At 43.8% G+C, this 72,089-nt stretch overlaps 2 protein-coding genes across 2 annotated transcripts; one reads left to right on the top strand and one right to left on the bottom strand.

Annotated features, from left to right (window-relative positions):
* Positions 1-14,496: 14,496 nt before the first annotated feature.
* Positions 14,497-55,300, bottom strand: LOC137259374 (uncharacterized). The gene is made up of 2 exons (XM_067797047.1): positions 54,926-55,300; positions 14,497-14,706 (listed from the first exon to the last, which is right to left on the bottom strand). The coding sequence occupies exons 1-2, from the start codon at positions 55,298-55,300 to the stop codon at positions 14,497-14,499; spliced, it is 585 nt and encodes a 194-aa protein (XP_067653148.1).
* An 8,074-nt stretch (positions 55,301-63,374) lies between these two features.
* Positions 63,375-64,193, top strand: LOC137259373 (secreted effector protein PipB2-like). Its single transcript, XM_067797046.1, has one exon. It carries the CDS (start codon positions 63,375-63,377, stop codon positions 64,191-64,193), a length of 819 nt encoding a protein of 272 aa, XP_067653147.1.
* Positions 64,194-72,089: the final 7,896 nt, after the last annotated feature.

The following is a 72,089-nucleotide window of genomic DNA, read 5'->3' as shown; positions in this document are numbered from 1 at the left end:
TATGTCACCTGCAGCGGTAACTGACACGGTTGAAAAAGTTCCTGATGTATCGCGGCCTGATTTTTGGCTGACTCGGGTCTCATCTTGAAAAAGCGACTTTTATTTTCCTGTACAGTGTTCAAAGAGTCCTAGATGAAGTATCTTGAGAGACTGTGTATCTCCAGTCGTAATGGACTGAACACGACCTCCTCTGAGTGAGTGAGTTTAGTCTTACGACGCAGTGTTTTAGCAATAATCCAGCAACATGGGCACAGAAATGGGCTTAACACATTGTACTGGGAATCGGAGACGGGTCTCAGGACTGACACTTTAACAACCCGTCTACCCTGCCGCTCCGACCTCTTGTTAAAAACGCATAATTCAAGTTACGGTGACCCTGTATTTTAAAGATACTTGTGATTCCATATGAAAAGCTGTATACGTGATGCTTAACTGGTGATGATCCGAGTCAGAACTGGTCTTCAGTTACCCAGGCTTGTCCTGAAAGGCGAGGAAGGGGATCTGGTGGTCTGACTTAGTTGACAGATGTCATTATATCTCATTTGCGCAGACTGATGCTATTGACCACAAGATTTTCCGGATCAGAATAGAATTTTTACAGAGCGCCACTATAGAGCTGGAATATTGTGAAAGCGACGTAAAATAAACTCACTCACTCACTCACTCACTCACTCACTACAGACCGCCGTCATATAGCTGGAATATTGCTGAGCGAAGTGTTTTACATCCGACCAAACTGTTACTGCCGTTGGTTAAGATTGTCTCGAAAGAGAAGTATGGCGACTTGGTACGATTTCTTTATTGTTCAGTTTCGACTGTGTCGAACCTCAGATAACTCGCACTAATTTTCAACGGTGTTTTACTGTGTATCATTTACTTCCATGGACACGTGAACGCCAGTCATCCAATAAGTTGTATTAAGTAACAGGGCGAGGCCAAACTGCCAATCTTAGATTCGAATCCGGGTTCCGGTTAAACACATCTACATCCAAACTCAGTATGTTTAGTTTCATTTTTCCTTAGTTCATAATATTATGTCTTTGGAGTGAGTGAGTGAGTGAGTGAGTTTAGTTTAACGTCGCGTTTATCAATATTCGAGCAATGTCATGGACAACAGAAATTGGCTTCACACTTTGTACCCATGTAGGTAATCAAAAATGGGTCTTTGGCGTGACGAGCGAATTCTGATTAAGGCAGGAATTACGAATAGATCTATTTATCTAATAGTTATAAAACAAAGATAAATAATAAGGCTATTCAGTTAAGCTTTCGTCAGTTATCCAACTCATCAAAATGTGCATTTCATAAAAATATCATCAGCCAGTGTACGCTTCAATATTATTTATGTAAATCTATTCCATACCATTAAAGGAAGTACTTATCTAAATTCAGACTCAGCTCCCATTATTTAGCAACAGAACCTGGTAGGTATGGAAACATAAATCTTGTAAATCGAAAATATCAAACGTTTAAATGTACTATTGAAAAGGAGTGAGTGAGTGAGTTTAGTTTTACGTCGCACTCAGCAATATCCCAGCTATATGGCGGTGGTCTGTAAATAATCGAGTCTGGACCAGACAATCCAGTGATCAACAACATGAGCATCGATCTGCGCAATTGGGAACCGATGACATGTGTCAACCAAGTCAGCGAGCCTGACCACCCGATCCCGTTAGTCGCCTCTTACGACAAGCATAGTCGCCTTTTATGGCAGGCATGGGTTGCTGAAGGCCTATTCTACCCCGGGACCTTCACGGGTCATTGAAAAGGAACTACACTTTATATTATAATATCCATCATATGATATCTATAGATTAATGCATATTAAATCATATAATATAACCGAATAATTCAGAACAAGTCATAACATGAATGTACAGATAGGCGATGTGGATTGCTTCGACATACACTGTTTGCCTTTGCACAGAGTCGCAGTGAAATAACATTTTTTTTTATTCTAATGCCGACAGCAGTTTATTTCTGGTTTGTTTAATTTCTGTCCATCGTTAGACATGGATGTATACTTTCTTTTGGTCGTCAGTGCTTTTCAGCCGAGGTTGTTCGATACGGTATATGGATGACTCGCGTATTCAGTCAGAAGGTGTGACTGTCCCTCCAAAATCTCTTCACAAGTGCGAGCCACTTCAGATCTCTTCAGAGATGAAGCTCACAGATGATACAGGTTATTAAAAGGATCGGATGGGCAGGTTGTCATGCATGTCATCGCCTAACCAACTGCGTATATCGATGCTCATGATGTCAATCACTTGGCTGACTGGCGAAGATTCGATCTTTTACTCACCAGTGTTGCATAGCTGGACTGGAGTGTGGTTTTAAAGAAAGAAAAATAAACTTGAACTTGCTCCACAGTTTCTAACTGAGACTGTTCCTGGTGGCGTTCAAATGCTTTGCTCGAGTTGTAGGGACTTCCGAATGTAAGTATGGCTGGCAACTGCTAAATCTGTCTACAAGAACGTACGACCAGGAGAGTGGAAATTCGATCTGCCAGTTCATTATTTGGATCTTTAAATGGAAATCTCTACCAGATCCCCAATATGTTTGGGCATGTAGAGTCAAATGACTTAAGCCTTCACATTCGTGATTTCTTTCAGATAGCATGTGGTTACACATCCACTGTGATCAATATCATCGAATGACGGAACATTCAATCACACGACCCGCCGGGATTCCATTGCACATTGATTTAAACAAAACTCAAGAAAACGAGATGTGGTGCAGACAAGCCCTAAACGATAATCAAGCGAACCGGGATTCAAACTCACTATCTGTAGTTAGTATCTGACAGATCATGTAGAGTTGAGGGCGTCGTCTCTGGCGACTCAGGGCCCACTAAACCCAAGTTAGTAGGTACAGCGTATTTCTTTCATGGGCGGTATTGGCGTTAGGATCACCTCAGCTTTACGACTATCATAAGTCTATCTTATGATATGGGTGTTCCCATCACATTAAGCATAGCGACTGTGGCACGTTATAGTATAGAAGTTTAGATCACATTAGCCCTACAACTGTCGTAAGTCAGCTACGATCAACTTAGCCTTATGACTGTCGTGAGTTAGTTTTATGTAATGGGAGTTTCGATCGACATTCCTAAGTTTATGCTTTGGTATACGGGGTTACGAGCAACTCAGCCTTACGACTGTCATAAATCTATCTTCTGGTATAGGAATTACGATACGCTTGCTACTACTTCAGTCGTAAGTCATATGACGTGGGAGTTGCGATCACCTTAGCACCTGGACCATCGTAAATATGTCTTCTGTTGTTTGCGTTGCAACCACCTAAGCAATGGCATGCCATATATGACGATATTAGAGCTACGCCTGCTTTATTCACCGAAATCCTGATACAAGTAAGTGGCTTCCTCCAACCAGGGAGGCTAGTGGGACTCTTTGAGTAGCTTTGGTAAAGCTTACCTGATTTCATTAAGACAGGTAAACGCGTAATATGTTGGTCCTTACGCGTGGATCGCAGTTACAGCCATCGAAGCGGATGGTGGGTAAATTATATTCTGTGGTGCTCTGAAATACTTCCTCACTGACTTTCATCACGACATTCCAAACTCAGCAGAAACGTCTTCAAGGAAACGGACTTACCACGTCATCTTTCAAACAAAAATATTCATTAATTATTTTTAGTTAATACTCCCAGAAAACACACATGTAAGCTGCCAATAACTGTCGCAGTCCACTACTCCCTTGTGAATTAAAGAAACTCTCCATGCAACGAAAAGTAAATCAACTGAATTGGTCCCCATTTCAGAAGGCGCTTTCAACAACGCGACCCCGTGGGCAATGTTGGAGTATCTGAATGCCGACAGACGTAGCACTGAAGTTTGTTTGATGAATACGTACCGGGAAGCAACGACTCGCAGGTGTTCTGTGTTATGGCTCGCCTGAAGCAAGAACCACGTGCAGTCTGCCAATATCCCGACCAAAACTTCAGCGATATGTATGCAGTCTCGTGCTTTTGGGGGATTCGTTTTCGTGAGATACGATGTCTATTTCACCGCAGTGGCATTGATTGACAGTTGAAACTGAAATTAATTACTGTGATGTGTCAAAAAAACGAAAAAGCACGTTTGAAGTTTCAGCACCGTATCAGATGAAACGCTCATTTCAACATTGTGATCAATTAAATATTTTCTACAAAATACCCGTGGGGCACAGGCCCCAGTCAGTGAACCTGATCACCCGATCTGGCCACCTGCCTTTTATGACAGGCATAATCGGCTTTTATGGCAAGCATCGGTTGCTGAAGACCTATTCTGTTCCGGATCTTCAAGTAAGCCTGACTGAAGGTTTGTGGAATGCCATTGAATATACCTTATGATATCTCCTCTTTCAAGATATGGAAGGCACAGTTGATTTCACCGCAGACAAAACACCTCTCAGTTTAATCTGGGAAAGTAATGTAAACATATTTTGTTTATTTTTTTCTTGGAAGTGGAGTATTTTATAGAGACTTTTAATTGCCGTTGCCAAATATGTTTTTAAAAGAACCCAACATAGTTTGTTTGGTGAAATATCCCTGCAAAGATTGCATTGTGGGACGAGAAATGTATTTCCTTGTTTCAGAGATAACAGTGTGTTTTAACGTTCCTTGTACTGATGGCGTTACGGTGAATACCATTTAAATGGCCCCACGTGACAGGGATATGATATGTGTAGCTAAGCAATGCAACAACAATGGTCTTGTGGAAACTGGAAATTGCTACAGCCAGGGACTAAGACTCATTTCACTCAGTTATTGTCAGTAAATGTGGTTCTTGAGAGTCATTTAAAAGTTGGTATTCAAGTAGATGGCACATGATGTGGATGACAACTTCTTCTTTATTGTATGTCACAACGTTTCTGGGCTATTCCTTGCAACTTCGTCATGTAAGTTAAGAGTCAATACAGGAAATTCTAAATGAAATCAATTTTGAAATGGTATATGTCCTCATCTCATCCATTGTCTTATATCTTACCAAAGTCCGGCTGGAAATTGCCTTCATGAGTCGCCAAAGCTGGAAATACCACGGGGACTCTGATGACAAAAATATAGTTCATAATTTATCTCCCAAATACTTTCTGAAACGTCTATTATTTGAGCTGGTTGATGCAACATATTCTCAAAGAAACATTTTCATCAGTCCAGACTGACATTTTTCATAATTCTTCTTCCAGTGCAGATTCATCGACTTGGTTGTTTGTTGCTTAACGCGGCACTCAGCAAAATTCCAGTAATGTGGGGCAGTTTATCAATAATCGAGTCTGAACAGGACAATCCAATGCTCAACAGCGTGAGCACCGATCTACGAAGTTTTGACTCAATGACATGCGCCAGACGAGACAATGCAATCCCTTTTGTTTCCTCTTACAGAGCGTGGAGCAGAATGTATACAATTGGAAATGACCCAAACCACATCTTGTTTCTTTATTCTTGGATATAGTCATACTTTCATATACTTTCATTTTACAAGTATTGTATTATTACAGTACCCTTAGCAATTGTATGTCACTATTGTTTTACTGTTTGATGAGTTTTAAAATCAGCAACAAAGCCGAAACACATGTGTTGGCCATGTAAACGCCTTTTTGTTGCCTCTTGGTTTTCGGCAGACATCTCCCACTTTCTTGACGACCTGAGGTGATGACACGACCATGGATTGTATGCACCAGCCCAATGTATAAAATGGACTGAAATCTCTTAAAGTCACAACATTTTAGCAAACCTGAATACCCCTTGCCAAATAGCTAAACACTCATCCGATTGAACTTTGAAACATCGAAGTGGTCGATTGCTTATAACATCTGAAGCCACGCGGAATAAAAAAAAACCCCTGGCACATTAAATAAGTCCAAGTCTGCATTTTGCTCCGAGTCAGTAATCAAGACGTCCACAATGGGGTGACAGGTCAGCTAAATAGTGCTATTTATCAGTTACAAATCGAACTGGATTCTTACTTTTTGGCATTACTTTCCCCAGATTGTTTCTCATCATCATCCACTTGGCTCTGCGACACTAAAACACCTGAATGCATTGATTTGGTCTCGGTTTTCCTGGCCTGACTGGCTCCTGTGGACGTCTTAATAACATAAGCTCGATACGGTCCTCAGTAATTCGTCCAGAGGATTGTTTGGTAATACTGTGGGGTTTTATACATACAGGCTCTATTAAGCCATATCAACCACAGACTGGATAAGCTGCATTGTCTGTCATAAATCAGACAAACATATATCCTGATACATGGGTGTTATTTTAGATGTACAATATAGACTTCTCAATCGCTGGACATGTTCTGTGGTGAGAATATGAAAGTTTTAACTTTTTTTATGGAAACTGTTTTGGTCAACTCCGGGTGTGTGGATTATACCACAAACCATAACGAGACCCAACTGCACAATGGCATTACAATATGTCGAGTTGGATGGTAAACTAATTTCAGCAATAGCAATATCCAGAAACGTTTACTAAGTGGGTTGGTTCTTATTGAAATACAATGTAGAGGAGTGACTTGTTTGTTTTCAAGATGCCTTAAAGACAGCCATCGACCACCATGTGTAAGTATCAATAATTGCATTTTCTTAGTTGTCCCACCATTTGTTCAATATAGTTTCAATATAACATCTGCACATACGTTTTCTTCCATCACAGTGGTCATGCACACTGCATATTGCTGGAATTTACCATTAAATTAATTATTGATGTTTGTCTCTACAAAATTACGTATTTCTTGAAAACGCTCTCTGCAATGACTGCTATGATTATACGTGACATTGTTTTACTGCTGTTAGAGTTTGACTTACATCCAACATACACATGCATCTATTTCATTCTTAACTTTTAATCGTTCGTAATTCAACTTATATGGCGATAACCAGTAAATTATGTCATGCGTCATGTCCGGTGAGTTGGGAATGGTTTGGTTTGGGTGATGTTGGGTGAGTAGAAAGTAACTAAAGACATAGCAGTCAATTTACAATTGCTGGTTTGGCTTTAATGTGCAGGTGTCAGTTTATCGAAATGATGTAACGGAGCCTCGTTAGAACACATGGTGTACTATCCAAGATAGTGGGGACAATCTTGTGTTTCTGATTTGGGTTTGTTGATGGATTGTTTAAGTAAACTGGAGCTAAAGTGTGTGCTGACTTACATTATGAGACATATTCCATACCAGAAAATTGTGTGCAACCATCAATCTCAACGAATCTGTCGGCTTGGTGATCATACATGAATAGTAGGTCTGGTCACATAAATGCCGTATGAAAACTGCCTCTGAAAAAATAAACATTAAAGGTTGACTGACCAAGCTGCACTGGAGAGCCTAAGTATCAAAATACTTAGCTTTGTGAATGTTAGTTTTAGTTTAAAGAATATAGCGATAAACATCTTACAAAGTAGGCTTAATGGTTTAAATGGTTGTCTGTATATAAATAATGTTATTTTTCACCACATCTTGAATGGCGCAGCTTAATGTCAAGGGGAACTGACAGCTAATTCAAATATACTTAGTGTGAAATGTCTGCCTTCGAAGTGGCTTGAAGCAAGACGTGAGTATAACTGCGATAGTTGAAGACCAGAAGTTGAAATCACGGTCCCCATCGACATTAAAGCATTAAAGCAAGTATTTCCTGCTACTTCATAAAGAAAAGAAAGAAAAAAAACCCAACACTTTCAGTTTCAACGCCACACTCAGCAATATTCCACCTATATCTATATGGGTCTGTAAATAGTGAAGTCTGGACCAGACAATCCAGTGATAAACAACATGAGCATCGATCTACGCAATTGGGAACCGATGACATGTGTCAACCAAGTCAGCGAGCCTGACCACCCGATCCCGTTAGTCGCCTCTTACGAGTAGCGTGGGTTGCTGAAGTCCAGACCTTCACGGGTATGCATTTTGTACGTAATGTTATTTTGCACAAATACTTTGGTCTGAGATTTCTCTGTTTCCTATTCGATATAGTGACGAGACTGCTAATGTTCTTCAGTATCTCTCATATAGCAAGCCAACAAACAAGAAAGGAGTGGTTGCATATTGATGAGGCTGAAAAAATACGGCGGGACTGTAATAAAGAGGACATTTCTAAGCATTTCTCTTTGCTATGCACTGTTTCCCGTCTGATTTGTATTCAGTACTTGGCATCAGTGAAGACTTGTACACTGCTTCTGTGTGAAACAACACAAAATCTGCTCACACACTGGAACGTATACATCACATGGGGTTTCGGTAAATGACGTCTGCTGAAACCTTGCAGTGTGAGTGGGAGTAGATATATATTATCACCTTAAAGGTCACATATACTCTAATAGGGTACAAATGTAAAATCACTTGCTGACATCGTTATAAATGAATCCCCGTCTTTAAAACTGCTCATTTCGATCTTTAATTACTTTAAATCAACCTTTTTGTCACTCGTGCACAATTCTCAGCCGCAAACGAAATTTCAACCAATCAGAGCGGCGCGTCTCCGTGACGTAATAGTGGGTATAGAAATGGGGGTCTGTGCAGTATTCATCTACATTTCAGGGTTTAAACTAATTCGTTTACAGGTTTGTACAAACCTGAAATTGCGAAAGCTGTTGAGACAAATGAAAGCTATACGTTCTCACAATCTACTATCATTTAGTTTTGTCTCCTGCTTTGCCTAGTTTTCGAGTTACAACCCTTGTTTTCATAGACGATTCTGTCAAAATCACTTGGTGTTGCTAGGTTGTAATCTGTGTTAGGTGGTATAAACCTACACGTTATTTGTCATTATTCACTTCATGCTCAGTTAATGAATTTATAACAGGTATAATTAGTGGTAACGCCACTTAGATTACCCGACAAAGTCCCCCATTTGGCATTTCTTTTGTCTGGATCGATCAAAGGATTAACCGATAACACGCTGATTGATTAATTAGTTTTATGGGGATTAAAATGGGGGAGTTGTCAAACGGTAGTGTTTATGTATATACATTTTCTAATCTATACTGAATACACTCTGTCGTGTCTGAGACTATGTAAAACAACACCCTTCTTTCAAAGGATTAACCGCCAATACACGGTTAATAATTGCTCATTATTGGCTAACTAAATAACTTTTTTTAAAAGAATGACGCACATTATGCAATTAGTTGCCAGGTGTGCTATCTTGGGTAACCAATGAAACTATACAGCAATCTGAAAAACCTGAAACGATATATCACGTTTTCGTATATTAGACTGTTAAAAGACACATCACTTGGGAAATCTGCAGATGAACTATATATCACTTGTTTTTGTGGATATTGATGGATACATTCCTCGAAGAAGGTAATAGCCTGACATTGCTCCTATAGCTTTAATTTTGATATTTGCATTTTTGTTTTTAATAAGTTGTCGTAGCTTTCAGCAGAGTCACTGTTTTCGTCGTTAAGTGTACTGATGCAGACGACATACACTAGGGCGTGCGTCCGAATTATGATTCATATAGGAAAACTGTGAAATGTCTATATATTACATTCCTGTTATACACTCGCAGATCGCTTCTTTTTATTAAGTTGCAAGCAAATGCATGCAAATATGATTACAAAAGTAATTAGGATTATGAGACCAAGTATAAAGACGTATATTGACAAGTGTCTACATACTGGTGAGTGAACGTTACAAACCAAGTAAATTTAGCAAGTGAAGAAATTTATCGCTCAGTATTTTCACTTCGACCCCGACCTCGCTTAGGTTATGTTACAGGTTGTGTCATGCAAACTCCTTTTGGTAATGATTCAAATACATATTTATATAGGCTTGATTTTCTAACTTGATGAGAACAAACCATACATAATCTCATTAATTCAAATGGATTTGACTTCACGATTTTCAAAAAATGGCGGCGCCCTGTCTTGGGATGAATGCTATTTAAGTTTGTTTAAAACCGACTTACAAAGGGACAATTACTTTCTACTGGTAGTAAAATATGTATTTTATTGATGGACAATAGGATTTTGACATTGGTTATAAAATAACAATTTCACTCTTGGAAGAAATATAACATTGCTTGCAATATGAATGTCACTTCGACCCCCACCTTGCTTCCTTGGAAGAAGTCCTTATGTTAAAAGTTGTGTCATGCAAAATCCTTTTGGCCATGATTCAAATGCATATTTAACTACCAGTAAAAAGTAGTTTTCATTTTCTAACTTGATGAGAACAAATCATAATTTCAATAATTCTAACGGACCTTAGCCCGTGACTTCACTTTTCAAAAATGGCGGCTATTTAAGATTGTTTTCACCGACTTACAAAGGGACAATTACTTTCTACTGGTAGTAAAATATGTATTGTATTGATGGACATTAGGATTTTACATGTCATTGCTTATAACATAACAATTTCACTCTTAGAATCTGTCAATATTAGGGGTCAATATAATATTACTTACGACAATATTGTCACTTCGACCACAACCTCGTTTCCGAGAAAGAAAGCGATATATCCATGCAAAATCCTTTCGGTCAGCAATATGTAGTAAGCAGTCTTGATTTTATAAACTCGATGAAACTTGAACTCCATTTTCTATCCTGGAAGCGTGGTAGGGGGCGAACCATCCGTTTTAGTATATACAACAGGCTTCCCCAATGCTCGCTTCGCACACACTAACAACCAATTTAAGCACAAACTACGGAGTCTGGTGGAAATCTGTGCATAGCGACTCCACCAAAATGCAACCGACCCCAAGGAACAATTGACGGCAACACAACAATTCGGCATGTCTTTGGTGACGTCGAGAAATCAGCAAAATGACGAGCTTCCTACACATTTTCTATACATTTAACGAGAAATCGTTCCTTCTATGACGTCACTGTAGGGCTCAGGCGACAGGGTTACCTAACCTGTCTGCTGTTTCGTTTGCGGGCGAGAGAGAAGTAGACGGCTTTTTGGCAACTTTTAAGCGCTTGGTATTAATTAACCACAAGTTTTTTTAAAGAAAAAATGGTGTTTTGCTTATGACTAACCAAAAGTCTTTCATATGCAGTGATAAAAAGAGTACCAAATATTGAGTTTAGTGGTCCTTTAAGGGAAGATAAAAAAGGGAAATCAGGTCATATGACTGAAAGAAAATCCTTATGTGATACGACTGACAATACACTTAACACACCACGGTAAGACAGGGTTAGTGATACACAAATCGAACTCAGGCCAAAATAATGACTTCATTACCGCCCATGTTGCGTTTTTCTCACAATAAGCCCAGATGTTGCACATGACTAAAAGATCCTGAGGGACACAAAGTAGTCAGCGAATTCCGTATCTTTAAATGAGAAATGCATGCCACAGCCACAGAATGCCAGGAGGAAGGTAGATGAAGCCAATGTACGTATGAATCATCATCGGGCAAAGAGAACTCTGTCATGTCAACAGATGTATTGCTTTTAAAAGGTTCATAAATGTGTCAAGCTTCACGTAACTGTCGACATCGATGGAACTGGTGTGATGACACTGTCACAAGGCAGACTTACTCATTAATGCAGCACTGAGTAAACAGCGAGTCTGAGAGGCACTATTACATAACTGGGAGAGGGAGAAGAGTGGGGACTGTTATCACCGTCAGTCAATATCCCCTGGGTGGGGCAGACTAAGGTTAATTACTATTGATACAGGACACAGCAGGACAGTGAACGAGGGTTAGGAGGTTTTGTATGTTCCACATATCTGACCACCACGCTTGTCGTCTCTCCCACGGGTTAATATAATATAGACTGAGAACCTATTGATTGATGTCCCTGACTTCCTTGTTACTAAATAGCCAAGTCTAATCAGCCAGGTAGACATCATAAGTGGACACTACAAATACACATCATGGAGCCATACACCACTAGCTGATATGAGACTGCCCCGATGGGAACATATATTTTAAGACTAGCATCAATTGCACAGAATGTAAAATCATACTCGTCATGCAAGCACCTTTCAGCATACGGATTCCAACACTGTCAGTACATCCAACTGAAATACAAGCTAGGATAATAACGATGCATTTGCTTTGTAATACGACTCTGGAAAAGGGGTTTATTACCAGCAGTGAGAAAAAGTGTTGACATCAGCTCTTGAAGGGTTCCTACCAATGCATGTCCATGATGTTTCCTGCCCTTCCGGAATCTGCTTTCATTCACACTAGTGCTTAACTGTGGCTATATACACACTTTTGACTGACACTGTCAAACACTGCTGGAGACACTTCCAAATGCACAGCATGCAAGAGATATGGTCTAAGATTAAACAGTGCAATCAGAAAACACCATTAGACACATGCGTGACTTACCAGAGACACGTCCAATTTCTAAGCACCGCGGTCATCATACAGACAATATATGTGTCTAAACGTCCTTCTTGGGAACGCATGTTGACATTAGCAAACAGAGGCCACAGTTTAAGGCAAATGTGTTCTTTTATGCAGCTACAGTTAACATATCTAAATACACTAGAACTTCAGACCTAACGTTTCATTTTCCGGAGTGAAAATGGTAACTGAATCATCAAGAAAAGTAACATCTAAACAAGGCGCACTAAATTGTTAGTAAAGCTATGTACATTAATGTTTAGTTTTTGTAGTAGTCAGTTTCATACATTTTATAACAACCTTCCACAACTCATAGAATCTGAAATATTACAGCCCTAGGAATTAGATTCCTACATGTCTAAATGTGGCAATAAAACCGAAATTTAGGTTCTTTATTCAGCGATTACTATTAAGGGTTCCCCAGCGTAATATCATGAGGAAAGGCCAGAATGTGTACGTATTAAAAGCTCTCATTACCGGCCTTGAGCCATTAATAACCATCAGCAACACGCCACCATGGTCTGTCTCTGACATGACATACGGGTCTTCATTATCCGCAGCATTTTACGGTTCTCGTTGGCCAGCGTCCCATCTGCTATTCAACGACCACACCCCTTGCATTCACTTACCACGCCCATTCTCCTAATCATCCACCATGACCCTGCTTCTATTTATCTCTCACACATCTCTTCTTCTATTCGTCTACCACATGCCATCTGCTGTCACACGACCACCAGATGCTGCACAGACTCATATATTCACAATGGTATTCCTTAACAACACCCCTCACATTCTCACGAATCCCGCCCCCCCCCCTCCCCTGGTTTATCGACATCAACTGTATTCTGTAACCTGTCCCAGCCCTCTGAATTCTAACCTCTCTCCCTTGTCTGTCTGCATTGACTGTGGTCTATTCTTCAGTGTCATCATCCCTCCACTCTGTCAAAGACTTGTACAACACAGCAATCCAAAATTGTCTGAGCTTTAAGCTTTTGTAATTTAAGGAGTCTGAAAGACCCATACTGTCGTATATCATTTCCTTTTTTTCATATTCTGTTTATTGTTCGACAAGGAGCAATTGGGAGCCAAAACCTCTAGAAGAGGACTTCTTTCTCATAGCAATCATCATGATCTCCTTACATACGATCGATAATGTAAAGCCTTCGCGTGCTCTGAATTCAAATTGCAATTAATTGTTCTGGCATCTTGAAAACAAAACAAGCACTTCAATGCTTGTTAGTGGAGGCTTTATCAGAATCTTATTGTTGATGGAGAAGTCGTTATGCGACAACGTCGTAGTTTGATGGCCGAGGGTACGGATATATTACCGTTGATGATGTCGTAATATGTTCTGAGAAAGGCCTGCGCATCTTGTGACAGAAATTCTGTTGTCTTCTTTGTACAGATTGTGTGAACGCCATTCAAAACGTTGTGACATGAATGTAAATAATCTGCGATGTTGACACAACAGAAGAAGAAGAAGAAGAAAAACAAAAACAATAACTCCAGAACAATAACGATTAACAACGATTAGTCTATTTTATCTGGATGTCAACCTTCTAATATGATTCTTCTGTACTTCTGCAGCACACTGTTTCGGCAATTGTGAGCTAAAAACGAGAAAATCTAGACAGAAAAAGCTGTTGGTACACCTCTTTCGAAGGTAGATTCCATGTTAAATATCAAATGGTAATATTAATGATAATAATACAAGATGCGTGTTTTAGATTTTCAGTATTGTTGAATAAATACTTTGGTAGCTCACAAACGATTTAGACATCTCGCCACATTAGACTCTCTGTTGTTTCCACAAGTTGCTCCACATCGTGTCCAGACTCTCTGTTGTTTCTACAAGTTGCTGCACATGGTGTAGGCACTCTCTGTTGTTTCCACAAGTTGGTCCTCATCTTGTCTAGACTCTGTTATTTTCAAGTTGCTCCACAACTTGTCTAGACCCTCTGTTGTTTCCAAGTTGCTCCACATCTTGTCTAGACTTTCTGCTCTTTCCAAGTTGCTCCACATCTTGTCTAGACTCTCTGTTGTTTCAAGTTGCTCCACATCTTGTAGGAACTCTCTGTTGTTTCAACAAGTTGGTCCTCATCTTGTCTAGACTCTCTGTTGTTTCTACAAGTTGCTCTTCATGGTGTAGGCACTCTCTGTTGTTTCCACAAGTTGGTCCTCATCTTGTCTAGGCTCTGTTATTTTCAAGTTGCTCCACATCTTGTCTAGACTCTGTTGTTTCCACGTTGCTCCACATCTTGTCTAGACGCTCTGTTGTTTCCATGTTCCTCCACATCTTGTAGGAACTCTCCGTTGTTTCCAAGTTGCTCCACATCTTGTAGGAACTGTCTGTTGTTTCTACAAGTTGCTCCACATCTTGTAGGAGTCTCTGTTGTTTCTACAAGTTGCTCCTCATCTTGTTTAGCCTCTCTGTTGTTTCCACAAGTAGCTCCACATCGTGTCTAGACTCAATGTTGTTTCCAAGATGTCCACACATCTGTTGATGAAACTAGAATTCATTCTTGGCGTAACTAATGACTCGCCATTCTCACAATCCCCGACAAGCCACGATGGAAGATAAAAAGGTTCATCCCCATTCTGCGGGGACGGGCCAGACAAAAGCGTATTTCTCTCGCAGACATTTATTTGACTACTAAGACGGTAGTTGCCATAATTGATGCACTTCGTGTGTGCATTTGACTTAAGTCCCACCGAGTGTTTAATATTGTCAGACCATGATATCATAATAAAAGCATAGTGGACAGGTTCCTCACTACAGTTAATTTACTTAATGTAGTCCCCACGGCTTGATTGAATAGCTAATAATTAATGGACCTCGTTTTTTGACGAACGGAAACCAACTAAATCTGAACCTTGCATGAGTTGTCAGAGCTCGCAACTAAATCTTCCTGCACATCTCGTGCCATGGAAGCAGGACCGACCAGCTCACTCACTCAGCAATTCCATTATGTCTCCTGCCGCGGTAACTGACATGGTTGAAATGTTCCAGATGTATTGGGGCCTGATTTTGGCTGACTTGAAAAAGCGACTTATATTTTCCTGTACAATGTTTAAAGAGTCCCAGATGAAGTATCTTGAGAGGCTGTGTATCTCCAGTCGCAATGGACTGAACACGAACTCTTCTGAGTGAGTGAGTTTAGTCTTACGACGCAGTGTTTTAGCAATAATCCAGTAACATGGGCACAGAAATGGGCTGGACACATTGCACTCATGTAGGGAATGGATTGTACTGAGAATCGGAGACGGGTCTCAGGGGTGACACCTTAACAGCCAGTCTACCCAACCGCTCCGACCTCTTGTCAAAAACCACATCATTCATGTTACGGTGACCCTGTATTTTAAAGGTACTGCTGATTCCATGTGAAAAGCTGTATACGTGATGCTTAACCCGTGAAGATCCGAGTCAGAATTGATCTTCAGTAACCCAGGCCTGTCCTGAAAGGGACGAAGGGGATCTGGTGGTCTGACTTAGTTGACAGATGTCATTTGCACAGACTGATGCTATTGATCACTAGATTGTCCGGTTCAGCATCAGCTTTACATCCAACCAATGTGATACTGCCTCTGTGTCTTAGTTAAGGTTGTCTCGAAAGAGAAGTATGGTGACTTGGTACGATTTCTTTATTGTTCAGTTTCGACTGTGTCGAACCTCCGATAACTCGCACTAATTTTGAACTTGGTCACAACGGTGTATCATTTATTTCCATGGGCACATGAACGCCAGTCATCCAAAAAGTTTCATTAAATAATGGGACGAGGCCTAAATGCTACTCTTAGATTCGAATCCGAGTTCCCGGTAACACATCTACTTCCAAACTCAGTGTGTTTAGTTTCATTTTTCCTTAGTTCATAATATTATGTCTTTGGACTAGTGAGTGGGTGAGTGAGTTTAGTGTAAGGCCGCATTTATCAATATTCCAGCAATGTCATGGCGGGGACACCAGAAATGGGCTTCACACTCTGTACCCATGTGGGAAATCGAACACGGGTCTACAGCATGACGAGCGAATTATGGTTAACGCAGGAATTACAACTAGATTATCTAATAGTTATAAAACAAAGAATAAATGATAACGCTGTTCAGTTAAACTTTAGTCAGCTGTCCAACTCATCAAAATGTGCATTTCATAAAATAACATCAGCCAGTGTACACTTCAATACTATTTATGTAAATCTAATTAGAGGAAGTACTTAAATTCAGACTCTGCTCCCATTATGAAGCAATAGAATCTGGTAGGTACGACAACATAAATCTTGTAAATTGAAAACATCAGTCATTAAAGATAATATTGAAAATGAACTACACTTTATACTGTAATATCCATCATATGATATCTATAGATTAATGCATATTAAATCATATAATATAACCTAATAGGTCATACCAATTCATGTCATAACACAACATGAATGCCCAGATAGGCCGATGTGGATTATTTTGACATACACTGTTTGCTATTGCACAGTGTAGCAGCGAAAAAAACATTTTTTTTATTCTAAAGCCGACAGCAGTTTATTTCTTGTTTGTTTCATTTCTATTGATTGTCAGACTTCTGTGCATACTTACTTTTGATCGTCAGTGTTTTTAGCCGAGGTTGGTCGATACGGTATATGGATGACTCGCGTGTTCAGTCAGAAGGTGTAACTGCCCCTCCAAAATCTCTTCACAAGTGCGAGTCTCTTCATCAGATGGAGATCACAGATGCTACAGGTGATTAAGGGGATTGGGTGGGCAGGCTCGCTGATGCGTGTCATCCTTTCCCCAATTGCGTAGATCGATGCTCATAATGTCAATCACTTGGCTGACTCGCGAAGATTCGATCTTGTACTCACTAGTGATGCATAGCTGGAACGGAGTGTGGTTTTAAAAAAAGAAAAATAAACTTGAACTTGCTCCACAGTTTCTAACTGAGACTGTTCCTGGCGGCGTTCAAATGTTTTGCTCCAGTTACAGGGACTTCCGAATGTAAGCATGGCTGCCAACTGCTAAATCTGTTTACAAGAACGTACGACCACGAGTGTGGGCAATTCGATCTGGGAGTTCATTATATGGATCTTTAACGTCTTTGAATGGAAATCGCTACCAGATCCCCAATATGTTTGGACATGTAGAGTCAAATGACTTAAACCTTGACATCCGTGATTTCGTTCAGATAGCATGTGGTTACAAGTCCACCGTGATCAATCTCATCGAATGACGGAACATTCAATCACAAGGCCCGCCGGGATTCCATTGCACATTGATTTAAACAAATCAGCTGGCCATGAGAATGAAAAGTATTTCAATTCGAAATTAAGCGTCCGATCGCTGGGTAGAAATTACGTTAACTTCGCATGTACGCACAACGATCACGCTGAGATAGAGTCGGGGGCGTAATATCAGGGGTCACGATTCATCGACGTACTCCATCAATGTCTCCTCGGTATAAGCGCCGAGCTCAAAGTTCAGAAATTATGAAATTACATAGCGCCATGAATGTAGGGGAGACAGTTTAACGCCGCTTTCATCAATATTTCATTTACATACTCATGGAAACTAATAAGGGAGCAACTGTAAGCACGAGTGTTCCTTTATTCTTTCCCAGCTATCTACATAAGCTTTCTCCACAAGCTTTGTATTGCACTGTTGGTGAAGTTCTGGAAATGTATAGAGGAACTATCAGGTGTTCTCTTATTCGCTACATTGTCGTCACGAGTGTTTTATTACACTGTTGGTGAAGGTCTGGAAAAGAACAGAGGAACAACTGTATTGTCAGGTGTTCCCTTATTTGCTACTCTGTGTATATCGTGGCGTGGCTGCTATCTGTGGGAAGGAGGCCCGAAGTGTTGATCCGAGACCTTTTTCCAATTCGATGAAACTCAAGGAAACCAGACAAACCCAGAAAGACAAGCGGGTGAATCGGGGTTCACACCCACTGTCTCTAGTTACTGTCGTATCTGACATATCATGTAGAGCTGAGAGCGGCTTTGGTATCCTCAGGCAAGTACGTATACACGTTAGTAGGTACAACGTATTTCTTTCAAGGGCGGTATTAGAGTTAAGATCACCTTACGTCTGTCGTAAGTCTATCTTATGATATGGGAATTCCCACCACTTTAGCACTACGACTGCACATGGGCGGTATTGGAGTTACGATCAACTCAGATTTACGACAATCGTACGTCTATCTTATGATATCACGAACTCCTATACTATACCATCACTTTAGCAGTATGACTGTCTTATGGTATAGTAAAGGAGGTTAGATAACATTAGCCTTACAACTGTCGTAAATAAGTTACGATCATCTTAGCACTACGGCTGTTGTATGTTTATGTTATGTCACACAGGTTACGATCAGCTTAGCCTTACGAGTGTGGTAAATCCATCTGATGGTATCAGATTTGCGATCACCTTAGTCTTACAACTGTGGAGAGTTACACACAAATATTCGTTAACTTTTTTAGTTCATACTCCCAGAAAACACACATGTAAGCTGCCAATAATTGTCGCAGTCCACTATTCCCTTGTGAATTAAAGAAACTCTCCGTGCAACAAAATTAAATCAGCAGCACTGGTCCCCGTTTCAGAAGGCGCTTTAAACAACGTAGACCCGAGAAGCAACGACTCGCAGGTGTTCTGTGTTATGGCTCATCCGAAGCGAGTACCACGTGCAGCCTGTCAGTATCCCCACCAAATGCTTTTTTTTTGGATTCGTTTTCGTGAGATACAATGTCTATTTCACCACAGTGGCATTGATTGACAGTTGAAATTGAACCTGGATACCGTGATGTATCTGATGGACCAAATAAGCACGGTTTCAGCACCGTATCAGATGAAATACTGATATCAACATTGTGATCAATTAAATATTCCACGATATACCAGAGGGGCACAGACTTGTGTGAGCTTGGGTGAGCCAGTGACTTGGTGAATATTTTATTTGTTGCGCTCTGCAGTATTCCAGTAACATGACTGGTCTGCAAATTGTCAGTGTAGACCAGTCTAGTGATTATCATGAAGAATATCGATCTATCAGCTGCATGGCTGGAGAGAGCCCCGTGAAGATTTGGTTAAGAGGCAACTAACGGGACCGGGTGGTCAGACTGGCTGACTTGGTTGACACATGTCATCATATCCAAGTTGTGTAGATCGATGCTCATGCTGATAATCACTGCATTGTCTGGTTCAGATTTGAAATTGACGAACCGCCGCCATATAGCTGGAATATTGCAGGGAGTTACATCAAACCAACCAATACGACTGTAGTCATTGAATAGTTGAGTGGGTGAGTCAGTGGAAATCATAACTGAAGCAAATCATTCTGTACAAGGTGGGTGAGAGAGTTGGGTTTTACCACTTTCAGCGCTATTCCAGCAATATCACGGGTGGCAACATCAGAAATGGGCTTCACACATTGTGCATATATGTGAAATCGATCCAGGATACTCGGCGTGACTGCTGAAAGCTTAGCAGACTATCCCCCAAAAGTTATCGATTAATGTCCCCAAAGTCTAATCCGCTGTTCCGGGTGGGTGTGCAGAGTGAACGGTAGGGAATGGTAGGTTAATGGTAGGTACAGAGATCACCTGGAGTGAAGCATGGGTTAAAAAATCTCATTGCCCGACTCCTGGGACAAGTACGTTTTCATTTCGGGCAATCAAATAATGGTATCTTACCTGGCTACTGGATCATTCTGCTCACGGTTTCAAACTGCAAAGAAAAATAGGTTTCATTTCATATGTGCTCAAAATGTACATTTTTACAATGATATAAATCAGAGTTATCTTTCATTGCTATTTATCACTTCCCAACAGGTAGTCCGTTAAACATTAAAATCAAATACCATTCTTTCATAATTTCATTATCATGATTACGTCATAAAAATCAGGAAAGTGGAAAAATTAGTCAGGACAAGTTTCTAAAAGTCGCTTACGCTGTCTCAAATGACTTTTAAAAATATGTTTGAACCCCTGCAACAGAAAACATCTCCATTAATGCGTTAGACCAAACTTCTATGGTTGATGTATACTAGTAAGCTATTTAGTAATGCCCCTGGTTTCTCTGTTACTTAATAGCCACTTTTAATCAGCTGCTTCACTCAGGCACACACGTGATAACATAAAGAAGCCCAAGGATAATACAATGTTCCGATCGCTCGTCATGCCATGGCGGTCTTGTAATGCACTATTCATGATCTAGACGCATGAATCACGTATATATGGAAATATTCCTTTAGTTGATGTCACATCAATGAACAGCGAGCCACTAAATCAATACGTAGTGTTAAAGGGGAGATAAGTCATGTTGTGATTATGCAGATACTCAGATTCACCACACGATGACATAGGACAGCCAACTAACTACATATCTAAACAGCTGTTCACAGACACTTGACTGGCATCTAACACAATCTGGGTCATTTCAAGCCGTCTGTATTTTCAATAACAGATTTTATAGACTGAGAATAATAGAAGGCTTGCAGGCTGTACCACTGGTCGCAGAATACGTCTGGAGTCTCGGGCACTGAAACATGTGACGCTTTCAATCACAGAAAAAGTCGTCTAAGAAACTATGAGGTGATACTTTCGATTTTCACTGTTCACACCGAAGGGGTCATGGATTTCAGTCTTATGTGTCTTACTTATATTGTGTCCGCTTTGCCCTATTTCGAGGCATTTAGTCATTCGCCGTCGCCTTTCGAACCCAAATGGCGACCTTTCTTTGTTTGGGTTGCTTTCTGGTTCGTGACTGAAGCACTGGCATAAAGATGATCCTGAAAAACTAATACATATATAAGGCGTCACTGCCTGTGATTAACACCTGTTTATTATCCCCAGATTTACAAATTATTGTATTAATTATTTTTAAGTACCCTGTCGTATTATGCCCTATTATTATATAGTATTATACGAGGGGATGTCAATAAGTTTTGAGTCTTGAGCATTTTTCATGCCCAGGTGCCACAGCCTATGGTACGACATTGAACCTTGGGGTGTAGCTGATGTGATATATACGTTTTGGTATCCCACTCTCAAAAGTTATTGAACAGCTCACATTGACAGAAAGAGACACCCCCCTCCCCCACCACCCCCTCGGCGAAGAGCATTGAAGAAAGGCTTTCAGCAGTTTATGGGAAGTCTTCCCCTTCATCTGCTACCATCAAACGATGGGTCAATGAAGTTAAGCATGGTAGAGAGAGTCTTGAAGATGACGCCCATCCAGGTCGCCCAACAACAAGCACTAGTCAGGAAAACATTGACAGAGTGCATAGACTTGTGCTGGAAAATCGTCGAATCACACTCCACGAGTTAGAGGAGACCACAGGCATTTCACACGGATCCATTGAGACATCTCGTCATGTCTAATGTGTGCGCAAGATGGGTGCCAAGAATGTTTACAGATGAAATGAAGCAAACAAGGGTCACCATAAGCAACTCCATGCTTACCAGATACAACAAAAATACCGAAGATTGTCACTTTAGGCTAGTAACCTGTGCTGAAACCTGGATCCACCACTATGATCCTGAGAGCAAACAAGAAACCATGGAATGGAAACATGTCACTTCTCCCCGGACCAAAAAGTTTAAAGCCTCCAGATCAGTGCAGATGGTAATAGCGACAGACCTCTGGGATAGCAAAGGCGCCATCCACATATATTACTTACCAAAAGGAAGAACAATGAATGAGAAATATTACGCTTGTTGAGGCAAGTAATTGTGTGAGGTGTGAGGCCATTGTGTTACCAGAAATGCCCACGTGACTGGGTAACCAACATATGACGATGCCGTATTGGCCAGTCGCAAGATCATTATAAAGTTCAATAATTTCTATTAAAAGTGGATGTTTGCATGATAGGTTTTTAATTGCCTGAAAGCACGAGAGAGTCAGAAAAGATTGTGTATTGTTTATATTTATGGCGATTGCTTCTGCAGTAAAAATAGAGCTGTTATCTAGTATTCTAGAAGGTATTGTTCTGGATCAAATGACAGTGGCACAAGCTACTGCACCACCGTCCTTGGATCCATCTGTAAATAAGGATTTATAATTGTATATGTATGTGTTAATTGATTACATTCTCCTTTATATTGTAATTCATTCGTTTCTTATTTTTTTAAATGTGGTCAATTGCCAAAGAGGAGAAGAAAGAAGACGGGAAGGGGCTATATTATCCAGCTCAATGCTGGCAGCAGAAATAAGTGGTTTTATTCGTAAATCAAAAGGTGGCACAAGAGAAGATTTCTTATTGTATAAATCATCATATTGAATTGAAAACACAGTTATATGCAGGATTTGACTAACTGGAATAGAGTTTTGTTACATACTGCAAAGCTAATTGTATACGTCTCTGCTCAAGAGATGGTTCATCAGCCTCGATATACAGGCTGTCAGCAGGTGAAGTTCGAAAGGAGCCAAGACAAAGTCTTAGACCTTGATGACGGACAGAATCTAATACTTTTAAGTTACTTTTGCAGGCTCCACCTTAGACGATGAAGCCATAGTCAAGTTTCGAACGGACAAGTGATCTATATAGATGTAGGAGGGTAGCTTGATCACATCCCCACTTTGAATTAGACACGACTTTCAATAAATCAAGTGCTTTCAGGCATTTAGTTTTGAGGGATTTGATACGTGGCAGAAACGTTAAATGTGAGTCACAAATGAGACCTAAGAACTTCGCCTCCTTGACTACTTTGATGGGAGTGCCATTGAAAAACAGTTCTGAGTCTTTACGTGGCTTATATTTACGGCAGAAATGTATGCAATTAGTTTTGGATTAGAAAATTTAAAGCCGTTTTCAAGACACCATTTAATTATTTTATTTTAGCACAACTGCAGTTGTCTTTCAGTAGTATGCATATTCTCACCGCAACAAGAAATATCAAAATCATCCACAAAAAGTGATCCATCGATTGAATCACTTAAAACTTTTCATAAACTGTTTATCTTAATACTAAACAATGTTACAGACAAAATACTGCCTTGAGGGACGCCCTGATCCTCATTATAATGGTCAGACAGGGTTGAACCCACTCGAACTTGAAATTGCCTTTCACTTAAAAATTGTGATATAAAAAGAGGTAAACGACCCCTTAAACCAAATCATGTAAATCCTTTAAAATGCCATGCTTCCAGGTGGTATCATATGCTTCATATATTTACTATAGCATTTTTAACAAAAGATTCTAGTCGTACCAAATGATCAAGGGTACTACGACTTTTCCTGAAACCACATTGAATATTTGTTATAAGATTATTGGTTTCAAGATACCAAGTTAATCTATTGTTTACCATTCGTTCCATGGTTTTACGGACACAACTCGTTTAAGAGATTTGTCTGTAATTCGAAGGATCAGTATGATCCCGGCCAGGTTTTGGAATAGGTACTACTATGGCATGACGCCAGAAAGCTGGGATATTGTCTGAAGTCCATACTGAATCAAAAATATGTAGCAGTGTTCCCACACCTGATTCGGGCAAATGCTTCAGGAGCTGATAGTGGATTTCATCAGCCCCTTTTGCTGTATCGTGAGCTTGCTCAAGTGCAGTATGGAGTTCATGGAATGAAAATAATTCGTTATAGTCTTCACCATTGTCCGAGTTCAAATTCAATCTCTTCTTCTGTTGTTTCTAATATTTTTGGACCGTAATTTAACGAAGAAGAATGTTTGGCGAGAGTTTCCTCAAGCTTATTGGCAAAGTCAACTTTATCTGTCAATAAACTGTCACCATCCTTCAGATGATGGACAGTAGATTTGGAACCTTTGCCTCTTATTCTTTGAATCATTGAATGAATATAAATGTCAGAACTGCATTTTCGAAAGCATAGGTGTACGTAGGGTCGACTCGCAGTTCCAAAGTGTTATTTAGTCCATTTCGGAGGGACCATGATTTGGACTCGAGGAAACAGAGAGTATTATGTATCTCAAACTCACGCATGGAGAACAGAATTACACCATTCTTCTGAAGAACATTAGTTTGTTGACCCAAATTACTCAGTTTGAAGTAATCCCCTTCAATTTGTTGTTTCCTGGGATTGTATTCATGGAACGTCGGTCACGACCGTGTACATTTAAGGAGAATAACACATGTGTTCCTGCCACTCATGGACCACTCCTCATCAGTTATTTCAGTTCATGGCGTGTGTCTGAGGGAGGGCACACTGGCTTTGAGTTTAATTAACACCACGAGAATGAATTTGTGTCCACCTGAAATCCCCCCAGTAAAGAAAACATCAACATTTCTGTGACAATACACAGTTTGTTTCTTCATGCATTAAAATCAAAGTCGTAACCATTTTATTAAACCATGAAAGAATTGCTAAAATCCCATGGCAGAACACATTCGAGAAGATATCCACCGTATCATTTCCGATACAGTGTGTGTGAGTTAACAAACCTTAAACCGTCAGGGACTGGAGAAGTTTATCAAAAATTATCATTCTGAAGACACAAAGCTTTGAGATTGTTCATTCGTGTGTGAAACTTCACTTAAAGGTTGACCACGATGGAGCGAATGTCGTGCCTCAAAGCAGACTTGATCATTAATCCAGTATTGATAAAACAGCGGGACTGCAGCTGATAGTAACTATTAAATCACAGTGAGAGGGGACAGAGATGGTGGCTACTATCACAGTCTGTCTAGATCCCCGGGGCAGGAGCGGTGTGAGGATCAGCACTACAAACACGTGACACAGTAGGACAGTAAACGAGGGTCAGGAGGTTTTGGCTGTTCCATGGACTTGCTCGCCTTTCCAGTCAGCTCTCAGGTTAATATAGACAGTGATGCTATTAGTGGATGCCCCTGATTTCCTTGTTACTTGACCATGCAATGGGAACATAATTTAAGACAAAAATCAGCTGTACAAAGTGTAGAGGTACACCGGCCAGGTAAACAACTTCCAATAAACAGATTCCGTAGAAGGTATTATTCGAGTAACTCTCCATTCCTTAAAAACAATGGAGACATATTATTTTAAGAGATGGAGAGTTACGAGAGTATTACCCTACTAACATTACATTCAAAGTATCGTGAATATTTCTGTTTATAAACTAAATGTCAAAATGACTAACTGAAACCTGCAATTTGAAATTGGTGCTCGTCGACCCATGCCTGGAAAGTAATGGGGCGAGCAGACAATGGAATGACGTCACAAACTGAAATACAAGCTGGGATAATAACAAAGCATTTACAATGCGATATATATCTGGAAAGAACTTATTGCCAGCAGGCGGAAAGCATTATGGAACGACTGTTGACTTGCAGGGTTTCTACTGATGCATTTCGTGATGTGTTCTCACCTTCCGGAATATGCCTTCATTCGCACTGATGCTTACTGTGGCTGTAAAGACATGTGGACAGAAGCACATTTTTGAATGCAGGTCTACAACCACAGTTTCAGCAAGTTCTAAAAGGGATTCAACTGCTTCCTATGCAGAAACAAAGAACCCTTAAATAGTTTAACAGTAGGGACGCACGTTATAGACATATATATGCCATTTTGTATGGTGACTGGATCTTTTATAAAGCTAGAATTTGAAAAGGAAGGCTAAATTATAATTAAATCCCTGGGCCCAGATTAATGGGTGTTTTTCAGAATCATTGCCTTCCCAGACATAGGCTTTGTTGTGGTCATGTTTGCAGATTGGCCTAGTAAGCATTATAAATTGAAACATTATACATATTTTCCTTTTTGACTAAAAACACCCAGACTCTCAGAGTACCGAACAGTCCAACGCTAGGTTTAAAGATACATACATATACATTATGAATATTTCAACACTGTTTTTGTGCAACTAACATTATTACGTAAAATTGTCATTCACATTGGAATTTTAGGATAACGTTTTCCTGTTCTGGATTTAAAATGATGGCTGAATCTTTAACTAAAGAAAAATCTAACAAAGGCGCACAAAATTGCTGTTAAAACTGTGGACCTTAATTATTTCCTTCAGAATTCATAGATGCAGTTTTATAGCAGACAGTTTCATACACTTTTCAAAACATCATTATAATTGTTTACTAATTTTCTTCTACAAGGAATTGGTCTTTCGACGAAAAAAACCCACCTTCCCTCGCTCCCAGAATAAATTGGTAACTCCTTTAAATGAAAGAGGTGTTAACACAAGGACGATGAAGCATTTATGTGAACATGACATTTATGTAATACACTACAGATAATGAAGATCTGGCAGTTAGAGGTGGGTAATAGCAGGGTGCTACTGATGGTTACTGCTGGCAGTCCTGGAAAACAGACACTCTCTTGTGTAAGAGAACCATTTATATAAATACATACAGATTAGACTGAAAACAAACCTTTTGTCCCAAACTGACACTTCTTGAAGGAGAGTAATACAGTGCAGATACCATGCAAATATTATACAAGCATTAAAACCCATTTCAGATAATTTGGAGGTTGTTTAGGTGTTAGAGAGAGAGGATTGTTTTGTCCACCTTGGTCAGACATTTACACGTTTTTCACCTGAAAAGATCATAATGGCTTTCCTTTATACTGAACATGATACAGTAGTTGAGGATCTCCGGCAGGTCAATTTTCTGAAAATCAAACATTTGTTCATATTAGCCAAATTATGTTACAAGTGCATGGACACTGGAACACACTTTCTCATGCCTAGCGTTTAATTCAGGTTTGTGTCATTGAACGTTTATGTTTAAACTGAAAGAACTGACGGTATGGTGAAATCTAACGCCAGGTTAAACAAAGGTTTAACGTGATTCTTTCATTATGTGCATACATTACTTCACATTAAATGCACAATTTGGTGTCCCTTCCGCGATGTTCCATTTTCTACCTAAAGTAATGACGCTTAAGGTTCGTGATAGCTCTTAGGTGGTTACTTAGCAAAAGAATGCCGAATTGCAAAATTTAGCATCAAAGCCAATGATCAGTTCCAGCTGACTTTTACAACGGTCTGCTGAATACGAGACTACAGACTGAATATGGCCTGAATATACAGCTTTGGGACAACTGATCTCTGATCGTTGCATTGGACGGCATTTTATGCACATGACTCCCAAATGATGGGCAGCAGAGGGCACATGATGACATGGGGTCTTGTCTCAACGATGTGAAACACCATACTCTCAAACGATAATAAAACATAAATGTTCCACGTCAAAGACAGCGGTGGTCAGCTTTCTTCTATCTCTCCGCTCCAGTGATCAGCTCTTACTAGTTGGCCCCGTCTGCAAATTCAAAACCTTTGGAGCAAATTCACTTTCTCATGCTGATTCCACTGTCTGGAACTCTCTTCAGATATTAAAAATCAGTAAGTACAAGCTCAAATTTCATCTCTTCAAGAAATAGCTGAACATCAACTTCCCGATACATAGAACCTGTATATACTTGTATATTATGCGCTTAGACCATATCTTTGATTGATGTGGATGAGGCGCTACAGAGGTACTGTAAAAATATCGCGACATAAATGTGCGAGCATGCCTCAGCGATCCTTCAGGTAAGTTATATTAATGTGAATTCAAGAAGGGTTAATCCAAGAATGAATAGATTCAAACGTTGGCTGTATATTTTTAAGATATGTATATGTATGGGTATTAAAAGAACTCTCCGTCGCAAAGTCTAAGCTCAAAACTCACCAATATCAACTTCCCTGTACATAGAACCTGTATATAAATGTATGTTATGTGCATAGAGCATGTCCCTAAGTGATGTGGATGAGGCGCTATAAAAGTATTCTTATTGTTATTGAGACTAAAATATGTAGACGCACCTCGTCGATAATTTAGGTAAGTTTTATTAGGGTGATTCCAACAAGGGCTGATCAAAGAATGAACAGATTCAACGTTTGCTGTATATTTTGAAGTGTGTATTTGTGAGGACCGTTACACCTCCACCAGTCACACACCCGCCATATAGCTGGAATATTGCTGAGTGCGGTGTAAAACTAAACTCACTCACTCCACCAGTCACACTTTTCATCCTGTTCAGACAAGACTAACCTGGGACAAGTAGCAAACCTATCTGGCTTTGTCAGTGAGATGTGTCTTTACTGTCTTGTTGAGTCTTTTAAACAACACAACGTATCGAGGTACTGAACAGGCCCTTGGACATCTCTTTCAGTCAGAAAATTTTCAAAAAGCACCTTCCACATTTGAGTTAAAATTGTTGTTCATCAGTTCAGCACGTGTATAGATTCATAAAGAGGGATCTGTCACACGGGAGAGTGTCCGTTGCCCCGAGCTCCCATTAATAACCATTAGCAACAATACGCCATAACCTGTCTCTGACATAACTGCCAGGTCTTCATTACCCGCTGTATTTATGTGTCTCCCCTTCTTCCTGCTGTAATCTATTCCTGTTGTCATGTTATCGATACAACTTACCACTCCCATATGTTGTCTCCCGCTGTACAGAGTGTGGGAACAGTGTGTAGTTTTCATACAAATTTCTCATATTTATGTTATGTGTTCTATCGGTTGGTAGGATTATTGGTGTCATCATCACCTTCAGTATAGTGACTCAGTCATTGTACTTTTGTAACCCTTGTACCTGTCTGACGTTCATGCCATTGCATCTACTATAAACGCAACACGGGCACTAGCATGCCTCTTATGTTGTTAAAACGACATCACCATCATCATTACGACGACTGTCCTCAACACCACCATTAAACACCTCTACCATCCCCACGCCCTCCTCCTCATCCTCATCGTCACAGGATATATATTTGTCAATTGGTGAATCAATCCTTATCATCATCATCTCCTTGTTATTTCCACCGCCGCCATCATTACCACAACATATATCTGTTAACTGATGCATAAAACTTTACCAAAAAGTTAACACTGACAGGGAAGCCTGTTTGCCCATTCCATGTAATACGCTGCCCTTAAAACAGGCAATCAGCGGATATATGTTCCTTTTATACTACTCTAAAAGTAGTGAGAAACATTCCCCGATGTATCACCCCTTCTTGATTCATTCACTTCCCATGTTGCCTCATTTTAGAGGTTATTCTGAGTGGACAATATAGTTGAAGGATCTAATCTAGATTGATGCAAGAATGCATGTTGTTAATAGTTATTGTCCCTTCTTGATTCATTCACTTCCCATGTTGCCTCATTTTAAAGGGTATTCTGAGTGGACAATATAGTTGAAGGATCTAATCTAGATTGATACAAGAATGCATGTTGTTAATGGTTATTGTCCCGATATAACAAGACCACCTCGGACACTCAAGTTTTGCCTTGACACAATCACTTCCAAAGACTAGTACATCATGTCTAACCCTATTTATTTGATATAACCCTATATCGCCGACGTTTAGATGGATTATGCAGTGTGGACTATTGATGACTTCTACCAGACTGGTTTGTGGAAGGACCATCAAAAACGTATCTTGTTTGATTGTCAAGGAAATTGATGCCAGAGTTTAGGAATGATAATAATAATAATGACTAAACAAGAACAGAACTGCTGTGCAGCCGCTTACGACGCCTTTCTGAGTCAGTGGAATACACTTATTTCAGTGTCAGTCAGTCGTTTGGGGGGGTGGGGGGTGGGGTAGGACATGGGGACAGAGTAGCATTAAACTAATTCGCACCACACGCCAAAGACGCCAGTTCGATTTTAACACTTGCACAACTCATGAAGCTCATTTTTGGCACCTGTACCGCAATTTGCGTCGTATGCACAAGCTGTTGTTAAGCAGTCAGTGTAGCACTAAGAAAGAAATCGTTGTCAGGCAGTCCCTGTAACAAAATCCTTTTCTTGCCAAACACTTACTGTTACACTGTGACATTCATACCAACCACTTACTGTAACATTGATAAATCGTTGTCAGGCAGTTCCTGTAACAAAATCCTGACATTACATCCTGTCAACCTTTGGCTGTTAGGGATTTGGAGCAAACTTTATATGGTGTTGTAAATTTTCTGTCATTGTTAAACTAACTGGGTTTATAAAATGTGTGATAATCTGGTCATTAATCAGTGTTTCGACGATAGGATTTTATATATTATAATTTACGTTCATTACACATTAATGTATGATTGACTCTGGTAACGACATGACTGAATTATTTCCAATGAGACGTTAATATGACCCACTCACTCCGTGCTGCCTTATCCTGAGCCACAAGTGGTGACCCTAAGCCTGCCCCTCACCCTGGGGATCAGGACTGACAGACATTAACCCCCTCTCTCCATGTGATGTAACAGCGCCTCTCAGACTCGCTATATCAATGCCAGATTAATGAACAAGCCTGCTTTGTGGCACAGTATTACTAGAAGAACTCCATCGTGGTTGACCGGCGAGCGAGGCCTCTACCACAAATGAACTATTATAAAGCAATTTATCTGCAAACATGATATAGTTCTTGCTTAGCCTGAGAACGGTTCCAATATATATCGGTTTCATCAACTCTGTGATGTTATGTTGAAGTTTCGTTTTAGTCCTGGCATTTCAAACACTGAATGCTTATGGTTTCCTGAATTCTTCCATACCTGAGTAAAGAAAGGGGTTCAGTGTTCAAATTCTCACTACCGCTTCAAAGTTCTGGAATACGGTGTCTTAATGTCATGCAGCAGCATATCTGGGGAGCTTACACTAAACCTGCATTAGTCCGGACTTACACACACGCACACGCACACGCACACACTCGCACTGACACAGTTTTTTCCTGACACACACATGTGGTACCACGAGCACTCCATACTTTGACTTGACCTCTAACCATGTTTCATGTCACATCAAAAGGAGTCGGTGCATGGGTAGCCTAATGGTTAACGTATTCGCTCGTCACGCCTAAAGCCGATGGTCGATTCCCCACACGGGGACAGTGTGTGTGGCCCATTTTCTGGTGTCCCTCGTGTTAAACTCATTCACTGCCATTGATCATACATTTCTACACTACGGGAGTTTCAGTGTCACATTCAAGTAGGACTGTCTACATTATGGGTGACTAACAAACTATACACCACTAGCCAACATCAAGTATATACTCACACATCAGGTATTGTCTACAGGCCTGGTGCAGATAATAATGTCAAAACAGAGCGTGCCCAGAGAAACGTACCATTTGAAACCCACAGGGATAAATTCCAAACACACATCATCATTCAGTAAAAGTCTTTTTTGTCGTGCACCGCACCATCAACAAAACACGAAATAAATATGAACTATGATAGGCACTCTGGGAAATGTTTTGCCAAGTGAGGCAATCACATCTTTAGTTGATGAATATGTAGTTTGGCAGGTTATATAAGTGTTGCTTTTGTGGAATTATGTAGAGGAAGTATAATTAAAATGATGATGATGATTATGTATGTATGTATGTATAATTAAAATGATGATGATGATTATGTGTGTATGTATGTATGCATGTATGTGCGTGCGTGCGTGCGTGCGTGCGTGCGTGCGTGCGTATGCATGCATGTATTTATGTATGTATGTATGTATGTATGTATGTATGTATGTATGTATGTATGTATGTATGTATGCCTGCGTGCGTGCGTGCGTGCGTGCGTGCGTGCGTGCGTATGTATGTATGTATGTATGTATGTATGCATGCATGTATGCGTGCGTGCGTGCGTGCGTGCGTGTGTGTGTGTGTGTGTGTGTGTATGTATGTATGTATGTATGTATGTATGTATGTATGTATGTATGCCTGCGTGCGTGCGTGCATGCGTGCGTGCGTGCGTGCGTGCGTATGTATGCATGCATGCATGTATGTATGTATGTATGTATGTATGTATGTATGTATGTATGTATGTATGTATGCCTGCGTGCGTGCGTGCGTGCGTGCGTGCGTGTGTATGTGTGTGTATGTATGTATGTATGTATGTATGTATGTATGTATGTATGTATGTATGTATGTATGTATGTATGTCTGTCTGTATGTCTGTATGTATGTATGTATGTATGTATGTATGTATGTATGTATGCATGCATGTATGTACGTACAATACATTTACGTTTATCGTAAAAATGAAAGAAACTACGGTGAAATGTGATTGGTGTGGAATCGCTGGTGAATGACATTTTACCCCCACACATAGACTGATTGTAAAAGAAAAACAAAAAAATTCCCCCCAAACCAAAAAAGTCCAAACACCCCCGAAGCAGGGGACAGTGAGTGGAGGTACTAAACGACATGCAGGAGGGTTCATACACATATTGGCTTCATCAGCTCCGTGATGTGGTGTTGACATGCCACTTTTGTCCTGACACATGTTTCAGAAAATGGACATGCTTGATCCAATCTAGTAATGCTTCATTAAAAGAAAGAAAATTTTCCTTCTCTTTTTAACGGAAACAGGCATGTATTTGTCAGGGAATAGTGGCGAAAACAATATTTCTCTCTAAAAGAAATGACATTTTTTAAGATGACACTAGGAAATACATTTCAGAATAGTATAAAAAATTGTTCTTCTTGTGTTTCGGTTGTGATACGTCAAGAACATCAGATTCACGGCGTTTATACTGATTTACATTGTTATTGTAACTTTACATTTTGTAAAATAATTGATGGTCTTGACATATGTTTCCCTAATTGGCATCACAGCTTCATTTAAAATATTATGTATTATCTAGGAGGTGTATCCACATGAACCATTCCACTTGTCCTTTAATATGTGTCTTCACGAAACAGCTGATTAAACGAGGCCATTAAGTAACAAGGCAGTCATGGAAATCAATCAATATCTCGTCCAGATTACCCAGTCTGAGAGCAGAGTCGAAAGGCGGTCAGATCTTTGGAACATGCTAAATGTCCCTACCCTCGTTCGTGCCCTGCTGTGGTCTGTGTCGTTGGTGATGTCTCTCTGTCTGTCTGTCCCATGGGGATCTAGACTAACAGTGGTAAAAGCCCCTCTCTCCGCCCCTCTCCCTGTGATGTAATAGCTGTTCTCAACCCCGCTGTTTCATCAATGTTGGATTAATGAGCACGTCTGCTTTGAGGCACAGTTCTCCGACATGCTCTGCGCCGTTAAATGAAGCCACACACACGAATGAACCATCTTAAAGCAATACATCTGCAAACATGATAGAGTTCTTGCTTAGCCCGAGGAGGGTTCGTACATATATTGGCTTCATCAGCTCCGTGATGTGGTGTTGACATGCCACTTTTGTTCTGACACTCCCAACTGAGGGTTGCAAATAGTTTCTACTTCAAGGTCAGACTGCATTGGTGCATCAGTCGCAGTCGACCTTCGATCTGTACACGATTGGCTATTTTAAAGTGACATTCTGCTGAATGATTCCATTTACTTGAGGATGTATTTTGCGTCCTCGTTAGCTCTACCACACCTGAGATGAATATTATGTAACTGAGTAAGTTTTATGCCGCACTCAATATTCCAGCTATATGTTGGCGGTCTGTAACTAATGGAGTCGGGACCAAATAATCAAGTGATCAACAGCACAAGCATTTATCTGTGCATTTAGGTGCTGATGACATGTGTTTACGAGAAGCACGGTTGCCTTCTGTGGCAAGTATGGGCTGATGAAACCCATTCTGTTCCGAAACTTCACGGAAAACATATAATTTGTCAGTAGTACAATATCGATGATTTCGGTAAAAATACTGAAATGTTTCCTTACAGTAATGTGACATTCAAGTCTGACAGTCCAGTGACCAAAGGTTCGTGAAATTCAATTTACCTTGTGATATCTCCGCTTTCAAGATATGGAAGGCGCTGTCTAATCTCCAAACGATACAAAAATAATTTCCTTTACTCATATGCTTTCAACGTATATCTCTACCCTCTCTTGCGGACGATCTACATGTATTTACTCTCACCCAGGGTTTCAATAGACGTCATTGGCCAGAACCCAGCGTGATGTATACATTCGAGAGTGTGAAACAGATTAATGAAGACGGATATGTTACACGGGAGAATGCCCACTGGCCTGCACAGCCATTAATAACCATTAGCAACACTTGGCTGTGACCCGTCTCTGACACAACGTACGGGTCTTCGTTTTACGCCGTGTATTACATTAATATCAATGTCGTTTAAGTATCACCTCTTCCGTCTGTTGAAACCTCTTTGATTGAGAGGAATCGCCATGCGAAATTCATGGTTTGATTTTATCGTGTATGTTAGCATTTAATGGGCGGGCATTAAAGAGATGGTGATGAAGATTTGTCAGAACTCGCATCACAAAGAACGGTACAATGCTTCATTGATGCCAAACACTGAATACAAATCATATAGACGTGATACAGCGCATTGCGAGGAAACGTCCTCTTTATTACACGTGGAACCAGTGTGATTGTATTGCCTCTTAGGGTCCGGATCCACATACAGTCTGTCTTCAAGCATCGATGAGAAATTTACAAGTGTCGTTTCCAGTAATATGCGATGGACATGGGATTGTTAGTCATCATGTAAAACGTTGACTTTTTATGGCCTAGAAACCACAAAACTTCTGGCGATTACGTCAGCAGGAGTACACGCAGTCATCAGATGAATTTGGGATGGCTTGAGTGTTGCTTTCATTGTCAAAACATGGACTCAATTTCAGCAACCAGTAAACATGTCCTTTCACATTTCAAATCGTTGTTTTTACAGAGGACAAAACACCTCTCAGTTTAATCTGGGAAAGTTTTGAAACATATTTTGTTTATTTTTTCTGGATCTGAACTATTTCATACAAACGGTTTTTTCCCAAGGGGATGGAACCGTTTGGCATGATATGTTATTTTCAAAGTATTTTCTCCAAGGGGATGGAACCGTTTTTGAATGAAATCAAGTTTGAAGCGGGAAGTGTACTCCATTATGAAACTTCGTTGACCTGGGCATCGTTCATGAAAAACTGCATAGGTGTTTCTTTTGGATTGGTGGATATAGTTTTTGTCTGGCGGACTGGATGCAGACATTTCCTACTTTCGGTGTTGAAATTACTTGTCCGTTTCATGTCCGTTTCATTTGACTCGAATCTTTGTAATTCCAGACGTCTCATTTTGAAGAAAATTAGAAATTAGAATTATTCATCTACCAACAACTTTCTGGAACGTCTACTGTATGATTTTGATTATGCAATAGATTCTCAAAGAAACATTCTCATCAGCACAATTTAACATTGTACGTTATTACAAAGCCTGACACGTCAGCCCCCCAGTGCAGATTCGTGAACTTAGTCATATGACGACAGAGTGTTTCATGGTTGACAAGAATACATGACATCATCTCTTCTTCATGACGTCACAATCTGATTACATTACGTCATCTGCAAGGAGAGGTTTCCCTCAGTGCAGTTGGTCTGTAGGGTGGACATTCCACATGATTTTCTTACATTATCTGTCTTTAAAATGTTGATGCATGAGATAAAGAATAACATCAATAATCTGAGATATATGGACATAATATGGGGGATATAATGCTCACATGAATGAAAGCTGAAAATGCGTCACTTAAAGTGTCTACCTGAAACAATTGATTGGACATGGCAATTAACTTACTATGGTGTCATGTAGACCGTATTAACTTGCCTGAGAGGAGACTAGAAAGGCGGTTAAATCTCTGGAACACACAAAACGTCCTGACCCTCGTTTCCTGTCCTGTTGTGGTCTGTGTCAGTCGTGATGACCAAACCCTCTTCCGACCTCCTGTTTCCTCTCCCTGTGATGTAATAACTATACTCTGACTTGATGTTTCATCAATACTGTATTATCGAGCAAGTCTGCTTTATGACACAATGTTTTGACATTCGCTCCATCGTGGTCGACCTTTAACTGATGCCTCTCACACGATTGAACCGTTTTTGTGCCATGATGATGTAACGATACTGTCCAGATGTTCCCACGTGCATGCTCCCTCTGGGACGGTCATTTTGACACAGTGTTATGAAAGCAGATTCTGAAACAGATTGAAATGAATTTCGTTATAAATAAGAATAAAGCCGTTGAACGTTGTGTAACATGACAACATTCAAATCCTACAACGAAATCCAACCTTACAAATATGACAATGTCATTATGAAGACATACAACATCATAACCGAACGAAGAGCATAGTATTAAACAAATTATGAATTTTAGAACACACTGTGTTGTCAATGCAGTGTTGTGCTACATTTCTGTAAACCGACAGTGTGCTACGATGATTCAACTGGCCATCTCCCGCATCATGAGGGCACTGGACTTTGCTCATAGTACCAGTCACTGGATTATCTCAGCCAGAACATCCTCACGTTATCTAATATTGGCGTGACTTTACGAACACGAAACAAGCAACCATACATGGCTAAAACAGTTTGTGTGAAACAATCAGTGACGGGTACAAAGGAGATCATGTAAGCTCCTCACGTGATCCAGTCTTCTGCAACTGACGGACCTCTACAACAGCACAATGAATCATTAAATTAACGCTGAACATGTGCACCTATCGATTCTTTATCAACAATAGACCATAGGTATCGGATATAGGTATTTCAACAGTGACTCCCAATAAACCCTCTTCTTTGACTCCCCTTTTCTTGTATATAGTTAGTCGGGACTTCGTTTTTGTGTGCTTCGAGTGAATGAACGAGTGAATATTTATCGTCATATCGGCAATATATTAGCCATATCTTGATGGGAACATTTAACATTGAACAGGAGTATATGTACGTTATAAAACCTGTCGACTACATTATCATAATTAGAATTATAACTAGTGTGGACAGTTAAAACTAATATCACTAGTTGAACAATACAGTAATCACTAGTTGGACAATACAATATTAAAACAGGCTATAGATCGCCAACAACAGAAGGTAGATCACCATACTAGTGTGTGCTTCGAGCATATTACTGATATATGTCTTCGGGCCATAGTGGCGATGTTATCATAGTTGTCCAGGTTATCACTCGCTGTTCGCATTGTTTGATGTGTTCCCATAATCGACCATTCCAGTCCCGGTCTACTGTTACTGGGTGTGCCTGCAGAGTAGTACCATGTGTAAGTTTGGTGCAGTATTCTGACTTGGTGTAACCTTGACCCGATGCCATCTGACACATGCCACCTGTACCCCAGTTGCATATATTGATGCTCATGATGTCACGCACTTGATTGTCTGGCCCAGATTCGATTATTTACAGACCGCCGTCATATTGCTGAGCGCGGTGTTAAACAGGAAACACGCAGACAAAGTTTTACAACAGCCTTACACCCGACAGAATATAACACTATTTCATCAGCAAAGGTGACCGCTTGGCAAAATTTCAAAACACATGGGTAAAAGAATCAAAGTGATGAAGAATACATATTGTGTAAGTGAGTGAGTTTAGTTTTACGCCACATTCAGTAATGTCCCAACTATATAGCCGTGGTCTGTAAACAATTGAGTTTGGACCAGGCAGTCAAGTGATCAGCAGCATGAACATCGATCTGCGCAATTGGGAACCGATGACGTGTCAACCTAGTTAGCGAGCCTGACCACTCGATCCCGTTAGTCGCCTCTTACGATAAGCAAGCATGGATTGCTGAAAGCCAAATCTTCCCCGGACCTTCACGGGGACCTTCACGCCATATATTGTGTAAACCACGAATGAAACAGAACTGCTTTTAAGTTCACTTTGGAGACGCTTTATCAGACACAAAAAACGAATGCTTCAATTATGTAAACACAGACAGTAGCTTCGCTGAAGGAAAGCAAGGAGATTGTATCTTGAGTTTGTGTTGAGGGACGACTGTCAGGATATGCTGATGCAAGGTGTTCGAGAGAAGGTTAATGTGTCCTGTTGCACTGGTTGTACCCATCAAACGCATTCAAAAGCACGTCAGTTGTTCACCTCAAAGATTATGGCGCAACTGAAATGAAGGAATTGCGTTACACGTCACCTTGATCACTGGCGTGTCACGTCTGGAACCCACTATTCTACCCCAAACATTTCGACTTTTTACTGAAGCCATCTATTTTGGATCCGTTATCAAATATACTCTTCAAAAAAGTAGGGGAACCTGTCTGGTAGAAAGAAACCCCATTGAGGTACGTTACAATGACATTCATCTTGTGTATGCACCATCATTCACGTTATCACCACACGCAAACAGAATGCATGGGAAGCACGTGCACAACGTGCACGGGGTGTCAGTATGTATCTTGACGTTTTTCAGGATCTTCGATCATTCATTGTAGAACACGTTTATCCAATAATTTTGCATATGTGCATGGTCAGGGTTTCCAGGATCAAAGCACACACTACTCACTGAAAATTGTAAACCTGAAATTTTCATGTCATACTCCAGTCACCCGAAAAGGCGGATAACTGAACGAACAGCTTCGCCTTGAATGAAATCCACGTGGTGATGCATTCTCAAAACATCCATTATTATTGTATCAACACTGATTCAATCCCATATATTTTTCCCAATTTCGACAATCGTACATTGAAAATGCAGTTCCCCTACTTCTTTTAAAGAGTATACATCCTCTACAATTTGAGGTGTTGTAGAGATTACGATGACTAAAATGAGCTTCAGAGTAAATGATCCTTCAGCAGTAAGTAAATTTTAAAAAGTAGTACGGGGACGTCGACAACGACTCAGTATAGGGCGTGCGAATGACGACACCAAAGCAGCCTGATCTGGCGGAACATTTGTACCTTCACTTGGGAATGCCATGAAATCATTAAATCAGAGATTTGTTGAAGCCAATATATGAGTTTCTTACATATATTAAGAACTCACTTCGGGCTAAGCAAGAACTCCATCATGCCTGGAGAAGCATTACTTTAAATGGTTTATTCGTGTGTGAGGCTTCACATAATGGTCGACCTCGATGGAATTCGCGTGGTAACATGTACGCTGTGCCACAAAGCAGACGAACTGACCACTGTCAGACACGTTGATAGGAAGCTATAATTTAATGTTCCCGACTTGTCAATGATGCAATTTATAGGGGTGTCATTTGCAGTGTTTCGAACAGAAATTGCTGGTCAAATTCCATTTTCTAAAATTTTCAATGTGAATATCATGTAACATATATGGTCTGTTAAAATTTGCCACTCTTCACGAACGATGGGTGGCCGGTGGTAGGAGAGTCTGCTTAGGTTGTACACGTCTAAGGAAGATGAAAATGGAAATGACACAAACACATGCACACATGCACACACGCACGCTCGCGATCTGATTCAAAGACTAGGATAATATTCAGATCTTTTTTATATCTGCAGCACACCTGAGCTTTTGAAAAATCTAAACTGCGCCGTAAAAATTCATAGCACAAAGAACATTATTACTTCAATCCCAGGTATAAAGGAATGAGTGAGTGATCTTCACGGGGAACAACAAATACAGCATGCTGATTATCAGTTCTAACCCAGATCTTCACTGGGAACACAGAGGAATTCTGCTGTCTATATCATGTTGAATAAAAGAGTGAGTGCGGCTGTACTCCTTTTGAGCAATGTTCCAACAAGAAGTTTTGCGTCCTGTCATGGCTATACTAACTAGAATCATCGGCAGGAATTTTGACCACTTTGGGCCCAATTTGTCACAGCTTATCTCCGACGAGAGGGCATACAGACATTGGACTGGTCCTCGACCTGTCCCCAGTTGAACATCTATGAGACATCCTCGGTCGAAGGGTGCACTCTAGGGACCACGCACCTGTCAACCTGGTCCAGCTTGGTGCAGCTCTTCACGAGGAATGGAGGGCAATACCACGGGTAACCATTCGGAAATTAATCAACAGTATTCCATCTAGGTGTCGTAAATGTGTTACCCAACATGGTGGACACACCAGATATTGAACTTCATGCAATAATTTGATTTAGTGGACATTCAAAGCAATTTCACATTCAATGTCATTTTATCGTTTCCCTTACTTTTTTTTTTTTGCTGCAGTACTCCAGTATTCCGTCCTTGGTGTCCGAGGTGATGCAGGATTCTTATCCGCAAGTACAATCCGTGAATGAACATTTTCAAGAACCTGATAAACCAGATGTCAATATCAACGCAACACATTGCGTTTGAGTATCATTTGTTGTGACCTTGACAATTTTGTGTGGTAAAATTCTGGTGCATTTTTCAACTTCTTGAAAATGGTTTAATCATGGAAAGCTAATGGAATTTCTACCTTTATCCTTTATTTCGGTTTTAAGTTTAAATGTGCGATCTCAATCTTTTTCCTGTGAAAAAATGTAGATGTGCTTTTGTGTAAAGCGAAAAAAAATACATCTGGGATACTCATGTAGTTTTCTTCAAATTCTTCCCAATTATTTCGAATAGGAGCATTTGAAACTAATGTATTCTCATGCTTTGAAGTCCTAAAATATGTTTTCCAGCTCAACATCATTCTTCTTGGTCTTGGTTTTTTTGTTCGCTTTTTTTTTAAAATGTATGAAACTAATTCTTTGGTCCCTTTGAGGTCAATGTTTGTCTTATGGCAGCAATCTTGAAAAGTTTTTGTTGAATCCATCAAAATGTTTAACTCTTTGTGTTTCACTTGAAGATGTAGATGTAGGTCCTCATTAACCATTCCATGGGATTAAAGGTTTGAACAGATGTTCTCCAGCACTGGTCATTACAGGCGACCACTCGATAACCACTATGATTGGGTAAACATTTTGGTTTGTTTGTTGTTTAACGGGACACTCATCAATATTCCAGCAATGTTGCGGCATATAATCGAGTGTGGACGTGACAATTCAATGATCAACAGCGTGAGCATCGATCTCCGCATTTGAGATACATTGACATGTGTCAACCAGGACAACGCGTCACTATTAATGCAGGAGGTCTACATTTTGAAATGATCCAAACCATGTCTTGTTTTTTTTTCATTCTTGGACCCAGCCAGATATGGGCGTATACTGTCACTTTACAATATCCGTAGCAATAGTATGTTTTCAACTTTGCAAGTGTTGTTGACTATTTGATGAACTTTAAAACTTACCCTGGACTTCAATATTACCAGCAAAGCTGAAAAACACACACGTAGATTTTTCTGTAAATCATGTAAACGCGTTCTATTGCCATTTTGTTTTTGGTAGCCACCTCCTACTTTCTTGACGACCGTGGATTGTATTCACCATCCAATGTTAAATTAGCTGAAATCTCTTAAACCAACAGCATTTAGCAAACATGATTAACACTTGCAAAAAGGATAGACACTTATCCGGTTGACCTTTCAAACTTCAACAAAAGTGGTCGATTGCTTATAACATCTAAAACCTTGTGTTTAACGACACGAAAATCCCCCCACATCAAATAAGGCCCTGTCTGCATATCATTCCGCCTCAGTAATCAGGCCTCCGCTAATTGGGTAATAGGTCACCGAAACAGTGCTATTTGTTAGTTGCAAAGCGAACTACATTCTTAGTTTTTGGCATTATTTCCTCCCGATTGTTTCTCGTCATCCTCCACTAGACTCTGCAGCACTAAAAATCCAGAATGAATTGATTTGCTGTCGGTTATCCGGGCCTGATTGGATCCAGTGGAAGTGTCAATAACATAAGCTCGATACTGGTCTCAGTAATTTCTCTGGAGTTTTCTATTTATTTTAGATAATACTGTGGGGTTTTATAAACACAGGGCCTATTGTGTGATTTCAACCACAGACCGGATACACTATATTGTCATTCATGAATTAGACAAACATGTATCGTGATACAGTGGTGTTATTCTAAGTGTATACTACACACGTGTCAATCGTTCGGCTTGTTCTGAGTGAAGAATATGAAATCTCAAAGGTTTAACTTTTTATGAAAACTGTTTTGGTCAACACTGGAAGTGTGGATTATACCATAAGCCACAACGAAACCCAACCGCGTAATGGAATAATATGTCGAGTTGGATTTTAAACTAATTTCAGCAATAGCAATGTCCAGGAACGTTTACTAAGTGGGTTGGTTCTTATTGGAATACACTGTAAAGGAGTGACTTGTTTGTTTTCAAGATGCCATAAAGGCAGCTTTAGACTACCATGCATAATTATGAAATAATCACTTTTTTAAGAGTTCTTCGACTGGACAATACAGTTTTATTCAAGTCCAAAGACGTATGTTCTTTTTCGCCGTCATTTACACCGCACGCTTACCACAACCGTTCTCCGTCACGTGACTCTTAACCGGATTTAGCCAGAGTATGACGTTTCTCTCTAGAAAATTAATTATTTCTTGAAAATGTTCTCTCTTACCATTACAATATCGCTTATTGCTGGGACTGCTTGCTTTAAATACATCCGTTTTCGTAATTTAGTAACTGCGATCTACTTACATGCTGATAAACATGATAGTGCGTCCAAGGTGGTGGTTATAAGGTGAGTTGGGGTGGACGGGTGTAGGGTGAGATTTGGGTGAGGATACAAAGGGGCTAAACGTTACATCTGTTGTGTTCCTGCACGTGCGCATGTGCCCCCTCGTCTGTGCATGATTGGTGCGCGTATTCGCATGCAACGAAGTGGGACGCACGTGCTTGTGTGTGTGTACGTGTGCGCGCGCGTGTGTGTGAATAGTCCATTTGGGATATATAGGGATATGTGTGTGTGAACATATACTCCGACGTGGTCTATGCTAGTTAGTCAGCTGTAATGCTAGCCTACCAAAATACCAAGCACTTTCTAAATGGCATGGCATATTAATAGACCTTCTATATTTGTGACTCGAACATCAGTGCCTTACAATTAGTAACTGTCGTGCTGATAGAACACAAACTCTGCTATCCAAGAGAGTCAGAACATACACACCGGTCTGGACATTGGCGAATACAGAAGTTCTGATTTGGGTTTGTTGTTCGGGTACTTAATACCACATTACATAATGGTATAGCTAAATGACGATGGAATGCAAATGGTCGAGTCTGTACCTGACCAACTGACCCGTTAAGGTCCCGGGGTAGAATAGGCCTTCAGCAACCCATTCGAGGCTACTATGGTTGTCGTAATACGCGACTTACGGGATCGGGTGGTCAGACTCGCTTTGTTGACACATGTCATCAGATCCCACATGCGCAGATCGATGTTCATGTTGTTGATCACTGGATTGTCCGGTCCAGACTCGATTATTTACAGACCGCCGACATACAGTTGGAATATTGCGGAGTAAAACTAAACTCACTCACTTACTCACTTGACCAACTAGTGACTGACATTATGAGACACATCCAATAACATCAGAGGATGTTTGTGTGCATGCCTCAATCTCACTCGGGCTGTCTGCTTGGCTAACAAGGATAAAGAGAAACGTGTTCGGCCCTGATGTCGCCGAGAAGTCTCACTCCACGTCTGAAAAAAAACCACTTTAAAGATGAGGACAAATCATTCCGACACTAGAGGAAACACAAATTATATCATTCATCTGAAACATTCGTTTTTGAGAACCAAAATGCTCAATCTGTCATTTTCTTCAGTTTGTTGTTTTCTGGGTTGCATTCATGGAACGTCTTTTACAAACAGAGAATAACAGACGTGAACCTGCCATTCATGGAACGTCTTTTACAAACAGAGAATAACAGACGTGAACCTGCCATTCATGGAACGTCTTTTACAAACAGAGAATAACAGACGTGAACCTGCCATTCATGGAACGTCTTTTACAAACAGAGAATAACAGACGTGAACCTGCCATTCATGGAACGTCTTTTACAAACAGAGAATAACAGACGTGAACCTGCCATTCATGGAACGTCTTTTACAAACAGAGAATAACAGACGTGAACCTGCCATTCATGCACCACACCGCATGTGTTATTTCAGTTTATGACGTGTATCACATTGGATGTACCCGTGCTTTCAGTTTAAATGAACGCAGCGAGAATCAATCTGCGTTTGTTTGAAATCCCCCAAAACATAAACAGTTTGTCTCCTTGTATGTGAAAAATCAAAGTTGAAAGGACGACAACGATGCAGCGAAGGTCACACCACTATGCAGCAAAAGACTTGATCATTAATCTAGTGTTGATAAAAGCAGCAGGGCACAGAAAAGCTATTACTTCACAAGGACAATTGGCACCGGCAATCTCAAGGGGGGAGGCAGACTGATGGTCATTACCTCCGACACAGGACACAGCAGGACAGGTAACAAGGGTCGGGGCGTTTTGTGTGTTCTAGAGATTTGATAGCCTGTCCACTTTGCTCTCAGACAAGTTGACGTGAAGTCATTGATTATTGTTTCTCAATTCAATAGTACTTAACGATCACATCCAATCAGCTGTGTCAGGTAGACTGTGTATGTAAATGTAGGATAGTGTGAATGCAGATGCTATGTTCACTCAACAGAGTACAGGTTCAAAAAATAAATTGCAAGACTGTCAAAACTAGATTTCAACTTACCAGATTTTGAAAATGTGATATATATTTTTGTTCTTTCAATGTTTGGCTTAATATGTCCTACCATCGCCACCGTCTGAAGGGATGGTACAAATACAGCTAGGGGAGCAAACATAATGTAAGTCCCGATGGTACCTAGTATGGTGATCTACCTTCATTTATTGGCCACCTATAGCCTATTTTATATTGTATCGTCGTCCAAAGTTAAGCGTTTTAGATTTCATTGCTACCATTGATTATTTGTCTGTTATAACTTGGTTAGATTAACTGTCCTTTGTCTACTGCTATTTTAAGTTAAATACCTTGTTTTCATCGCTATATGCCTGTAATGTTGCCAATGCGATGTAAAATAGTAACTCACTCACTCAGAAAATAAATGAAAAATGTTCTTACAGCACCAGCGTCATCACAAGGACAAACCTGTTGTAAGTCTATGGTAAAGAACGGGAGTTACCATCACATAACTGACAAATACTAAAATCTGTGTGTGGCCTGTTGAACAAACTACTTACAAAGTTGAATATTTCGCTCGTAACATGATGTAAAAACAATTATTTTGGTGAAAGAAGACCTTAAGGTAAGTGCTATGACTACATACCTCGTCACAAGATAATCGAATACTTATTATTAATATTTCAAGTAACAAGACATTTGACTAAGTAAGCATGACGCATATCTCACCTGTATGGGGACATTCGAATAAATACAATGAATATATTTGCCTAAACAAGACATTCAAGCTGGTACAATAATATTTCAACATTAATAAGATTAATAAAAGTAATCAACGTGAATATGTCGGTTGAAACCAGATATCCATGAAAGTAAAATCATAAACTAGCAATGCATTAGCACTGGAGAGCTCCCTTTCAGAACACGCCCCAGACTCTGCGATCAATGATACAATGAATACATCTGTGGATATGGGCGAAGAGACTGTTTTTGATCTGCTAATGTTGTTGTTTGAATGTGCATTCGCAGTTTTTCATGGGTTAATACCACGGCTAACTAACGATATTACGTAATTAACTGAACCAACTAGTGATTGATATTATGAGACACATTCCACACCAACAGAGTATGATTGTGGTAGCATCAAGTACTGTCACCGCATTAAAAATCAGAACAAAACTTTAGGAATCGGTCGTCTTCAAGCATTGATGTCAGTGATTATGCCTGACTGTGTCTGTCGGGTTTATGAGCATAAACTGTAGGAGCCTGCGTGTAACCCGATATCCCAGATTGGTTGTAACCCACTATCCCAGAGTAGGGTTCAACCAGCTTCTGGAGACAAAGATTTGGAAGTTAAGGACATATCCATATGTCATTCTCAAGTAAGTTGAAATGTGAAAGACATCAATCTTCTAAAACATATTCGTTTCTTTGGCCCGACTTACTCAACCTGAAGCAATTTATTTTGTTACTGACTGAATTGTGTTAATGGAACGCTTGTCACAACTGTGTACATTTAAGGAAGATAACAGATGTGATCCTGCCGTTCATAGACCACTCCTCATCAGTTATTACAGCTCATGGCGTGTCTAGCAAGAAACGTGTACGAACTTGCCTTTGCCTAAAATCCTCCAAAATATAAGTAAATTTCCATTAAGTGCCAGCAAACAGTTTGACTCCTCGTGAGTGAGTGAGTGAGTTTAGTTTTACACTACACCAGCTATATATGGCGGCGATCTGTAAATAATCGAGACTGGACCAGACAATCCAGTGATCAACCACATAAGCATCGATCTGAGCAATTGTGAATCGATGACATGTGTCAACCAAGTCAGCGAGTCTGACCACCCGATCCCGTTAGTCGACTCTTACGACAATCAGAATCGCCTTGTATGGCAAGCATGGGCTGCTGAAGACCTATTCTACCCCGGGACCTTCACGGGTCTTGTCTCCCCATCTTTAGATTCGTAAGCAGTTTATCACGCGTCAGAACGCATTCTTTCAGACGTCAATCGTGTCTCTTCCGATGAATTCCTAGCTTATACACACGAAACCGTCAGGGACTGAAGAAGTTTATCAAAGATTACCGTTCTGAAAACACAAGGCTTTGAGATGGTTCATTTGTGAGTGAAGCATCACTTAAAGGTCGACCACGATGGAGCGAATGTCGTGCCTCAAAGCAACCTGATCATTATTCCAGCATTGGAGAAACGGCGGGACTGAGAGGAGCTATTACATCACAGTGAGTGAAGGCAGAGATGGTGCTATTATCACCGTCAGTCAAGATCCCGGGGGAGAGGGACAGTCTGAGTATCATCACTAGAGACACTCGACTCAGCTGGACAGCAAAAACCTGGGTCTACACGGAGACAGATTCATGGGAAGCTATTGATTAATGCCCCTGACTTCCTTGTTGCCTAATGGCAACGTATGATCAACTGTTTCAGGTGAGCCTGCAGAGGGAATGGTAGGTAAATGAGATTTTGCTGACAGGCCATGCAGACAAAAGAATGCATCTTCTGGAAAAAAAGCATAACATAAAATCTTTACAGATTTCGTAAAACCGTGATCAGCTGCAGAAATATTTCAAACACAATTCACCAAACTGAAACAACCTAATCTAAAACAACCCCGTAAGGTTATTTTTAGCATCCATGTATTCGAGCACAGGAGAATATGGCGGACTTGAAATTTGTAAGTAAAGGATAACTTGTTTGCTTGTTGTTTAACGCTCTCAGCAACATCCAAGCTATATTTGTCGTATAGCGTCGATTGCCTGCACTGGAAGGGCTTAAGAAACTTTTCAAGCTTTGACATGTCATCTTGTGCTGTTGCGAATGTTACTTTGTAGAATACAATGATGATCCAGCTTACATTGTAGACTTTTTAGAAAGTTGTTAAAAGGTAAGTATTAATTTGCACAAAAGCTTTGACCTCAGAGCTGTTTATATATTATTGCATATAGTGAATGTTTTCCTTAGAGTGATGTTGCTTTTCTCGCTGTTGTTTACCTAAACGTCCGTTATTGTCTAGTTATTGTGTTGTGTTCTAAAGTACTTTCCATCGTGAATGCAAACTAACAAACAGTACTGAAAAATGATTAGCTGCACATTGTTCACGACGTATGGATTCGGCCCCATTTCGGAAATACGATGAGACTGGTCCCACAAGTAATAAAGAGGACATTCGGGAGCATTTGTCTTTGCTATGTGCCGTTTGCCGTGTGTTTGATTTGTATTCAGTGCTTGGCATCAATGAGGCACTGTGCCGTTCTTCGTTGTGATGGAATTTCAGACAAATCTTCGTCAAGTTATCTGCAATAGCCGCCCATTAAGTGCTAACATGCAACCTAAAATATCTGACCGTAAGTTTGACAAGGCATTTCCTCTTAATGAAAGAGGTGCCAACACAAGGAGGAGGTGATAAACTGACGAGCAAAAGAAAGTACATGGGTGTAATCGTTGCTACAATCCCAAATTTGCGTTCTAGTTGGTAAAATTATTGACGAACACTGCTTGTATAGACCGCAAACATCATATATAGTTTGCCAAAGTGCAACCTTAAACATTTGTAGGTGGACTGCTCAAATTTTCGCAAAATTGTGATTATTGTCCCAAGCCCAAGCACTTTTCGTACAGGAGTATAAAACATGTTTGTCACGAAGCCCGAACAATCACCTGACAAACATATCACAAGGAGATATCAAGATCGACGTCAGCACAACGAGAGCGGACCACAGGAATGTCACCAAAGGGTGCTTCCAACAACCATCTTGCAAGGACATTCTTTTGCGCAAGACGAACCTTAATTCGGCTATTCAACCGTTTCAACATGACAGACTAGACATGTGATCGACCCAAAAGTGGACATCCCAGAGTCAGAAAAGTCCAAGAGGATTGCTATCCGCGGATTATTCACCTACGTAACCGGATGTTGATGGTTACGTCATCAGCAGCCACATTACTGAGTTATCGCGAGAGCCGATGCACTGTGGCAAGGCGACTTCGTGCTGTTGGCTCATGGGACTACTGACCGTTACGTGGAATGACCTTCACCTTCCAGTAAGAACCGTCTGCAGTGTTCATTACTACATCACTGTTTACTATTACAATGTGCTTTCGCTGATAAAGCACGTGTATTGTAGTGTACTTCAACATCCATTTTCCATTTCATCCAAAGTTTTTTTTATTTTTATCTTACTGGAAGAAACACAACCTGTGTACTTTCTTTTGCTCGTCAGTATACTTAAACGACATATTGATATTGATGTAATACACGGCAGATAACGAAGACCTCTATGTTACGTCAGAGATGGGTCAAAGCCAAGTGTTGCTAATGGTTATTAATGGCTGTCCAGGCCAGTGGGCATTCTCCCATGCGACAGTGAGTGGGTGGGTGAGTTTAGTTTTACGCCGCACTCAGCAATATTTCAACTATACGGCGGTGGTCTGTAAATAATCGAGTCTGGACCAGACAATCTAGTAACCAACAACATGAGCATCGATCTGCCCAGTTGGGAACCGATGAAATGTGCCAACCATGTCAACGAGTCTGACCGCCCGATCCCGTTAGTCGACTCTTACGACAAGCTTTGTCGCTATTTATGGCAAGCATGGGTTGCTGAAGGCCTATACTACCCCGGGACCTTCACTCGTCCCCGATGCGACAGATCCTTCCTTGATAACCCTTGCTTGCCATAAAAGTTTACTATGGTTGTCGTAAGAGGCGACTAACAGAATCCGGTGATCAGGCTCGCTGACAACAGTCTATTCACGTACTGGAATGTATACATCACACTGAGTTCAGGTCAAACCTTGCAGTGTGCGTGAGTGAGTTTAGTTTTACGCCGTACTCAGCAATGTTCCAGCTATATGGAAACGGTCTGCAAATAATCGAGTCTGGACCAGACAATCCAGTGATCAACAACATGAGCATCGATCTGTGCAATGGGGAACCGATGACATGTGTCAACCAAGTCAGCGAGCCTGACCACCCGAGTCCGTGAGTCACCTCTTACGACAAGCATAGTCGCCTTTTATGGCAAGCATGGGTTGCTGAAGGCCTATTCTACCCCGGGACTGTCTGTAGCACAGTGAGTGGTAGTACACGTTAAGACCACATAAAAGTAAGGTAAATCAGGTCATATGAACGAAAAAACAATTCTCATTAATCCAACTCCGATGAAACAGCGAGTCTGAGTGGAACCATAATATAACAGATGGAGGGAGATGAGAGAAGCACTCTTATCGCCGTCAGTTCAGATTCCTGGAGGGAGGGGCAGACTAAGGGTCATCGCTACTGACACAGGACGCAGCAGGACAGGAAGCGAGGATAGTGACACTTGGAACGTTCCATATATTTGACCGTCTATGCAGTCTGCTGTCAGACAGGTTGATGGGAAGCTATTGATTAATGCCCCTGTCTGCCTTTTTACTTAATGGCAACGTCTAATCAGCTGTTTCATGTGAGTGTGCATGGGGCATGGTAGGTTAAAGTGAGTGCAGAGATGTGTCACTGTGGAGGCATGTGGAGGCAAGGTTAGAGTGAGTGAGTGGATATACATTTAAAGTCACATTGGCGGTATTTCAGCAGCCATATGAAAGTTGTAAATTCTTAAATGCATAAATGAATGCAAACATACCTGTAATCTTACCTTTCAACAGAGGACAGTAAAAACAGCTAGTCAGTCACATATTTACACTTAAAACTACACTTCATCAACAGTATTTTTATTTATAACGAAATTCATTTCAATCTGATTCTGATTTTATTAGACTGTATCAAAATGACCTTCCCAGAGCCAGCACGTGCAACATGCACGTGGGAACATCTGGACAGTATCGTTACATCATCATGGCAGGATTGATGAAGCTGATTAATGTCTGCAGACGTATTGCATAAAAACGGTTCATTCGTGTGTGAGGCATCACTTAAAGGTCGACCACGATGAAGCGAATGTCATAATATTGTGTCATAAAGCAGACTTGCTCATTAATATAGTATTGATGAAACATCAAGTCAGAGTATAGTTATTGCATCACAGGGAGAGGAGACAGAGGCTTGGAGGAAGGTTGGCTATTATCACCGTCAGTCCAGATCCCCTGGGTTGGGACAGACTGAGAGTCATCACGACTGACACAGGCCACAGGAAGACAGGAAACGAGGGTCAGGATGTTTTGTGTGTTCCAGAGATGTGACTTTTAACAGGTTAATATAGACTACATGACGCTCTAGTCAGTTAATGACCATTTCTAATTAATTGTTTCAGGCACACACGTGAAGGAGACCACTGGTGGATGTAAATGTATTATGGATTGTTCTTTGACAGCATTGGAGAAAGAGTAAGAGCATTTTAAGTGAATGAGTGAGAGTGACTATCGGCCCTATATGAACACTGACAATAACTGCGTAGGATAACAGGCTGATGGGTAGCACGCTGATGGGTAGCACGCTGATGGGTGGCACGCTGGTGGGAGGCATGCTGATGGGTGGCACGCTGATGGGTGGCACGCTGGTGGGTAGCACGCTGACGGGTGGCACGCTGATGGGTGGCACGCTGATGGGTAGCACGCTGATGGGTAGCACGCTGATGGGTGGCACGCTGATGGGTAGCACGCTGATGGGTAGCACGCTGATGGGTAGCACGCTGATGGGTAGCACGCTGATGGGTAGCACGCTGATGGGTGGCACGCTGATGGGTAGCACGCTGATGGGTAGCACGCTGATGGGTAGCACGCTGATGGGTAGCACGCTGATGGGTAGCACGCTGATGGGTAGCACGCTGATGGGAGGCATGCTGATGGGTAGCACGCTGATGGGTAGCACGCTGATGGGTGGCACGCTGATGGGTAGCACGCTGATGGGTGGCACGCTGATGGGTAGCATGCTGATGGGTAGCACGCTGATGGGTAGCACGCTGATGGGTAGCATGCTGATGGGTAGCATGCTGATGGGTAGCACGCTGATGGGTAGCATGCTGATGGGTGGCATGCTGATGGGTAGCATGCTGATGGGTAGCATGCTGATGGGTAGCATGCTGATGGGTGGCACGCTGGTGGGTAGCACGCTGATGGGTAGCATGCTGATGGGTGGCATGCTGATGGGTAGCATGCTGATGGGTAGCATGCTGATGGGTAGCATGCTGATGGGTAGCATGCTGATGGGTGGCATGCTGATGGGTAGCATGCTGATGGGAGGCACGCTGGTGGGTAGCACGCTGGTGGGTGGCATGCTGATGGGTAGCATGCTGATGGGTGGCATGCTGATGGGTAGCATGCTGATGGGTAGCATGCTGATGGGTAGCATGCTGATGGGTGGCATGCTGATGGGTAGCATGCTGATGGGAGGCACCCTGGTGGGTAGCACGCTGGTGGGTGGCATGCTGATGGGTAGCATGCTGATGGGTGGCATGCTGATGGGTAGCATGCTGATGGGTAGCATGCTGATGGGTAGCATGCTGATGGGTAGCACGCTGATGGGTAGCATGCTGATGGGTAGCATGCTGATGGGTAGCATGCTGATGGGTAGCATGCTGATGGGTAGCATGCTGATGGGTAGCATGCTGATGGGTGGCATGCTGGTGGGTAGCATGCTGGTGGGTAGCATGCTGATGGGTGGCACGCTGATGGGTGGCATGCTGATGGGTAGCATGCTGATGGGTAGCATGCTGATGGGTAGCATGCTGATGGGTGGCATGCTGATGGGTAGCACGCTGATGGGTAGCACGCTGATGGGTAGCACGCTGATGGGTAGCACGCTGATGGGTAGCACGCTGATGGGTAGCATGCTGATGGGTAGCACGCTGATGGGTAGCATGCTGATGGGTAGCACGCTGGTGGGTGGCACGCTGATGGGTAGCACGCTGGTGGGTAGCATGCTGATGGGTGGCATGCTGATGGGTAGCATGCTGATGGGTAGCACGCTGATGGGTGGCATGCTGATGGGTAGCATGCTGATGGGTGGCATGCTGATGGGTGGCATGCTGATGGGTAGCACGCTGATGGGTAGCATGCTGATGGGTGGCATGCTGATGGGTGGCATGCTGATGGGTAGCATGCTGATGGGTGGCATGCTGATGGGTAGCACGCTGATGGGTAGCATGCTGATGGGTAGCATGCTGATGGGTGGCATGCTGATGGGTAGCATGCTGATGGGTAGCATGCTGATGGGTGGCATGCTGATGGGTAGCACGCTGGTGGGTGGCATGCTGATGGGTAGCATGCTGATGGGTAGCACGCTGGTGGGTGGCATGCTGATGGGTAGCATGCTGATGGGTGGCATGCTGATGGGTGGCATGCTGATGGGTGGCATGCTGATGGGTAGCATGCTGATGGGTAGCATGCTGATGGGTGGCATGCTGATGGGTGGCATGCTGGTGGGAGGCATGCTGGTGGGTGGCATGCTGATGGGTAGCACGCTGGTGGGTAGCATGCTGATGGGTAGCACGCTGATGGGTGGCACGCTGATGGGTAGCACGCTGATGGGTAGCATGCTGATGGGTAGCACGCTGATGGGTAGCATGCTGATGGGTGGCATGCTGATGGGTGGCATGCTGATGGGTAGCATGCTGATGGGTAGCATGCTGATGGGTAGCACGCTGATGGGTAGCATGCTGATGGGTAGCATGCTGATGGGTAGCATGCTGATGGGTAGCACGCTGGTGGGTGGCATGCTGATGGGTAGCATGCTGATGGGTAGCACGCTGGTGGGTGGCATGCTGATGGGTGGCATGCTGATGGGTAGCATGCTGATGGGTAGCATGCTGATGGGTAGCACGCTGATGGGTAGCATGCTGATGGGTGGCATGCTGATGGGTAGCATGCTGATGGGTGGCATGCTGATGGGTGGCATGCTGATGGGTAGCACGCTGGTGGGTGGCATGCTGATGGGTAGCATGCTGATGGGTAGCACGCTGGTGGGTGGCATGCTGATGGGTAGCATGCTGATGGGTGGCATGCTGATGGGTGGCATGCTGATGGGTGGCATGCTGATGGGTAGCATGCTGATGGGTAGCATGCTGATGGGTGGCACGCTGGTGGGTAGCACGCTGGTGGGAGGCATGCTGGTGGGTGGCATGCTGATGGGTAGCACGCTGGTGGGTAGCATGCTGATGGGTAGCACGCTGATGGGTGGCACGCTGATGGGTAGCACGCTGATGGGTAGCATGCTGATGGGTAGCACGCTGATGGGTAGCATGCTGATGGGTGGCATGCTGATGGGTGGCATGCTGATGGGTGGCATGCTGATGGGTAGCACGCTGATGGGTAGCACGCTGATGGGTGGCATGCTGGTGGGTGGCATGCTGATGGGTGGCATGCTGATGGGTAGCACGCTGATGGGTAGCATGCTGATGGGTAGCACGCTGATAGGTAGCACGCTGATGGGTGGCATGCTGATGGGTAGCACGCTGATGGGTAGCATGCTGATGGGTAGCACGCTGATAGGTAGCACGCTGATGGGTGGCATGCTGATGGGTGGCATGCTGATGGGTGGCATGCTGATGGGTAGCATGCTGATGGGTAGCACGCTGATGGGTAGCACGCTGATGGGTGGCACGCTGATGGGTGGCATGCTGGTGGGTGGCATGCTGATGGGTAGCATGCTGATGGGTAGCACGCTGATGGGTAGCACGCTGATGGGTAGCACGCTGATGGGTAGCATGCTGATGGGTAGCACGCTGATGGGTAGCACGCTGATGGGTAGCACGCTGATGGGTAGCATGCTGATGGGTAGCATGCTGATGGGTAGCATGCTGATGGGTAGCACGCTGATGGGTAGCATGCTGATGGGTAGCATGCTGATGGGTAGCACGCTGGTGGGTAGCATGCTGATGGGTAACACGCTGATGGGTGGCATGCTGATGGGTGGCATGCTGATGGGTAGCATGCTGATGGGTAGCACGCTGATGGGTAGCATGCTGATGGGTGGCACGCTGATGGGTAGCATGCTGATGGGTGGCATGCTGATGGGTAGCATGCTGATGGGTAACACGCTGATGGGTAGCATGCTGATGGGTAGCATGCTGATGGGTGGCATGCTGATGGGTAGCATGCTGATGGGTAGCATGCTGATGGGTAGCACGCTGATGGGTGGCACGCTGGTGGGTGGCATGCTGATGGGTAGCATGCTGATGGGTGGCATGCTGATGGGTAGCACGCTGATGGGTAGCATCCTGATGGGTAGCATGCTGATGGGTAGCACGCTGGTGGGTGGCACGCTTGTGGGTAGCACGCTGGTGGGAGGCATGCTGATGGGTAGCACGCTGATGGGTAGCACGCTGATGGGTAGCACGCTGGTGGGTAGCACGCTGATGGGTAGCATGCTGATGGGTAGCATGCTGATGGGTGGCATGCTGATGGGTAGCATGCTGATGGGTAGCACGCTGATGGGTAGCACGCTGGTGGGAGGCATGCTGATGGGTGGCACGCTGGTGGGTAGCACGCTGGTGGGAGGCATGCTGATGGGTAGCACGCTGATGGGTAGCACGCTGGTGGGTGGCACGCTGGTGGGAGGCATGCTGATGGGTAGCACGCTGATGGGTAGCATGCTGGTGGGTGGCATGCTGGTGGGAGGCATGCTGATGGGTAGCAAGCTGATGGGTAGCACGCTGATGGGTGGCACGCTGATGGGTAGCACGCTGATGGGTGGCACGCTGGTGGGAGGCACGCTGGTGGGTGGCACGCTGATGGGTAACACGCTGATGGGTAACACGCTGGTGGGTGGCACGCTGATGGGTGGCGTGCTGATGGGTAGCACGCTGATGGGTAACACGCTGATGGGTAGCACGCTGGTGGGTGGCATGCTGATGGGTGGCACGCTGGTGGGTAGCACGCTGATGGGTAGCACGCTGATGGGTAGCACGCTGGTTGGTAGCACGCTGATGGGTAGCACGCTGGTGGGTAGCACGCTGATGGGTAGCACGCTGGTGGGTGGCACGCTGGTGGGTAGCACGCTGGTGAGTGGCACGCTGATGGGTGGCACGCTGGTGGGTAGCACGCTGATGGGTAGCACGCTGGTGGGAGGCATGCTGATGGGTAGCACGCTGGTGGGTGGCACGCTGATGGGTAGCACGCTGGTGGGTAGCACGCTGTTGGGATCCACGCTGGTGGGTAGCACGCTGATGGGTAGCATGCTGATGGGTAGCATGCTGATGGGAGGCATGCTGATGGGTAGCACGCTGATGGGTAGCACGCTGGTGGGTGGCACGCTGATGGGTAGCATGCTGGTGGGTGGCATGCTGATGGGTAGCATGCTGATGGGTGGCATGCTAATGGGTAGCATGCTGATGGGTAGCATGCTGATGGGTAGCACGCTGATGGGTAGCACGCTGATGGGTAGCACGCTGATGGGTAGCATGCTGATGGGTAGCATGCTGATGGGTAGCATGCTGATGGGAGGCATGCTGATGGGTAGCATGCTGATGGGTAGCATGCTGATGGGTAGCACGCTGATGGGTAGCACGCTGGTGGGTGGCACGCTGATGGGTAGCACGCTGGTGGGTAGCACGCTGTTGGGATCCACGCTGGTGGGTAGCACGCTGATGGGTAGCATGCTGATGGGTAGCATGCTGATGGGAGGCATGCTGATGGGTAGCATGCTGATGGGTAGCACGCTGATGGGAGGCATGCTGATGGGTAGCATGCTGATGGGTAGCATGCTGATGGGTAGCATGCTGATGGGAGGCATGCTGATGGGTAGCATGCTGATGGGTAGCATGCTGATGGGAGGCATGCTGATGGGTAGCATGCTGATGGGTAGCATGCTGATGGGTAGCATGCTGATGGGTAGCACGCTGGTGGGTGGCACGCTGATGGGTAGCACGCTGGTGGGTAGCACGCTGTTGGGATCCACGCTGGTGGGTAGCACGCTGATGGGTAGCATGCTGATGGGTAGCATGCTGATGGGAGGCATGCTGATGGGTAGCACGCTGATGGGTAGCACGCTGGTGGGTGGCACGCTGATGGGTAGCATGCTGGTGGGTGGCATGCTGATGGGTAGCATGCTGATGGGTGGCATGCTAATGGGTAGCATGCTGATGGGTAGCATGCTGATGGGTAGCACGCTGATGGGTAGCACGCTGATGGGTAGCACGCTGATGGGTAGCATGCTGATGGGTAGCATGCTGATGGGTAGCATGCTGATGGGTAGCACGCTGATGGGTAGCATGCTGATGGGTAGCATGCTGATGGGTAGCACGCTGATGGGTAGCACGCTGGTGGGTAGCATGCTGATGGGTGGCACGCTGATGGGTAGCACGCTGGTGGGTAGCATGCTGATGGGTGGCATGCTGATGGGTGGCATGCTGATGGGTGGCATGCTGATGGGTAGCATGCTGATGGGTAGCACGCTGATGGGTAGCATGCTGATGGGTGGCATGCTGATGGGTAACACGCTGATGGGTAACACGCTGATGGGTAGCATGCTGATGGGTAGCACGCTGATGGGTGGCATGCTGATGGGTAGCATGCTGATGGGTGGCATGCTGATGGGTGGCATGCTGGTGGGTAGCACGCTGATGGGTAGCACGCTGATGGGTAACACGCTGATGGGTGGCATGCTGATGGGTGGCATGCTGATGGGTAGCATGCTGATGGGTAGCACGCTGATGGGTAGCATGCTGATGGGTGGCATGCTGATGGGTAACACGCTGATGGGTAACACGCTGATGGGTAGCATGCTGATGGGTAGCACGCTGATGGGTGGCATGCTGATGGGTGGCATGCTGATGGGTGGCATGCTGATGGGTGGCATGCTGATGTGTAACATGCTGATGGGTGGCATGCTGATGGGTAGCACGCTGATGGGTGGCACACTGATGGGTAGCATGCTGATGGGTAGCACGCTGATGGGTAGCATGCTGATGGGTGGCATGCTGATGGGTGGCACGCTGATGGGTGGCATGCTGATGGGTGGCATGCTGATGGGTGGCATGCTGATGGGTGGCATGCTGATGGGTGGCATGCTGATGGGTGGCATGCTGATGGGTAACATGCTGATGGGTAGCACGCTGATGGGTAGCATGCTGATGGGTGGCATGCTGATGGGTGGCATGCTGATGGGTGGCATGCTGATGGGTGGCATGCTGATGGGTAGCATGCTGATGGGTAGCATGCTGATGGGTGGCATGCTGATGGGTGGCATGCTGATGGGTGGCATGCTGATGGGTGGCATGCTGATGGGTGGCATGCTGATGGGTAGCATGCTGATGGGTGGCATGCTGATGGGTGGCATGCTGATGGGTGGCATGCTGATGGGTGGCATGCTGATGGGTGGCATGCTGATGGGTAGCACGCTGATGGGTAGCATGCTGATGGGTAGCACGCTGATGGGTAGCATGCTGATGGGTGGCATGCTGATGGGTGGCATGCTGATGGGTGGCATGCTGATGGGTGGCATGCTGATGGGTAGCATGCTGATGGGTAGCATGCTGATGGGTGGCATGCTGATGGGTAGCATGCTGATGGGTGGCACGCTGATGGGTAGCATGCTGATGGGTAGCATGCTGATGGGTAGCATGCTGATGGGTAGCACGCTGATGGGTAGCACGCTGATGGGTAGCACGCTGATGGGTGGCATGCTGATGGGTGGCATGCTGATGGGTGGCACGCTGATGGGTGGCATGCTGATGGGTGGCATGCTGATGGGTAGCATGCTGATGGGTGGCATGCTGATGGGTGGCATGCTGATGGGTGGCACGCTGATGGGTGGCATGCTGATGGGTGGCATGCTGATGGGTGGCACGCTGATGGGTAGCACGCTGATGGGTGGCACGCTGATGGGTGGCACGCTGATGGGTGGCATGCTGATGGGTAGCATGCTGATGGGTAGCATGCTGATGGGTAGCATGCTGATGGGTAGCATGCTGATGGGTAGCACGCTGATGGGTGGCACGCTGATGGGTGGCATGCTGATGGGTAGCATGCTGATGGGTGGCATGCTGATGGGTGGCACGCTGATGGGTAGCACGCTGGTGGGTAGCATGCTGATGGGTGGCATGCTGATGGGTGGCATGCTGATGGGTGGCATGCTGATGGGTAGCATGCTGATGGGTAGCACGCTGATGGGTAGCATGCTGATGGGTGGCACGCTGATGGGTAGCATGCTGATGGGTGGCATGCTGATGGGTAACACGCTGATGGGTAACACGCTGATGGGTAGCATGCTGATGGGTAGCATGCTGATGGGTAACACGCTGATGGGTAGCATGCTGATGGGTAGCATGCTGATGGGTGGCATGCTGATGGGTAGCATGCTGATGGGTAGCATGCTGATGGGTAGCATGCTGATGGGTAGCACGCTGATGGGTGGCACACTGATGGGTAGCATGCTGATGGGTAGCATGCTGATGGGTAGCATGCTGATGGGTAGCATGCTGATGGGTAGCACGCTGATGGGTAGCATGCTGATGGGTGGCATGCTGATGGGTGGCATGCTGATGGGTGGCATGCTGATGGGTAGCATGCTGATGGGTGGCATGCTGATGGGTGGCATGCTGATGGGTGGCATGCTGATGGGTAGCATGCTGATGGGTATCATGCTGATGGGTGGCATGCTGATGGGTAGCACGCTGATGGGTGGCACACTGATGGGTAGCATGCTGATGGGTAGCACGCTGATGGGTAGCATGCTGATGGGTGGCACACTGATGGGTGGCACACTGATGGGTGGCATGCTGATGGGTAGCACGCTGATGGGTAGCACGCTGATGGGTAGCACGCTGGTGGGTAGCATGCTGATGGGTGGCATGCTGATGGGTGGCATGCTGATGGGTGGCATGCTGATGGGTAGCATGCTGATGGGTAGCACGCTGATGGGTAGCATGCTGATGGGTGGCACGCTGATGGGTAGCATGCTGATGGGTGGCATGCTGATGGGTAACACGCTGATGGGTAACACGCTGATGGGTAGCATGCTGATGGGTGGCATGCTGATGGGTGGCATGCTGATGGGTAGCATGCTGATGGGTAGCACGCTGATGGGTAGCATGCTGATGGGTAGCATGCTGATGGGTAGCATGCTGATGGGTAGCATGCTGATGGGTAGCATGCTGGTGGGTGGCATGCTGATGGGTAGCATGCTGATGGGTAACACGCTGATGGGTAGCATGCTGATGGGTGGCATGCTGATGGGTGGCACGCTGATGGGTGGCATGCTGATGGGTGGCATGCTGATGGGTGGCATGCTGATGGGTAGCATGCTGATGGGTGGCATGCTGATGGGTGGCATGCTGATGGGTGGCATGCTGATGGGTAGCATGCTGATGGGTGGCACGCTGATGGGTGGCATGCTGATGGGTAGCATGCTGATGGGTGGCATGCTGATGGGTGGCATGCTGATGGGTGGCATGCTGATGGGTAGCATGCTGATGGGTGGCATGCTGATGGGTGGCATGCTGATGGGTAGCATGCTGATGGGTGGCACGCTGATGGGTGGCATGCTGATGGGTAGCATGCTGATGGGTGGCATGCTGATGGGTAGCATGCTGATGGGTGGCACGCTGATGGGTGGCATGCTGATGGGTGGCATGCTGATGGGTGGCATGCTGATGGGTGGCATGCTGATGGGTGGCATGCTGATGGGTAGCATGCTGATGGGTGGCATGCTGATGGGTGGCATGCTGATGGGTAGCATGCTGATGGGTGGCACGCTGATGGGTGGCATGCTGATGGGTAGCATGCTGATGGGTGGCATGCTGATGGGTGGCATGCTGATGGGTGGCATGCTGATGGGTGGCATGCTGATGGGTGGCATGCTGATGGGTGGCATGCTGATGGGTAGCACGCTGATGGGTAGCATGCTGATGGGTAGCATGCTGATGGGTAGCACGCTGATGGGTAGCATGCTGATGGGTGGCATGCTGATGGGTGGCATGCTGATGGGTGGCATGCTGATGGGTGGCATGCTGATGGGTAGCATGCTGATGGGTAGCACGCTGATGGGTAGCATGCTGATGGGTGGCATGCTGATGGGTAGCATGCTGATGGGTAGCATGCTGATGGGTGGCACGCTGATGGGTAGCACGCTGATGGGTAGCATGCTGATGGGTAACACGCTGATGGGTAGCATGCTGATGGGTAGCATGCTGATGGGTGGCATGCTGATGGGTAGCATGCTGATGGGTAGCATGCTGATGGGTAGCACGCTGATGGGTGGCACGCTGATGGGTAGCATGCTGATGGGTAGCATGCTGATGGGTAGCATGCTGGTGGGTGGCATGCTGATGGGTAGCATGCTGATGGGTAACACGCTGATGGGTAGCATGCTGATGGGTGGCATGCTGATGGGTGGCACGCTGATGGGTGGCATGCTGATGGGTGGCATGCTGATGGGTGGCATGCTGATGGGTAGCATGCTGATGGGTAGCATGCTGATGGGTGGCATGCTGATGGGTGGCATGCTGATGGGTAGCATGCTGATGGGTGGCACGCTGATGGGTGGCATGCTGATGGGTAGCATGCTGATGGGTGGCATGCTGATGGGTGGCATGCTGATGGGTGGCATGCTGATGGGTAGCACGCTGATGGGTAGCACGCTGATGGGTAGCACGCTGATGGGTAGCATGCTGATGGGTAGCATGCTGATGGGTAGCATGCTGATGGGTAGCATGCTGATGGGTAGCACGCTGATGGGTAGCATGCTGATGGGTAGCATGCTGATGGGTAGGATGCTGATGGGTAGCATGCTGATGGGTAGCATGCTGGTGGGTGGCATGCTGATGGGTAGCATGCTGATGGGTAACACGCTGATGGGTAGCATGCTGATGGGTGGCATGCTGATGGGTGGCACGCTGATGGGTGGCATGCTGATGGGTGGCATGCTGATGGGTGGCATGCTGATGGGTAGCATGCTGATGGGTAGCATGCTGATGGGTGGCATGCTGATGGGTGGCATGCTGATGGGTAGCATGCTGATGGGTGGCACGCTGATGGGTAGCATGCTGATGGGTAGCACGCTGATGGGTAGCATGCTGATGGGTAGCATGCTGATGGGTAGCACGCTGATGGGTAGCATGCTGATGGGTAGCATGCTGGTGGGTGGCATGCTGATGGGTAGCATGCTGATGGGTAACACGCTGATGGGTGGCATGCTGATGGGTGGCATGCTGATGGGTGGCATGCTGATGGGTAGCATGCTGATGGGTGGCACGCTGATGGGTGGCATGCTGATGGGTGGCATGCTGATGGGTGACATGCTGATGGGTGGCATGCTGATGGGTAGCATGCTGATGGGTAGCACGCTGATGGGTAGCATGCTGATGGGTAGCATGCTGATGGGTAGCACGCTGATGGGTAGCATGCTGATGGGTGGCATGCTGATGGGTGGCATGCTGATGGGTGGCATGCTGATGGGTGGCATGCTGATGGGTGGCATGCTGATGGGTAGCATGCTGATGGGTAGCACGCTGATGGGTGGCACGCTGATGGGTAGCATGCTGATGGGTGGCATGCTGATGGGTAGCATGCTGATGGGTGGCATGCTGATGGGTGGCATGCTGATGGGTAGCATGCTGATGGGTAGCATGCTGATGGGTAGCATGCTGATGGGTGGCATGCTGATGGGTGGCATGCTGATGGGTAGCATGCTGATGGGTGGCATGCTGATGGGTGGCATGCTGATGGGTGGCATGCTGATGGGTGGCATGCTGATGGGTGGCATGCTGATGGGTAGCATGCTGATGGGTGGCATGCTGATGGGTGGCATGCTGATGGGTGGCATGCTGATGGGTGGCATGCTGATGGGTAGCACGCTGATGGGTAGCATGCTGATGGGTAGCATGCTGATGGGTAGCACGCTGATGGGTAGCATGCTGATGGGTGGCATGCTGATGGGTGGCATGCTGATGGGTGGCATGCTGATGGGTGGCATGCTGATGGGTAGCATGCTGATGGGTAGCACGCTGATGGGTAGCACGCTGATGGGTGGCATGCTGATGGGTAGCATGCTGATGGGTGGCACGCTGATGGGTAGCATGCTGATGGGTGGCATGCTGATGGGTAGCATGCTGATGGGTAACACGCTGATGGGTAGCATGCTGATGGGTAGCATGCTGATGGGTGGCATGCTGATGGGTAGCATGCTGATGGGTAGCATGCTGATGGGTAGCACGCTGATGGGTGGCACGCTGATGGGTAGCATGCTGATGGGTAGCATGCTGATGGGTAGCATGCTGATGGGTAGCACGCTGATGGGTAGCATGCTGATGGGTAGCATGCTGATGGGTAGCATGCTGATGGGTAGCATGCTGATGGGTAGCATGCTGATGGGTGGCATGCTGATGGGTAGCATGCTGATGGGTAACACGCTGATGGGTAGCATGCTGATGGGTAGCATGCTGATGGGTGGCATGCTGATGGGTAGCATGCTGATGGGTAGCACGCTGATGGGTAGCACGCTGATGGGTAGCATGCTGATGGGTAGCATGCTGATGGGTAGCATGCTGATGGGTAGCATGCTGATGGGTAGCACGCTGGTGGGTAGCACGCTGGTGGGTGGCATGCTGATGGGTAGCATGCTGATGGGTGGCATGCTGATGGGTAGCACGCTGATGGGTAGCATGCTGATGGGTAGCATGCTGATGGGTAGCATGCTGATGGGTAGCACGCTGGTGGGTGGCACGCTGGTGGGTAGCACGCTGGTGGGAGGCATGCTGATGGGTAGCACGCTGATGGGTAGCACGCTGATGGGTAGCACGCTGGTGGGTAGCACGCTGATGGGTAGCATGCTGATGGGTAGCATGCTGATGGGTGGCATGCTGATGGGTAGCATGCTGATGGGTAGCACGCTGATGGGTAGCACGCTGGTGGGAGGCATGCTGATGGGTGGCACGCTGGTGGGTAGCACGCTGGTGGGAGGCATGCTGATGGGTAGCACGCTGATGGGTAGCACGCTGATGGGTAGCACGCTGGTGGGTGGCACGCTGATGGGTAGCACGCTGATGGGTAGCACGCTGGTGGGTGGCACGCTGGTGGGAGGCATGCTGATGGGTAGCACGCTGATGGGTAGCACGCTGATGGGTGGCACGCTGATGGGTAGCACGCTGATGGGTGGCACGCTGGTGGGAGGCACGCTGGTGGGTGGCACGCTGATGGGTAACACGCTGGTGGGTGGCACGCTGATGGGTGGCGTGCTGATGGGTAGCACGCTGATGGGTAGCACGCTGATGGGTAGCACGCTGATGGGTAACACGCTGATGGGTAGGACGCTGGTGGGTGGCACCCTGGTGGGAGGCATGCTGATGGGTGGCACGCTGGTGGGTAGCACGCTGATGGGTAGCACGCTGGTTGGTAGCACGCTGATGGGTAGCACGCTGGTGGGTAGCACGCTGATGGGTAGCACGCTGGTGGGTGGCACGCTGGTGGGTAGCACGCTGGTGAGTGGCACGCTGATGGGTAGCACGCTGGTGGGTAGCACGCTGATGGGTAGCACGCTGGTGGGAGGCATGCTGATGGGTAGCACGCTGGTGGGTGGCACGCTGATGGGTAGCACGCTGATGGGTAGCACGCTGTTGGGAGGCACGCTGGTGGGTAGCACGCTGATGGGTAGCACGCTGGTGGGTAGCACGCTGATGGGTAACACGCTGATGGGTAGCACGCTGGTGGGTGGCACGCTGGTGGGAGGCATGCTGATGGGTGGCACGCTGGTGGGTAGCAGAAGTAAACATGGTTCAGTGTTCTGCGCAACTAGAATACATTGACATGAACCAAACGAGTTCAGGGCCTTAAGTGACTGATCACCGGTACTAGATAATCCATAATTACCACACTATTGATATATGTCTTTCACCAACATTTTAATGACAGGCAGTATAAAGAAAACATGTGGAATGTCCACCCCTACAGAGCATCTGCACTGAACTTCTCTTTGAAGATTACGTGACGTAATCAGATTGTCACGTCATGAACAATAGATTATGTCATATATTCTTCTCAACAATGAAACAATCTGTTGTTACATGACGAATATGCACTGGTGGACTGACGAGTTAGGCTTTGAAATAATGCAAAATATCCGATTGTGCTGATGAGAAAGTTTCTTTCAGAATCCATTGTATAAACCAACTCACACAGTAGACGTTTCAGAAAGTCTTTGGGAGACAAATAGTCCAATTGTTTCCATAAAACTGAGACGTCTGGAATACTGAGGCTGCGAGTCAAATGAAACGGACGGGTAATTTCAACATTGGAAGTGTGAAATGTCTGCCTCCAAATTCGCCTGAGGTCTATTTCAGTGACATTTAAAGTCTGTATATTGAAATGAGGGTCCCGGTGGTAGTTACAGCATTAAGATCTTCAAATAAAACCTTTGGCAACGTATGAAGGCATTTCCACCCAGATTTTACAAAACCTATACCCACCATTCCAAAGAAAACGTGTACACCTGTCTAGTTTTTCATGAACGGTGTCCAGGTCAACAAGTTTCATAATGGAGGCGCTGAGTGCATTTCCCACTTCAAAACTGTGTTCGTTTACAATTTCCTATTTTGCAGGAACGTTTCACCAAACAAACTATGTTGGATGCTTTTCAAAAATATTTCGCAATGGTTTCTCTCAGTACTTTCAAAATAATATATTTTGACGAAAAGGTTCCCTCTCCTTGGAGAAAATGTCTGTATAAAATACTCCATTTTCAGAAAAATGAACAACTATATACATAAACTGTGATGTGCTTTATCGGCTCTGAAAACAACGATCGGATTCGTGAAAGAGAAAGTTGTCTGGTCGCTGAACTTACGTCCATGCAGTGACAATGAAAACAACACTCCTGTGTGTACTCTTACTGACGTGAACCAAACCTCCCCCCACCTCCCACCCCCTCCCCCCCTTCAGGGGTTTTGTAGTTTCTTAGTTGTTTGCAATGTTTGCCATAAAATCACTCAGTGTTTTACAAAATGCCTAAAACTCCTATGTCAATCACATATTACTGAAACGGCAACGTGTACATTTCTCATCGATGCTTGAAGATAACCTGTTGAATGCTTGAAGATAACCTGTTGAATGCTTGAAGATAACCTGTATGTGGACTCGGACGCCAAGAGGAAACACAATCACACTGGTTCCACAGACATTAAACTTGCCATTTCCTGAGTATTTGTCTTTGCAATGCGCTGTTTCCGGTTTATCTGATTTGTATTCAGTGCTTAGCACCAATGAAGCATTGTACTTTTCCTCTTTGTGATGTGAATTCTGACAAACCTTAACCACCTTTTCTTAATGGCCGCCTATTAAACAGTAACGTACAAGAGAAAATCAATCCATGAATGTAGAATAGCAATTCCCCTTAATCAAAGAGGTTTTAACAGACGGAAGAGGTGATACTTAAACGCCACTGATATTAATATAATACATGGTGTAAAACGAAGACCCGTACATTGTGTCAGAGACGGGTCACAGCCAAGTGTTGCTAATGGTTATTAATGGCTGTGCAGGCCAATGTACATTCTCCCGTTTGACATATCCGCCTTTCTGGCCAATGACGTCTATTACAGCCTTGCAGAATGGGTGAGAGGAGATACATATCATCAGATGCCATCACGTTTAAACCGTATGAGCTGAAGAAACTATTCTTTCTTAATGCATCGTTTGAACACAAAGTAGTCAGTGCCGTCCATATCGTGAAAGCGGTCACTTCATAAGATTTATTGAACTGCATCTCCTTAAGCCTGCGGTCACTGGTGTGCTAGACTTGAATTCCACATTACCACCAGGAAACATTTTGATATTTTCCCTGAGTCTGCGATACTGTATTTTGATCAGTTACATAATATTCATCTCAGGTGTGGCAGAACTAACGAGGACAGACAAAATCATCCTCAAGTAAATGGAATCATTCAGCAGAACGGCACTTTTAAATAGTTCCATTGTGTAAAGGTCGAAGGTCGACAGCGACTGAAACACCAATGCAGTCTGACCTTGAAGTAGCAAATATTTGCAACCGTCATTTGTGAAAGTCAGGACAAAGGCGGAATGTCAACATCACAACAGAGCTGATGAAGCCAATATATGTACGAACCCTCCTCGGGCTAAGCAAGAACTCTATCATGTCTGCAGATGTATTGCTTTAAGATGGTTCATTCGTGTGTGTGGCTTCATTTAACGGTCGACCTCGGCGCAGAGCATGTCGGAGAACTGTGCCTCAAAGCAGACGTGCTCATTAATCCAACATTGATGAAACAGCGGGGTTTGAGAACAGCTATTACATCACAGGGAGAGGGGCGGAGAGAGGGGCTTTTACCACTGTTAGTCTAGATCCCCATGGGACGGACAGGCTGAGGGACATCACTAGTGACACTCACCACAGCAGGACAATATAGGGACATTTAGCATGTTCCAAAGATCTGACCGCCTTTCGACTCTGCTCTCAGACTGGGTAATCTGGACGAGATATTGATTGATTTCCATGACTGCCTTGTTACTTAATGGCCTCGTTTAATCAGCTGTTTCATGAAGACACATATTAAAGGACAAGTGGAATGGTTCATGTGGATACACCTCCTAGATAATACATAATATTTTAAATGAAGCTGTGATGCCAATTAGGGAAACATATGTCAAGACCATCAATTATTTTACAAAATGTAAAGTTACAATAACAATGTAAATCGGTATAAACGCCGTGAATCTGATATTCTTAGAGCATCGCACCTGAAACACAACAATCTCTGATAATAACGCTCCGTCGTCTTCGTAATATGATTCTACTGACTAACCGCCATCAGAAAGCATTTTAGAAAGCCTGCTGAGATCAATGCTTATGTCGATTTTAACTCCATGCTGCAAGTTCAGAAGTAAAAGTTTTCATACTATGCTGAATTGTTCGGAACATACGTCAACATGTGAATCGTAAAGCCTGTATGTAAAGCCTGTATGTAAAGCCTGTATGTAAAGCCTGTATGTAAAGCCTGTTTGTAGAGACTTATTTCAAATGTTGTAGAAGCTGTTTTTTGTGTGACTATTGTTTAACGCCACACTCGTCCATATACGGTTATATCACAGTCGTGACTGATATCATGAATGTCGATGAACGCAACTGCGATAAGATGACATGCATGAACCACGTCCGAGAGGCTCACCACCTAATCATGTTACAGCCTTCTACACCGAGCGTAGGGCTAGTTATAATCAGGACGGATAGAGACGTGTAGTTAACTAGGATCCACCAGTGTTTGTAAATGTTTACTCCAAGAGTTAAAAGGTCACCCTATCACCACCTCCCCCTTCCCACCTCTTCTCTCACTCTCTCTACCACACACACACACACACACACACACACACACACACACACACACACACACACACACACACACACACACACACACACACACACACACACACACACACACACACGCACGCACACACAAGAGGTCTCGGCCTCTTTCTCTCGTTGTACATTGTATTAATATGCAAACGTTTGTATTTGAGACTGATGTGTATATCATCATGGAGGCCATTTTAAGCACGTGTACAATAACATACGGAATGTTTGTACATAAGCTGACCCCACAGATGTGGATATGAGAGTGAAAAGAAATATATACTCCATTCAACAAACGTAGGGACTGCTGGATTTACAAGATGGATTAAATGCAAAGCAGGAAACAGGTGATGGAGAGAATTAAGGGAAAATGTGACAATTTATTCTATTCCTTTGGAATTGTTTCATCTGTATGGATGTATATTAATTTTTCCGGGACCTGTCTAGTAGTATGCTTGCAAAATGGAGTATTGCCTACGTTTTTAAAGGGTATATGTATATTTACAAGTCGTGACTATTTTCATTCCTGCTGATATATACAAGCCAATGATTACTGCTAATGAATCATCAAAAGACAAATGTCCAAGTGTAAATATCGTATACTAATTAATTTTCATATATTATTCATGATTTGTGGATAGAGCAATGAACAACACAAAAAGGCTTACAGGCACGATATCGTTCTTGAGGCCATGCATGCCCTGGGGTTATCAAGGGCATATCTGAGCTCGACTGCATTATGTTGGCACATGTTCAATATAAATAGAGGGTAATTCGAGGCTAACAGCAAAACATTATTTTATTCCAAATATCCTTTGCGCATATAGCAACGACAACATCAACATACGGAGGTAGTATTTTCTACAAGTTTGTTGATATATTTTACTTCTATCGTAAATATATGTGTATATGACAATATCTAACTCAGCTCGGCTGCTAAAAGGCGTCTTGTTTTTGTCATGGTCACTGGATGTCAATCTCAAACGGCACACTGTTCTCAGTCTCAGCTCACTGGGGATAATACATTTCTTGCAATCATCATGAATATTTGTTTGCTTGACGCCGCATTCTGTTGTGTTAGAGCTGAACGACCCGACATGTAAACAATCGATCTGGACTAGACAATCCAGTGATTGACATCACGAGATACAATATTTGTGTGTGTGCGTGTGTGTGTGCGTGTGCGTGTGTGCGTGCGTGCGTGCGTGCGTGTGCGTGCGTGCGTGCGTGCGTGTGTGTGTGTGCGCGTGTGTGTGTGCGCGTGCGTGCGTGTGTGTGCGTGTGTGTGCGTGTGTGTGTGCGCGCGCGCGTGTGTGTGTGTGTGCGTGTGTGCATGTGTTTATCATATCTTGTTATGACATATAAGAATACATCCGACCATATGCTTGCATTTCAATGAAGGAGGTTTTAACACAGGAACAAGTGATAGTTGTATGACCTTGGTAGTGATGTAACACGTAACGGTAATTAAGGCCTAGCAGTGATGTTAGCAACGGATCATGGAGGAGTGTTGTGTATACTTATTAATGGCAGCTCAGCACTCGATCACCTGTGACAAATCCATACGTATTTATCGATACACATGCTGGTCTGTGTACAACATTTTGGCCTCAATATGGTCTATGACTTTGATCACATTCTTTTAGGAGAGAATATACACCATCAGATACAACCTAAAATAATATACAAGCGTTAGAAATCCACATACTTAGGAGCGAGTGAGTTTCGTTTTTCTGAGAAAGAAATATTTTTAGTTCCAGCATGTGCATTCTCTCAAACAATCTCATGAAATTACTGAATTATAGACATATTGTGTTTCAGTATCTCCTACAGGTCATTGAGTATTTTCACTCACTGTCCACATTTGCAGGAATTCCCCACACAACAATTGCATTGATGTTGGAACACGCTTTCGCGTGAGTAATCTTGCTTATCTAACAGGTTTTATTAGGTTGTTTGGTTTTTGAACGAAGATGTTTTAAATTAAAAACATCCGAAAAATGCATTCATAATCAATCGATATGTGTTGGTAAAATCTCATTTACCAACGATTTCCAACCAGTCGATTTTCAGCATAGTTTTTGTTTCCTTTTTACGATAAACCTAAATAAATTGTGCACGCATACATACATACGTACATACATACATACATACATACATACATACATACATACATACATACATACATACATACATACATACATACATACATACATACATACATACATACATACATACATACATACATACATACATACATACATACATACACTAAAGATGTGATTGCCTCACTTAGCAAAACGTTTCCCAGAGTGCCGATCATAGTTCATATTTATTTCATGCTCTGTTGATGGTGCGGTGCAAGACAAAAATAACCTTTACTGAATGATGATGTGTGTTTGGAAATTATCCCTGGGGTTTCAAATGATATGTTTCTGTGGGCACGCTCTGTTTTGACATCATTATCTTCACCAGGCCTGTAGACAATGCCTGATGTCTCAGTATATATTTGATGTTGGCTAGTGATGTATAGTTTGTTACAATCATGCATAATGTAGACAGTCCCACTTACATTTAACATTGAAACTCCCGCAGTGCCATGGATATCCTAAACTTGTTCATTTGCACATTCCGTCGATACAATTCTCTCACAAAACAAGGCTTGAAGGGCATATACTATCAAAGAAGAAACACATAGTCGAGAAATCTGTTGCGAAAATGTTGTGTTTTCAAACATGTATAACTCGTCCACAAATAGACTTTATTGTGTGAAATTAATTTTGCCCCAGTTCAGAAGAAGGCAATGTCTCGACAACCAAATGGATACTTTTAGATAACGGAGACGCTGAGCGAGATGGTGACGACGTGGCACGACCCCGACGTCGGGTTTCCCGGCTGTCAGACCAATCTCTTTCAACCTGTTCCGTACAGTTTGACCGGATATCCTCTGAAGTCCAGGTACCCTAGCTGCCGTGCTCTCACCCGTGGCAGTACGATCACGCAACTGTAGTACCCAGATGTACCGACCTTTGGCTGGAGTGGTAGCTCGAGGTCTGCGTGTATGGAGATGGTCATTTGTCATTGCTCGTTGGTTGCAACGAGCTGCAAGCCATGATATCTCTTTTAGACTAGCCTGGAAACAGAAGATTGTAATCTCCAGCATGCATTCTTTGAATGGTGATATTCCGTGTCTCAGAGTCAAGACATGACGTAGTGACGTGACCATTAAACTATTTTAAAACGAATGGCAATTTCTGAAAGTAATGAGGATTTTTATTACCAGACAGTGAATGGTGTTTGCTGCACAATTTCAGCTTGCGTTGTGGCAATACCTTTCTTATCCCTGTAATAAATCTCATCATTTTCAGGTAAAATATATCTTTTACTAGTGGAGTTGTGTAAAATCATGTTATAAACACTTTTGTTACATATTTTGACAATTGTTTAATTACAAAAGGTGATTAATAAAAAAACATGTAAAACCAATACAAATCGCCTATTCGTTTTGTTTAGGAATAGCATACATTATACACACTCTCGGACTTTTATTGTCAGTGAGTGTGCATGGTTATACATGAAAGACACCAAAAAGTGTCACGTCGAAGTATGCTGTACTTACGTTACCAGATGTGTGTGTCAGGACAGAATCAGTTTGTGTCAGTGCGTGTGTGTGCGTGCGTGTGTGCGTGTGTGCGTGTGTGCGTGCGTGTGTGCGTGCGCTTGTGACTACTGAGATATGCCTGAAATCGTGAAACGTTACTGAGAGTCTGAACATTGAACCCTTGATCAAACAACAAGACTTTACACAGGTATGAAAGAAATAAGGAAACTATAACTACCTATCCCCTGGTTATACGAACGCTTTAACATTTCTGTGTTTGCGATGTTTCGTGGCATGACTTGAAGGTCGACCGCAACATGGCAGATGCCATGACACAAATGACACCAAAACAGCCTGACCATGAAGAAGAACATTTGTTGAATTCAGTGTCTGGAATCTCAGGACAAAAACGAAACTTTAATGTAACATCACAGAGTTGATGAAGCCAATATATGTAGGAACCACCCTCAGGCTAAGCAAGAGATCGTTCATGTCTGCAGATTAAAATTGTTCGTTTATGTGTGAAGCCTCACTTACTGGTCGACCACGATGGAGCTCTTGTTGTAACACTGTGCCACAAAGCACGCTTGCTCATTAATGTAGCATTGATGGAACAGCGGGTCTGAGAGGAACTATTACATCACGGGGGAAGGGACTGCGATGGGGTTGATGTCAGTCAGTCCTAATCCCCGGGATGAGGGAGACATAAGGACATCAATACTGACTCAATATAAGCCA

This window comes from Haliotis asinina, chromosome 13 (assembly GCF_037392515.1).
Source record: "Haliotis asinina isolate JCU_RB_2024 chromosome 13, JCU_Hal_asi_v2, whole genome shotgun sequence".
Taxonomy (NCBI): Eukaryota; Metazoa; Mollusca; class Gastropoda; order Lepetellida; family Haliotidae; genus Haliotis; species Haliotis asinina.
This window is presented reverse-complemented; position numbering and strand designations above follow the sequence as displayed.

What these genes read in the sequence shown, in the direction of transcription:
- LOC137259374 (XM_067797047.1), bottom strand. Translation starts at nt 55,300, where the DNA reads ATGCCACCCACCAGCGTGCTACCCATCAGCGTGTTACCCATCAGCGTG. An exon ending in CCAGCGTGCTACCCACCAGC is followed by an intron (nt 14,707 to 54,925) that starts GTGCCACCCATC and finishes AGCAACTTGTAG; the next exon opens with AAACAACAGAGACTCCTACA.
- LOC137259373 (XM_067797046.1), top strand. Translation starts at nt 63,375, where the DNA reads ATGGGTAGCACGCTGATGGGTAGCACGCTGGTGGGTGGCACGCTGATG.